The sequence below is a fragment of the Pelobates fuscus genome, chromosome 11, assembly GCF_036172605.1.
Source record: "Pelobates fuscus isolate aPelFus1 chromosome 11, aPelFus1.pri, whole genome shotgun sequence".
Classification (NCBI taxonomy): Eukaryota; Metazoa; Chordata; class Amphibia; order Anura; family Pelobatidae; genus Pelobates; species Pelobates fuscus.
The window spans coordinates 34,454,306-34,526,394 of NC_086327.1; the positions used below are offsets into that span (position 1 = coordinate 34,454,306).

The 72,089-nt window shown below is 40.1% G+C and overlaps 1 protein-coding gene across 4 annotated transcripts; it reads left to right on the top strand.

Moving 5' to 3' along the window:
* Positions 1–1,342: 1,342 nt before the first annotated feature.
* On the top strand, positions 1,343–59,503 carry LOC134578172 (carcinoembryonic antigen-related cell adhesion molecule 16-like). Of its 4 annotated transcripts, XM_063437179.1 has the most exons (9): positions 1,343–1,546; positions 2,694–3,047; positions 12,511–12,777; positions 23,228–23,497; positions 31,549–31,687; positions 36,286–36,344; positions 46,938–46,957; positions 56,454–56,522; positions 58,994–59,503. In XM_063437179.1, exons 1-9 carry the CDS (start codon positions 1,501–1,503, stop codon positions 59,105–59,107), a joined length of 1,338 nt encoding a protein of 445 aa, XP_063293249.1. In that variant the 5' UTR covers positions 1,343–1,500; the 3' UTR covers positions 59,108–59,503. The 4 variants fall into 4 exon arrangements, with proteins under 4 accessions (XP_063293249.1, XP_063293252.1, XP_063293250.1 ...); XM_063437182.1 differs by lacking the exon at positions 31,549–31,687; XM_063437180.1 differs by lacking the exons at positions 46,938–46,957; positions 56,454–56,522; positions 58,994–59,503 and adding an exon at positions 45,589–46,247.
* Positions 59,504–72,089: the final 12,586 nt, after the last annotated feature.

The following is a 72,089-nucleotide window of genomic DNA, read 5'->3' on the forward strand; positions in this document are numbered from 1 at the left end:
AACCTTTGCACATTCATAATTTATATGCACTTTAGTGGAATATTTTTAATGCACTGGAAGTACATACACTTTTTAGTAATTATTTATAATATGTATTGGTCTTAAAGACACAGCACACATTATTTTATCTCATAAAGAAACATTGAAAGATAGAAATGTTTCAAGAAAAATATATATATATATAAAGAATGGAACATTATTAGCCCCTTCAGGACAAAGGCAATTGTTCAAGTTCTGAACTAAAACAAAACATTGAATTTGTATTAGTTTCACAGTAACCCTTTAAGGTAAGACAAGACACAGGAACTTCAGGCGCCATAACAAATTCACTTAGATTAAGTTGTTATGGTGTCCAAAGTGTTCCGTTAAAGTAGAAAGGATGGCACAAAAAGCTAGAGCTGGTTTTAGTGAAATATATTGAATACATCCCATGAATCTTTGTTGAACAATCTTTCCTGTTACACCTGTGAAGAAAGAGTGAAGGAATGTCAGTCTGGACACTGGACAAAAAAGTAGCAGGATGTAAAAGATCTAGCACAGGTAATCATACATTAACATAAATTCAAGCATCGTCCATAAGAGAAATGCTTTAATAATGAAATGCATTTCATTCATTCAGTCCCTAGTAGAAGACCTGCACAAGACAATGGGGTCAGCCTGTTAAAGTGATGTAAACAGAAAAGTTCTAAAAATGGCGCTGCAGTCACTGTGGTAACCTATGGAAATTTACAGATGTTTCCATTACATTCCATAGTAATTGCTTTTCTTCCACTTCCACACCCACTTTCTGTTTACGACACATTTATAAACCAACAATGAGTGCATTCTGACACAATATCAGCATTCTATGAGTCATGATGACTCTACTATATGCCAGATCTTCTTTATATGCTACATTTTCCCATGTACCATATTACCCTGTGTTAAAATAATTTGTCAAATATGTCAGTTTTTCTCTTTCCTGGTAAAATATTTTATAAATAAATAAATAAATAAATTTTAAGATAACAATAGTTAGCTGCATAAAGGAGGGACAATATATTAAATTTAAAACACTTAATAAACAATCACTTGTTCCCAAGCACTTCTAAAACCCCATCAAATAATGTTTAGTTTTGGATTAAGACAAAACAGCAATAATAAATATAAATTCAAAACATGCAAACACAGTTACAATAGTGCATTATGTGGAATCCATTGTAAATACACAGGATGCAGTGTATGTGCTGTCTCAGATATGGACATAAGACAACAAACAGAATGTGGAACTGCAATGCATTACACAATACTTTATAAACAGCGTAACTTCCTTCTGTCAGCTGGTACCACCCAGACATGGGACAGCCCCACAGACAGACAGGCATGTGATAGAGAGAGGGAAATGGAACGGGAGAACATCAGAAAGTAGCTGGTGATTTGTGCTGGGAGACTTCGCTATGTTTGGAGCAAACTGTAGCTAACACTGGGATTATCAGAGACAGATCTTGGTGAGATTATAAAATGCCTACCAAGTGGCACTTCTTCAGTGGCACCTTCATACTGCCAGGTAAGAGCTGGGTGATGAGGGAGTGAGGGGTGAGCAATGTAAGAGCCTTTATGTTGCTGTCTGTTTTGCATGGTCTTGTTTACAACTGATCATGTTTTATTTTATTTTGAAATGCATAGTAATGTTACGTTCACCTCAAATTCATACAGATAAATTAATCCCAAGGGAGGGGAACCTGGAGCTATAGAGGAATTTAAATAATTATATATATATATATATATATATATATATATATATTTTTATGAGCAAATAGATTTTGCAGCAGTGTATATTGACAAAAGAATTTATTTTTGTGACTGAACACATAGTGTCAGAGTTATTCTGTAAACTGGGGGGCTTGGTATAAAGTTACCAGTGAAATAAAATAAAAATAAAAAAATGGGCCAAAATAGCTAAACTATTTGCAATTATGTTAGTTTAAATTAGTTTAAAATATACAACTTACAAAAAGTTCGGTTTATAGTTTGTAATGGGCATTTGGGTTTGTAGCAAGAGTTAAAGGGATACTCCAACCCTTGGGATAAAAATGCACGGTTCTTACACTATAAATGCTATATGGGGCATAGCTAGTAGGTCCCCACCTCAAACCTGCAAGAAAAGTTTTTAAACTCTCCTTGGATCCAGCATTTATTTCACTCTGGGCAGTGCAGTCAGAGTGCTGGGGAGAGGAGCGATGTCAGAAGTCCTGCTAATCATGGCTGCATTACACAGCTCTCTAAGACTGGGCATCGCAGAGAATTTACAGATCCCTGGCCAGGGCTGTTTCCACCAGCAAACTTCATGAAGGCGACTGGCAATGTTGAGCTCTGCCAGCCATGATAGCGCCTGCTGATAGTACCCCTGACCTATAGCATTACGTTAAAGTGCTGCCCCTCTCCTGCCTGCCACCCAGAGGCCGTTGTCTCGGTGTCCTTGTGGTTTATCGTTAACCATTAGCCAAGGGTTTATGGATCGTCCTGTTCTGTTTCAGTGGGGATGTTAGTAGGATATGGATGGATAATGATCCTGTATATCTGGTTTATGGATTAAGGAAATATTCTGAAATATCCTGTCTGATAATGAATAATGATATAACAATAAATCAATAAATATCGGATTGCTGCTTATAACATACAATGATTAAATAAACATTTTGTATCTCTTTCAGTTTTGCTCAGTGTGTGGATGCAGGCAGTCAGTGCACTCAGTATCCAGCTGATCCCTCAGTATCCTGCGGTCGGTCAGTCAGTCACTCTCAGTGTTACTGGGATCAATGGGAATCTCCGGCAATTCAGCTGGTATAAAGGACCAAACTCAAACGCTGAATATCAAATCCTCTCATATATCCAGAGTGTAAACCCCCCACAGACTAATGGATCACAGTATTTCTCTCGGGCCAGCGGGCTCCCTAATGCCTCGTTACTGATCTCAGATCTGGTGATTACAGACCGGGGTAATTACACAGTGATTGTACAGACAGATAGAGGATCACAGCAAGAATCACTGAACCTGACTGTATACAGTGAGTAATGTGAAAACACAATATTGTATAATTGTATATTTGGTATATATAACCCTTGCATTACCATTCATTCATTAATGAAGAGTTAAGTAATTTAACTTTGTCTCAAACCTCATTAATGTCTATAAAACTCTAGTTTCATGAATGTGCTCTGACAGTTGTTTCTGTGATGTGTTGACGATGATCTGCCCGCCCACATCCCCCACATGGGGATAGGCTGATTTTTAATTCTGTTTTACCCCTCCATTAAAAGAATAGGAAGTGGTTACTCCGCTTAATCACTCCATTATTGGATCTATCTGCGCAGAATACTCTAGGCATGGATTTTAAGCCGCTAAATGATTCTATGTGTGTCTTTGCCAATAAAGTGTGTGCTGCCTGATTTAGCCAATAAAGGCCTTGTTTTAATATTTCTGGGTAAAGTTTTCAAATCATTTAATATTTTAGGATGAGCTTTTAGAACGTTTTTTTTTTTTTTTTTTTTTATTCAAAATATTCAAATGTAAAAAAATATAACATGTATTAAAATATAAAATATAAAAATATGAAAACGTTTTTCAAAGTATTAAATCATATTAAAAGTTTATCAAATAAATACATAAATCATTTGCAAAGCTTATATAAAAAAAATAATTTAAGGCCATAGTGTTCTCTGTCGGGTTCAACCACTATAGGCTTTTCTCTGTCTGCTTCAGTCAATAGAATGTTTTCTGCCTTGCACAGCCAGCATAATGTTCTCAGGCTGGCTTAACCAATAGAATGTTCTAAGGCCTAGCTCAGCCAATAGAAAAATAGAGTTGAACCATATTATACACTGATCAGCCGCAACATTAAAATTACCTAATGTCTTGTAGGTACCCCTCATATTGTCCAAACAACTGTTTGGTCAAAGGCATTGACTCCACAAGACCTCTGAATGTGTCTTGTGGTATTTGGCACCAAGACATTAGTAGCAGATTATTTAAGTCCTGCACGTTGCGAGGTGGTGCCTCCATGGATTGGATTTGTTCCAGCACATTTCACAGATGCTAAATCGGACTTAGATCTGGGAGATTTGGAGGCTTAATGCATGTGTGCCTGTTGTGCAGAATATTATATGGTATCTCTTTTCCAGAGTTGAAAATACATTATTCTTATATTATGCTACTAAAATTATTTCTCTATTTGGAAAGTAAATAAGATCAGTATTCTTGTTATATATATCGGAAAAACCCACAAATGTGCATACTGCCGTGGATGTGAGCACATTCCACTTCCTCTAATAATGAAAACCCTACAATTCATGGAGGAGATGGAACATATTTGATATAACTTTGAATTTTACTCTACACATGGTGACTGAAGAATGCGTTGTCCTCCACAATGGACAGTGAGGTCACTGATGAGCAGATACAGTATGTGTAGAATGTGGGGATAATACTGCCAAGTGTTCATTGCAGGTTACATGTGTTCACTTTATTCGGCACAGAGCATAATAAGCGGATCTCTCAGGTACAAATTCGGAAAAAAGTCAAACCAAGGTTCCCATACCCTCATTACTTTGAAATACACTGCTATTTTAATAAACATCTGCAAGAATTCCATACACCAAAAGTACTGTTACATTGCTGCATGTATTGCAAGCGATTACAACCTTTTAGTTGAGGTGAGAACCACAAATGTCCAGGACAACAGACAACGGCAAAATGTTCTTTAACCTAATTAAGCCTTGAAGAGATATTGGGCCATGGTGTGGTAAAATAAGCCTTCTTTATCATGGTATGAATTAACCATTTTACACTCTCCATCTTCACCATTCCCTCTGGATACCTAAATATTGGATATTATGTGTTAGGGGTTTCTACTCAAGTCTTCTCTGCCTTGCGATTCTGTATAAATGTAGCAGCTATTCCATAATAGTGATCTGCAGTTCTTTTGTGCCTGTAGCTATCTTCGTTATAAGAGAATTCTACGAGCATCTGTAGACTAGTTAATGGAGCTCCTTTGGACCAAAAAAATCCCAAGAGTTTACATCTATAGACAGAGAAACATTTTATAAAGAACAGCTAGTGCATGTTTAGGTGCAACCACAAGCTTAGCTTAGCCATAGACATCATCCAAGTGTACATCAATTAGTTTTTCATAGATGATTAAAGTGTTACTCCAACTCTTATGGGGGTGGGACCTTTCCAGCATAAAATGACCTATTAGGCACTATGGAGAAAACCCGTAAAATCAAAGAGTATTGCTTAACTGGAATCAAGCGCTGTGCTCAGAAGTCACAGGAGCTGCTGGCAGACCAGTCACACACTTCTTATAGAGAAGACTGCGATTGGTCCTTTTTGCAGGCTTAGAGTGTGAGTGCATATCCCGGGCTGGCTAGGGGAAAAAAGGGAAGGGCTTATTTAAAAAAGCAAAACATTGCTGAGAGTAATTGAGGGAGGGAGCGCAATTTGGGTGGGCATTGCAATCTTCCCCTTATAGGTGCTCTGCCAGCAAAGGGAAGATTATAACGTCTGTGTGCGCACGAGGGCTGGACTGGCCCATCGGGATACTGTGAACTTTCCCAGTGGGACGCGGCACCTGGGGCCGGGCAGACAGCCCTAATCATTAAGTTAATGCCCTTTAAATGATTTTCCAGTCGGACTGTCACAGCCTGTGTCAGTCCGAGGAAATTAAGGAGAGAGGTGCTGGGGATCATGGCAACATTTAGGCTGCCGGAGGGAGCACTGTGAGTCTCCCTTTACAATTCCCAGAAATTCGGTGTCGCATGCCTCAGCCCGCAAGCAAGCTCCGTCTCCCCCACAGCCTTCAGTGCCAGGTAGGCATCAGCCCATGACAGTACTTTTGTGTGTGTGTCTGCTAGTGAGTCAGCGTGTATGTTTGTGTGTCCGTGAGCTTGTCTGTAGTGAGCATGTGTGTGTCGGTGAGCTTGTATGTAGTGAACATGTGTGTGACAGTACGCTTGTCTGTAGTGAGCTTGTGTGTGACAGTGAGCTTGACTTTAGTGAGAGTGTGTCAATTAGCTTATCTGTAGTGAGTGTGTGTCAATGAGCTTGTCTGTAGTAGTCGTGTGTGTTACAGTGAGCTTGTCTGTATTGAGAATGTATGTGTGTTGATGAGCTTGTGTGTGACAGTGAGCTTGTCTGTACAGAGCATGCTTGTGTGTCAGTGAGCTTGTCTGGAGTGAGCATGTGTGTGTCAGTGAGTTTGTCTGTAGTGAACTTGTGTGTCAGAGTGTGTCTGTATTAGGTTTGTGTGTGTGTATCAGTAAGCTTGTCTGTGTGTGTGTCAGTGAGATTGTCGGTCAGTGAGCCTATTTGTGTGTATCAGTGAGCTTGTGTTTTTATGTCAGTGAGCTTATGTGTATCAATGTGATTGTCTCTGAGCCTGTGTTTGAATGATATTGTGTCAGTGAGATTGTCTGTGACTGCATGTGAGTATGCTTACTGCAAAATAAAAAATGTTACCCTTAAAGGATCAATGTTTTGAATAAGAAAAATAAACATATCAATACTATGTATACCAAAGCATATTAATGTCTTTATTATAGTTTAATTGTCTTAATGAATGGTCCAGTAGTGAACTGAAACGTCAACTTTTTTTTTCTGATGCAGTAAAAGCATAATAGAGAGCAAGAAAACTGAACTGTCCAGTGACCAGCCGCTCACAGGCGAAACACGCGTCGGGGCTTTTTCTCTTTGTAGCTAGATTTTTTTTACTTTACTTATTGTAGTGAGCATTTGATGTGTTTCTAGGATCTGGTTATATTCCTCTAGTTTCAGGCATCTCGAGGTCAGACACTCCGCTATTGCAGAGATAGAATTGTTTACTCTGATAGTTAGACGTCGGTTACTAGAAGCTCAGGATTGTTTATACTTATCCTTTTCGGACATTCTAGTTTAGCTACTCGTTAATTACTTAGGTTGGGGCAATTATCTCTAGCCTTATTATAGTAAGATATTTCTTTTATTTAAATCGTTCTCTTTCTAGTATTAGCTACATAAATACGAGCCAGTTCAGGTCAGATCTAGCAATACATTTAGTCTCGACTATCTCTTCCTTTTTTGCTGGTCCGATATCTACTATTACCTGGGCTACATTTTTTACGTTTATTTAGTCCATATTATGTTTTTCCAGACAAATGACTGAAGTGTGTTTATCAACTATACTGCTATTCCCATGGCAGCCTGTCTGCACGGAGTATAGTCAGACCCAGCATTTGCCTTTGAATTAGTATTGTCTCTACATTATATTTGATTTAAACTACACTGTAGTACGGATACTGAGTCTCCTTTCCTGCTGACACACTGTTTGGATGATCTTTTGTTACTATTATATCGCAATTGTGTATCATTGTGCAGTCCAACAGCATAGTGCTTGTCTGCACTTAGGATATAAGAGATACCCGTTCTTATTTACAGTACAGTAGGGACAATATTTAGTGTTATTTTTTTCTATTAATTTTCTTTGTACCCTCTATGTTCCCCCATTGTCCTTACTGATTTATTCTATATGGTGTTTGTTTAGAGCTAGGTATTTGTCCAGCTCTTTTTATATTTAGTACTCATTAAAAGTTAATTTTTAATCATACAATTTGGTCACTGGACAGTTCAGTTTTTTGCTCTCTATTTTTTTCTATGGGTTAACCCCTACCATTACTGTCCAGGTATCCTATTCATAGCTTCATCTAATTCGTAGTTAGTAAAAGCATAATAAAGCATTTTTTTTTTTTTTTTGTATTGGGCGTCCCAGACTGCTGGTTTTGTGTGTGTGTGTGTGTGTGTGTGTTTTTGTCTATATTTATATATACATACAGGGGCAAAGCCAGCACAAGTCAAACACAGCACTGGCCAATCAGCATCTTCTCATAGAGATGTATTGAATCAATCCATGTCTATGATGAACATTTAGTGTCTCCATGCAGAGGGAAGCACCTCTTGTAGCCATCTGAGGAGTGGCCAGTGGAGGTATCCCTAGGCTGTAATGGAAACACTGCATTTTTACGGAATAATTCAACTCTCCAGAACAAATACAATAAGCTGTAGTTGTTCTGGTGACCATAGTGTTCCTTTAATACTTACCTTCGGTCCTGTAAATGGTTTTCTCTGCTGGTTCACTGACTGAACTACAGTCCCTTAAATAAAATTGTAAAACATACCCCTTAAAGGGACAGTGTCATCTAGGTGACCCCATGCTGTTTGGCGTCGCAGAGATGACTTGGACCAATGAGAACACATGTAGACCTATTTAACCCCTTAAGGACCAAACTTTTGGAATAAAAGGGAATCATGACATGTCACACATGTCATGTGTCCTTAAGGGGTTAAAGCCTATTCAGGCCCTTACTCATTTCCCTATCGTGGTTTCTTTTTAGTGACACATTTAGTGCTCTTCTGACTCTCTTGTGATCCCATTATTGACCTTGGCTTCATTTTGAGCCTGTTATCCTCTGTTATTCCGACACGGCTTGAATATTGACCTGTGTATTTCTGATATCTATACCCGGCATATATATTGACCTGTGTATTTCTATTATCCTGACCTGTTTTTTTTTAATGTATCCGTATCTCTGTATTCCTGACCTTAGTTTTTCCTGACTTTGATTCTTTCTTGTAAATAGTTAAATCCAGCTACTCTCAGGCCCGGCAATATGGCTTTTGGACCCTCACTTTGTGGGTATCCTTTTTCCTGTGTGTAAGGGTAATCGCAAATGTGACAACACTAGATGGCACAATGGTTTATGGGGCAAACATACATTTTTATCCAGTGCTGCTTTGTATTCGCAGTCCGGCCCTGGTGCGTGCTGACAAAATACATATTTTGTGCACAAAATTGACATTGGGAGAAATGGACTGCCAATGCACCATGTGCTGGGGGTGTAACAAGCCTACAGCACACAATTAGAAATATCTCTGTATGTGCAGTGTTTCAAGCTGCTTCAAATCACTGAAGTGGTCATGGTGGTTGGAGTAACCCTTTCAACTTTCATAGATTGCAATTTTTGCCCAGAATGCACTTTTATGCAGTCTTGTTATTCTTAAAATGAAGTAATATGTATGTACTTATTTTAATGCAAATCATTAAAAGGACTCTCCAGGCAGAGTCTTTTACTCACCTGGTTCCAGCGCCGGGAGCCTCGTGAAGCCGCGCCCCCTATTTCGTCAAAATGACGAATTAGGTGGGCGCGAGCCGGGAGCAATCAGACGCTTCCATTTGGAAGCGTCATTGCTCCCTTGTGCGCATGCGCGGCTTCGCCACACATACACACATACTTCAGAGGGCGGCATTCATGCCACCCTCTGAAGTCCTGCGCGCACTACCGCGCATGCGCGCGGTGTGTGCGGCCGCGAGCTGAGCTGACTGACAGCTCAGCTCACGGTCTTTGCCCGCCCCCTCTCCTCTCTGACAGGCTGGCGAGTATCTGTGACTATGTGTGTGCATCTGTGTGTGTCAGTGTGCATCTGTGAGTATATGTGCATCTGTGAGTGTCAGTGTGCATCTGTGAGTATGTATGTGTGTACCACAGGCAACGTAGTCCACTGCAATCAGGTTCTGCTTTTCACTCCGGCCCACAGCCTCAGAGGTGCTCTGCATTATACAGACACTGCTAATCCGTCCAACAATACTAGGTAACAGAATATACAGGCAAAACTCTAGGTACTGAAGGTGTATTTATTGGAGGGTAGAACAACACTTAAAAGTGCATAAGTGCAACTTTTCAGCCCTAGAGGGACTTAAACATGATTAAGGCACTCTAGGGCCAAAATGTTGCACATTTGCACTTTTGAGGTTTTCTACCCTCCAATAAATATACCTTCAGTACCTGGAGTGTTGCCTGTATATTCTATTGCCTTGTATCTGTGTGTGGATGTGACAGTATGTGTGTCATTTTGTGTATGTGCATATCTGTGTGTGTGTGTGTGCCTGTGTAGGTATAGGTTTGTATCTGTGGGTGTTTCAGTGTGTGTCTGTAGGTATATGTTTGTATCTGTGTGTATGTGTCAGCGTTATTGTGTTTCCATATCCCTGTGATATATCCCATATGTGTACAGACTCCTATCCCCTATTCCTCCATTGCAACCCTTTTCACCCCGCTCTAGCCCACCACCAGTGCCCCTCCTGAGATTTGGTTCTGGATCCGACCCTGATGGAGGGGGGCTTTTATCCACTTCTCCGGATGTTAGCAGGACTCCAGGTGATAGGTTGAAAAATAGCAGATTTAATCAGTACAGCATAAAAATCTTTAACATAATAATAAATGTATGGTCGGTCCTACGCGTTTCGTATAGGACTTCCTCAGGGACCATGCGACAAAAACAATAACAAAATTACAAATGCAGCAAAAAAGCAGCCTAACAACCCCCTCCCACAAAACTCTTAAATAGGGCTAATCCCTGAATTAATCAGTGGGCATCTTCTTTCTTTTGATTGGACTTGTGTTTGTTTCAATCACCTGTTGAGGTAATGCAGTTTCTTCTCCTCTTTTTCTCGCAACTGTTATTTTTCATCCATTTTCATCCATGTAACCAGAAGTGGAATGCATTCCAAAGGTTTACTGCTGTGCGTTCTGTGTGACCGGAAGTGGTATGCGTACCAAAGGTTACTTCTGTGCGTTCTGGCTAATGTTGATATACGTTCCATCATGATTTGTATGTCCAGGTGATCGTAAATATAGTACCTTAGTATTACGGTTGTTATAAGGCCCCTACTGGAGATTATTATGAAGGAAAAGCTGTACTAAATAGAAAAGACTATTAAGATATAATGTGTAACACGTCAACAATATATACAAATAACCTCTCTGTGATTCATAGTGGTATAAAACTTCCTCCATAGATCAAAAGAGTTTTATTTACAAGTGAAAATTATGTTATAAGAGGTATCTGAATTAATATATTTCAAAGAAGTGAAATATATTTTAATCTGTCTTTTTTATCATGTGATAAGTGCCTCAACAGTTTTAATCTATAAACAATATAAGAATAAATGTATACAATGTAATAAAATAAAATATAGAAAATAGAAATAATATATATATATATATATATATATATATATATATATATATATATATATACACACATAATATATATTAGCCACACATACCCACCCTAATTCCCCTTTCTTCCATCCATTATTTGTGTACTATAAAAAGTTCCCTTTGGATAATAAGGTTTATCCGACGTTATCAAGAAAAGTTGATTAATAGTAAAAGATGGTAAGACAATAAAATTGGATTGGTAATAATGGACCAAGTACAGGTGACGTTAGGAGCTAGGGTGAAAAAAATACAACTTCCAACGTTTTAGACATTTAGAAGTTCACAGGAAACAGACCAGATCCACATCCACATTTAAACCTTTGGGTTCTAGAGCCTGCAGTTTGTAGATCCAGTAAGTCTCCCGTTCACCTCCTCTCCAATGAGGCAAGACCTTTTCAATCCCAATACACCTAAAGTTACTAAAAGAGAAAAGTGGACAGTTGTTACAATGGATCGTAACAGAGTGTGTTACAAGACCATTTTTGATGTTATTAATATTTTCCATGAATCTTATTTTAAGTATTCTTTTAGTTTGGCTGGCATATTGTTTGCAGCACGGACACTGCAGTAAATAAACTACAAAGTCAGTGCGGCATCCAATGTCTGATCTAATTTTGAAAGATTCACTTGTAACAAAACTAGTAAATTGGTCTGTTCTCTCTATGTATACTGTATTACATGCCTTACAGGAATTACAACCCCTAAAAAAGCCTTTACTGAAAAATGTGGTATCTTTTATGTCCCCGATGGCATAACTGGGTGCTAGTAATTTTTTTACATTTTCTTTTTTCTGTAAATAACTCTAGGATGTTCTGGTACGGAGGTGTTAAGTATGGGGTCCTGTAAGAGAATGGGACAGTGTTTCTGTAGACCCCTCTTTTTTTAAATGGTCTTAATTATATTGGGTTTTGAAAGCAAAACCGAAGAGGTCATTAGATGATTTGGCACAGGGTTTATCCATTAAATAGTTATTCCTATCTGTTTGCATAGTTAATCTAATTTCACTTTCGTGTTCTTTTTAAATACCTTCTCCAATAGTTTATTTTTAATGTGAGTTGATTGAGACCTGAAATCATAAATGTGTCAGCAATTGCGTCTCACACGAGCAAATTGCCCCTTCGCAATCTCCCTAAGCCACTGATGGTGGTGACCGCTTTGGTGATGAACGTATCCGTTGCCGTCAGTCGGTTTAAAATAACATTTTGTTTTTATTTGATCATTTTCACAGAATAGAGTTAGATCAATGAAGTTAATTTCATTTTGGTTCCATATAGGTGTAAACTTTAAGTTATACTAATTCTGATTGAGATAATTTACAAATGACTGAAAAGATATATATATAAAGAATTGTCACATAATGTGATATGTTACTTTGTATCACTACATTGTATTACTCTAAGACTAGAAGAATTGACTCATGTGTTGTTCCTTCACCCACAGTTCCTGTCACTAAACCTGTAGTTAGGGCAAACAGCTCTTTGGTCAAGGAAAATGACACGGTCACCCTCACATGTGAGACGGAAAATGCTGAAAGGATCGTGTGGGGCCGCAGTAATGACAGACTTCCCTCTGATATAACTCTATCCAATGATAACAGGAATCTCACCTTCTCCAGTATCAAACGCTCAGACTCAGGAGATTATTACTGTGAGGCTGAGAATGTTATCAATAAGATCAAAAGTGACATCTACACACTGACTGTAAACTGTAAGTAATTATATTTTGTGACTACTAATAATATACAAACATTTGCTGTTGCTGAGTGTTTTCTGTAAGAAATGTATTGTTCATGTAGAATTAGTTTTACAGGACACAATGATTGTATCCTGTGAAATGACTACTGGCCAATATGAAGAACAAATATTAGTCTTACCATTTTAATACCAGACCAACGTGCAGCTTACTCTCTGCTACTGACAGGCTGTTGGCTTTTCCCATTTCCCAAATGTAGGATCTACTGATTTTGACACAGCTTACCAGCTCAACTTTTTATTGGGCACCAGGGAGTTTCTGAGAAATTTTAGGCATAGCCTGATTTCTCATGCTGTGTGTAATGACACTGGGCATGAACATCTTCAAAAATTTCAGTGAAAAAGCACCTCTAGTAGCTCTCACATTTGCATCCACTATAAAAATGCATGTTTGAGGTAAAATGTAAACATTGGCATTTCTCTGAAACACCAATGTTCTACATTGCCTGAAAAAAGGAACACGTCCCTTTAAAGGAACACTCATGGCACCATAACAACTTGAATAAAATAGTTGTTGTGCCAGGATGTCTTTGGTTCTTCCTTACCCATCGGTGTTAAATAGTTCATGTATTTACCTGTTTTTTTTTTTGTTTTGTTTTTTTAATGATGGCCTACAGATTGGCTTAGAACCGTGCTCCTTAACCCCCTCCTCAAGGCACACTTAGCAGTCCAGGATTTAGGGATTACCCGGGTGTGTCTATGGTGCTTAAAAAAAGAAAAAAAAAAAACCTTAGAGTCTAAGGTGTTTTTTTTTTTTTTCATTACCTTAGACACACCCGGGTAATCCCTAAATCCTGGAGGGTAAGGTGTGCCTTGAGGGGAGGGTAAGGTGTGCCTTGAGGAGAGGGTTGAGGATTACTTGCTTAGTAGATCAGCCTACTGGTCTAAGTGAATCAGCGACGTCCCTGATTGGCAATAGTCTGTTCTTCCTCTAGCTGAATTTCAGACACCGGATGTTTTGGGGACAGCAAGGAAGGACATAGGTGAGCCAACGTTGGAGTTAAACTGTTCATGAATAGTGTAACCCCTATGGGTAAGGAAGCGCCAGTGACCTCCTGGCACCATAAAAACATGATTTCAAAGAAGTTGCTATGGTGCCCTTTGTGTTCTCTTAAGTAATGCTCAAGTGACTTTGTATTTTTATTAATTAAAGTTGAGAATACTGGCCCTCTATTTACTGGTGCAGCATTAGATAGATAACACAGGTCAACACTGATTTTATTGCCAATTATGTTAGATCAATTGTAGCATAACTCTGTGTCACTGATTCCGAACATGGTATCATTTTTTCTAGATTTGCTAAATGCCCCTATTGAAAAAGATAAACATTAATTGATGGAAGTACCCTATCCACAGGTCATATGGAAACTGTCTTGAACCATAGAAATAGCTAATGGCATTGAATTCAATACAACAATAAAACAAAGTAAGCTGATTCAGATAATCCCACAAAATGCATATAAAATGCTGTTTGTGCGCTTTTCTTTTATGTGGGCTATCAAGATAATCACATTGGAGGCTCCAACAAGAACCTTCCATCATGTGTTTGTGCCATCTCCCTTTTAAAGAGTTTGAGCTTTTCCTTGGTTAATTTTTCCACTGTCGTAGGTACTCTATAAACGTTTTGCAAACTTTATTGAGAGCACAAAACTTATCTTGATCTCCAGTCTTTACTGCAAAATAAGTTAGAAATGATTGTCTTTCAAAGTCAATGTTTTTCCTTTGTTTTTGCCACAAATATAGCAGAATATATTAGCTTTAGTTTATTCAGCCTCTTTGTGGAAAACTCTATGCAGATTTCCATGCAAAAATAAAATAAAAATAAAAACAAAATATGAAATTACATGCAACAGATAAACTTGCAAAACAATGTTAAAATTAGATTAACAATTACGTTAGATAAAAACAAAGTTACATATTAAAAAAAAAAGACCAGTAGCCACAAGTTAGTAGCCACAAGGGGTATTGGGATAAAATTACATGATTTTCCTATTACATGACTTAATGTCATGATTTTATAAAAGACACAGAGGCGAGTATTGCATATCCTTTTCTTTACTGGCCACCAATAGCAGCAAAGAATACAAAACAGAATGAAAATATACATAATAACATAGGCCACTCCCAGCCAAGTCCCAGAATAATAGTAGGCATCACCCTCAGATCTCCCTCTTTCTTGAAGATGCGACACACCACAACAGAAAAGTCCACAAAACAGGAAACCAGCAGACAGAATTCTTCAGCAACCGAAACGTAGAAGGTCATGATTGAGAACACAGGACCATTTAATCCACAACAGGAAACCAATTCAGAACATCGAAGGAACAGCTCCAACAAGATAACGCTCCCCTAAGGTAGATGAAAGAGGCATCAAACAGGGCCGGATCATGCTGTGAAAATATAAAGAACAGGAGCCCAAGGGTTAAATCGGTATCATAGACCAACATAAAGGCCAGATGCATTATAGGGAATAATCTACATCCCAAATGAACAACAGCCCATCCCAAAACACTAAACCGGTATAATGAAAACCAAACCTCATAAATAAAATTCCCCACTTACCATACCAACGAATCCAATCGCGTAAAACAAACAATACGGGTGGGAAAAACATAAAACAATGTCTTCATGATGGGTGGGACAATACTCCCCTCCGTGTCTTTAATAAAATCGTGACTTTACATCATGTAGTAGGAAAATCCTGTAATTTTATTACAAGACACGGATGCTGATTAACTACCGCAGAAAACACATGAGTAAAAGGCCAAAAATAAAATTCACGAAACGTTGATTCCCATGACCAATCGGCCATCCTCATAAGGTCCTCCAAACGTGTGCCCGTATCCCAGCATTGATGATGCAGAGGCTCCCCTGACAGAATGCGCTCCAAAAACAGAAACATTGATACCAGTGTGGCCCAGAATCCACTTCAACCATCAGGACAATGTAGTGCTCGCAACTGGGGCAAAAGGGGGATAAAAAGACAAGAAACATTGAGGTGTAGATGCGGAATGATGCGGTCTGGAATGATCTTCATATTCGCGTTAACACGCTAATGGGCATAAAGCCGGCGTGGAAGGGAAAGTTGGATACGATACCGACTTAATAGAAGTCTTAGTACATCTGGAAATATTGAAAGTCACACTCTCCGGAGTGTATGATCTGGCATCAAAATCCAAAGCACATATATTTGACACCCTTTTGCAAGAAATGAGGCAAAAAAGACAAACCAATTTAGCCGGCAAAATTTTACTGCATGATGGTCAATGTCATCGCTGGGCGTTAAAGCCCTGCACTGCTTGACAGCATATATCATTATGTAGTCCTTAAGGGGTTAAATATTTATGTATAAATGTTTTACCACCAAACAATTTTTTGGCGTACATACTGGAAATGTACTATTAGTACAAAAAATTTAATGTTTCACTTCAGTCCCACATAAGGATATGAGGGGGGAGTGGGACACAGAGAGCTGAGGGGGGAGAGGCACATAGAGGGCTAAGTGGGTGGGAAGAGGAATACGGAAAGTGGGATGGGGACAAAGAGACCCAGAAGGGCTGGCAGGGGGGACAAAGACACACCAAGGAGGGGCTGGGAGGAAGAGACACACAAAGGAGTTAGTGTGAAAAGAGACACACAGAGGTGCTGGGGAGACAAAGATAGATACAAAAGGGGTCTGGGAAGAAAAATAGACACACACAAAGGGACAGGAGGAAAGAGGCAGAAACCCACTAAGTTGCTTATGGGGGAGACACATAGAAGCACTGAGGAGGGGGAAAAACACACACACACAAAAGAGTTGGGGGACTGTCATGGCCGTTACTTGCACTGCCTGTCTCTTCCGGGTTGACGGACTGTAGCCACACCCCCCTCTGACGCGGTCTCATTGCGCTACATAATGCGACCGCGCCAGGCAACAGACGCTGGATTAATGAACAGCGTACCGCGGAATTATACCGGCTGCAACTTATCTCTTCAACCTTACCTGTGTACCGACCCGGACTCGTAAACGACTAACCTCCTTCTCCTTCCTCGACCACGGCTAGCACTTGACTCCTCTCGACATCTCTCCACGGAACAGCTCCGGAAGGCACTCTGGAACCAACTTCAAATCCTCTGGAAGCTAAGTTACCTCGCTGTATTATACGAACGTTCCCTGACTACTGAGCAAGCTCAGCCTGCTCACACTTCCTCCTATCGTTATAGGAGTAATTCCTAATTAATTACCATTCTACCACCATATGAGATATTTTCTATCAATTAAGCTAAAAACGAATCTCTGCAAGTTAAAGCTACATTGCTTCCTTCATATTATTGCTTCAATTCAATTGTATAAATTAATCTAAGAATCCACTCAGCAACTTGAACCATTTAAAGATACAGTACCTGTGTTTATTCAATCAAAATTATTAAAGACACAGTATCAGTTAAACTTCCTGGTGAACAGTCATCTCTTTATTTTCTCAACTCCTCACATTCACATCTAATTAATCAGAAATCTGCAGTTGAGCTCCTTCAAACTCTATGTGAACGTGACAGATTAATCCAGCCTTGTAATGGATCCAGCAGATTTCGATTCAAAATTGACGATGCTGAATCAAAGAGTCGATACACTTGCTCAAGGCATGCAAGATCTCCAGGCTACAAATGAACGGATTCTTACTTATGTTAGAGACTTACAAACCCACACTCCTCATGTTGTTATGCACTCAGCCAGTGAACCTGCTGTCTGTAATCCTGAGAAGTTTTCTGGAGATAGATCAAAATATAGGGAGTTCCTAAACTCCTGCAAACTATTGATTGCTCTAAAACCCCGATCTTATCCCACCGAGAGATCTAAGGTTTGTTCAGTTATCTCCTTCCTAAGAGGTGAACCCACTCCTTCTTGGAAAATGATGATCCCATCTTAGACTCATTGGACGAGTTCTTTGAAGCTATGTCTCTCCTTTACGAAGATCCTAATAAACAGTCTACAGCTGATTTAACCATCCGAACCCTCCAGCAAAAGCATAGACCTGTTGAGGATTACATAGCTGAGTTCAAGAGATGGGCAATAGAAACTCAATGGAACGATATAACCCTGCGCAACCAATTTCGAATTGGATTATCCGAAGGAGTAAAAGATGAACTTTCTCGAACTGAACTCCCTGCTACATTAAACGCTCTTATTCAACTATCTATCAGTATTGACAGACGGCTTAGGGAAAGAAAGGCTGAAAGAGCTCTCTCAGGTTCATCAATTAGGAAACCAGCTGCTCCTCCAAAACCAGTTGAAAAACCTTCATTGCCTAACGAACCTATGGAAATTGGCACTATAAGAAGTCCTCTCACACTAGAAGAAAAATCTAGAAGATGACTACTTAACCTTTGTATGTACTGTGCCTCACAAGACCACTTAATCCCGGACTGCCCTCTACTGAAAAGACCACGGAGTGGTAAGCATGCTCATTCCACTTCTATACTGAGTGCACTCCCTCCACTCAATTTTTCTCCATCTCTCTCATATTACAGTGGGACAAAGAAAGAATAACGACTGAAGCCATCGTTGACTCTGGGGCTAACGGAGTGTTCATCGATTCATCCTTTGTAATCAAAAATAAAATTCCTTGTGTCCGTAAAAGCACTTCTGTCTCTGTCAGAGTAATTGATGGCTCCCTCATAACCTCGGGTCCTATCACAAAAGAAACTATTCCTATACGAACAACTTCACTTAACACTCATACCGAATACCTCATTTTTGATGTTATCTCTTCTCCCCTTTTTCCGGTCATCCTAGGAATCAATTGGCTAAGGGACCACAACCCTCAAATTACCTGGTCTCCCTTTTCTCTCGCTTTTAACTCTGTGTACTGTAAGGAAACGTGCTTACAACATATTCCACTCCTCCAAACTATCGAAGAACCATCTATACCTTCTTGCTATTCAGAATTCTCTGATGTATTCAGTAAAAAGGAAGCTGAGACACTTCCACCTCATCGTCCCTACGACTACCCTATCGACCTCATACCTGGTGCCCCCATACCTTTTGGGCACATATACCCTCTCTCTGAATCTGAATTAAAAATCCTCAAGGAATACTTGGAGGAAAACCTCCGTAAGGGGTTCATCAGACCTTCCAGCTCACCTGCAGCCTCCAGTATGTTTTTTGTGAGGAATAAGGACCAGACCATCCGTCCCATCATTGATTACAGAGCTTTAAATAAGATAACAGTCAAAAATCGCTATCCTCTTCCCCTGATAAACTAGCTGATTGAAAGGTTAAAAACAGCCACTATCTATACTAAGCTTGACCTCCGTGGGGCATACAATCTCGTTAGAATCAAAGCCAACGATGAATGGAAAACTGCCTTCAGAACTAGATATGGTCTCTACGAGTATCTTGTGATGCCTTTTGGCCTCTGCAATGCCCCTGCCACCTTTCAACATTTCATAAATGACATCTTCAGGGATCTTCTGGACGTCTGTGTTATCATTTACTTAGATGACATTCTTATATACTCCAATACACCTGAAGAACATAAAAAACACGTGAGATGGGTGTTATCTAGACTGCGAACTCATAAATTATACGCTAAACCAGAAAAATGTCTCTTTAATGTCAACGAAATAACCTTCTTAGGTTACGTTATCACTCCTCATTCAATTGGAATGGATAACTCAAAAATCAGTTGTATCCTCAACTGGCCCATTCCTTCTAACGTAAAAGAATTACAACGGTTCTTGGGCTTTGCTAACTTCTACAGGAAATTCATTAAAAATTACTCTGATGTAACTCATTCACTTAATTCACTTAACAGCAAAAAACATGCTTTCAATTGGAATGAAAAGGCCCAAACGGCTTTCGATGAATTGAAAAGAAGGTTTACAACTGCTCCTATCCTTCAACTCCCTGATCCCACCTGTCTATATGTAATTGAAACAGACGCTTCAGAAACTGCTCTCGGAGCTGTCCTTTCCCAACACAAAACTCCTCAAGATCCTCTTCACCCTGTTGCCTTCTTTTCCCATTCCATGTCTCCGGCTGAAAATAATTACCCTATAGGAGAAAAAGAATTATTAAGCATAAAATTAGCTTTAGAAAACTGGAGACATCTTCTAGAAGGAACCCAAACTCCTATAATAGTTTATACTGACCATAAAAACCTTGAATATCTTCACTCCAACAAAACTCTGTCTGCGAGACAAGTAAGATGGAACCTCTTCTTCTCCCGGTTTAATTTTCAAATCGTTTTTAGACCTGGGGCAAGGAACAAAAAGGCGGATGCTCTCTCCAGAATTCATCAAGAACCTGAAGTAGAAAGTCCCCATACAGTCATCGGAATTCTCACATCCCTGATAGATGACATAAAAGGTCTTCATCCAGATGCTCTTGACCTTCCTAAATCAACTAAATTATCACTGAAGGACGGTCTCTATTATTTTCATGATAGAATTTACATTCCTCCCTCGCTTAGGAATAAAATACTTGAATTCATTCATGACTCTCCTCTGGCAGGTCATCCAGGTATCAAAAAGACCCTCGAATTATCCAAAAGATATTATTGGTGGCCGCGTCAGGACAGCACCATCGAATCCTACGTGAAAAACTGTTCAATCTGTCAAAGATCCAAATCTGACCGTCATCAACCCTTTGGTCAGCTGATGAACCTACCAGTTCCAGAGAGACCTTGGCAATCCATCTCTATGGATTTCCTGGTGGAACTTCCCCCTTCTCAACACCATTCTACCATTTTAGTAGTAGTAGACCGATTCACAAAGATGTCCCATTTCATTCCTTTGAAGAAATTACCCTGTTCATCAGAACTTTCCAAAACATTTCTCGATAACATTGTGAAACTTCATGGACTCCCAGATGAAATCATATCGGACCGCAGAACCCAGTTTACCTCCAAATTCTGGAATGCATTATGTACTTCCCTTCGTATCCAACGTAAACTATCTTCCGCTTATCATCCTCAAACCAACGGGCAGACTGAAAGAGTTAACCAATGCCTAGAACAATATTTACGTTGCTATTGTTCCCACCTACAGGATGATTGGATGACGTGGTTACCTATGGCCGAATTTGCTTATAACAACTCAGTTCATTCAAGTAGCAAAATGACTCCCTTCTTCTCCAATTACGGATTTCATCCCTCCTCATTTCCTTCTCAAATCATTCCTTCATCTAACCCCACTGTCTCGGATCAAATTTCTCATATGTCCTCCTTATTTCGACAATTACATGAGAATCTTGAAGTGGCATCTTCTAACCAGAAGAAGTTTTATGATGCTAAGAGACAACCTTCCCCTTCTTATAAAGTTGGCGATTTTGTCTGGCTCTCCTCAAAGAACATCTCCACCAACCGTCCTTCGAAGAAGTTGAGTTCCCTGTTTCTTGGCCCTTTTCAAATAACGTCTATCATAAACTCTAATGTTGTGAAATTGAAGCTTCCACCTACTTTTAAGCTTCACCCCGTCTTTCATGTGTCCTTGCTCAAGCCCTATCATCCTGATCCTTTTCAAAGAAATGTAATCACTTCTCCTGATCCTATCTTGGTACATGGTACTGAGGAATACGAGGTCCACAAAATTCTTGATTCAAGGATCCATCGTGGCTCTCTACAGTACCTCATTAGATGGAAGGGTTATGGAGTTGATGAAGATTCATGGGAAGATTCCTCTGAGATTCATGCTGATAGGCTGCGTACAGCCTTCCACAAACGTTATCCATCCAAACCACGTGGATAGCACCCGGTGGGTGCTCGTTACAGGGGGGATACTGTCATGGCCGTTACTTGCACTGCCTGTCTCTTCCGGGTTGACGGACTGTAGCCACACCCCCCTCTGACGCGGTCTCATTGCGCTACATAATGCGACCGCGCCAGGCAACAGACGCTGGATTAATGAACAGCGTACCGCGGAATTATACCGGCTGCAACTTATCTCTTCAACCTTACCTGTGTACCGACCCGGACTCGTAAACGACTAACCTCCTTCTCCTTCCTCGACCACGGCTAGCACTTGACTCCTCTCGACATCTCTCCACGGAACAGCTCCGGAAGGCACTCTGGAACCAACTTCAAATCCTCTGGAAGCTAAGTTACCTCGCTGTATTATACGAACTTTCCCTGACTACTGAGCAAGCTCAGCCTGCTCACACTTCCTCCTATCGTTATAGGAGTAATTCCTAATTAATTACCATTCTACCACCATATGAGATGTTTTCTATCAATTAAGCTAAAAACGAATCTCTGCAAGTTAAAACTACATCGCTTCCTTCATATTATTGCTTCAATTCAATTGTATAAATTAATCTAAGAATCCACTCAGCAACTTGAACCATTTAAAGATACAGTACCTGTGTTTATTCAATCAAAATTATTAAAGACACAGTATCAGTTAAACTTCCTGGTGAACAGTCATCTCTTTATTTTCTCAACTCCTCACATTCACATCTAATTAATCAGAAATCTGCAGTTGAGCTCCTTCAAACTCTATGTGAACGTGACAGGGACAAAGAGACACACAAAGTTGGAAAGTAGGTGCAAGTAGCTTGTCTTGCCTAGGGCGCAAAATATTCTTGCACCGACCCTGCTTGCAGACCCATGTGCCTGTAGTGATATCAAAATATATCCTGAACCAGGCCTGCGCCGCCTCACTATACAGAGATTACAACTGATGCTCCTTGAAAAATGGGGAGCAAAATGCACTTTTTCTTTTTTTCTGAAAGATGCGGGAAGGCACTAAGTACATAAACACCCCCAAACACCACCCTGTTCTGCTTATAGCTTCCCTACAATACAATATGAATCCTAAACATACAAATTCTAAACATACAGCACCCACAAGCACATATAGTCCCCGCACACAATATTGCATGCACCTTTGACTCATACAAAAATCCCCTTCACAACACTACATACAACCTACACACAAAATTTATATATTTTCACACCACACGCACATCTCATACAGCCTCCTATCAGTACTATTATTCTATTACTTAATCAGGGTGGTTTTGGTGCCTGGAATGTTCCTTAAAATCATGTGAGTAGTGCTGGAAATGAAGATAACCTTAGATAATGTGCTGTTTGCACAGGATAAATCCAAAGTCTTTAGTAACACAAAATAAATGTATAGAGAGGGATAGACGTTGTATGTTCCTAGTAATAGCTCACCTTTGTATATTCTACACAATTACCACTCTCCCACTCTCTGGGGTCTTAGAGCAAACAATTGCTTCTCTAATATGCAGAAATATAATACACATTTCCAACACATAGCACCCCCAAGCATAATTATTTCTGTTGTGTTTCTCCTCTTTTTGTTTTGTTTGTTGGCTAAGACTTTGTGGCAACTACTTATTTATTTTGTTTTGTTTGCTTTACACACCTCTCTTGACTGGGTATGTCTTGTTATTGCAGACGGCCCAGAAAATCTGATCATTACAGGTCCTAATGGCATTGAAAGCTACTTTAACATGACCGTGGGTACTTCCTTGTCATTAAATTGCTCTGCAGTATCTTTCCCTCCACCCACCTACCATTGGAAACACAATGAGATAGATTTGAGAAAATATGACTCCATTCTAACACTGGATCTCTCTTTGAAAGAAAATGGGAATTATACCTGTACTGCGTCCAATTCAAAGACAAACATTACTGTTGCCACCTCTGTAGTCGTGATTGTATATGGTAAGTCTTAATATCAAACGCCAAACCCAACCATATTTTATGCACTTATAATGCTGGGACATAACCGCAATTTTACTGGGAATAAAAGTGGTAACTTGTGTAGAAATACTCCTTTCTTTAACCAACCCTACACCTGCTATAGGCATTTCCTCTCATGTCCTTCTCCTATAGTAAGAGGATTTATGGGGCACTAAGCCATCACAATTCTAAGAAATTGCAATCAATATTATGTTGCTCCTAATGCTTTATTTATTCTCTACTTGATTACAAAATATTAATTATTTTAATTGAAATGGTTTTCTATCTCTGGGATTTCTGAAGTACGTGCTGCCAAAATTCTTCAGAGCAGCTATAACTTTTTACTTCTTAGAAACTGGTTATTAGGAGATTTTATTAGGAGTTTTAATAGAATAAAACAATGTATTGGCTTATCTTCACATATCGTGACTTGTAAACTAACATTTTACATTATAAAACGTGAACTCCATTTAAGCTAAGGGTCCCAGAAAGCCTACAGTAGAAAATAAATTGAGAGTCTGTAAGTATGATAAGAGAGATAACTTGGACACATTCTGTCACAGCATGACACAGATTCGGTGGCTAGCAACTGCACTTACACATGGTTGGGGATCGAGAGATCCACTTGTTTCCTTCTAGTGCATCCCACAAATTGGTCTCTGCCACTGCTTGGTGTGGCTGTTCTTTATGCTGCAGCAGATCAACAGCAGGGTTTAAATAAGCCTCTTCGACAATGGGGAATGCTATGGAGGGTCCCTTCATTCCAGAGGGACTCTCATATGGCCTACAAACCCAAGGACGCAGCAATATTTAAACATGGAGATTCCAAATCTTAAAGTGGCAAGGGAGAAGCTGTTAGGGGGGGCATTTGCTTATTTAAACTCCCATAGATCTCTGATCACTGCTCAACTGTATTGTGAATGTGTGTAGTTACTTATACTACGATATTACTTTGTCATGTAAAAAGTATTCTTGACCCTTTTCGTTGTTGATCATTCACTGCCTGGACCAAGCGTTTGCTTGCCTGACCATCTTTTCACCTGACTGATAAGTATCTGTCAGACTTTATTCACTAGAAACTACACTGCTCTTTAACCCCTTAAGGACCAAACTTCTGGAATAAAAGGGATTCATGACATGTCACACAAGTCATGTGTCCTTAAGGGGTTATCATTATTGCAACCAAACCCCTCAAACACAACAATAACACATTAATAAGTGCAAGAAAAGCATAGAGCACTTAAGAGTTCATGAGGTGTAAACAATAATCATCCCAGTCAATAAAAAAGCTGCCAAGCACACCCAAAGTGTATCTAATGCATGCAGACTGGAATAGTTGTTTAACTTGTCTGAGAGGTTGTGCCCACATTAGTATTGCTCTACATAGATCATTGTTAAACGTGATCCTTTAACAGCAGCTAAGATCCCGTGTTTGTCCATTACTTTCTGTGACCCGGGTGATTTAAAAGACAATGGTCATCAAAGTTTAATGATAGTTTTTTTGATACATATTGATTTTTTTTCCCCAGAAAATTTCACTTGTATTTATCCTGCTGAGCAGCCATGTTGGGTCAGATTCTACCGTTATCAGACCAAATGCTGCTCAAGCTAACTTACTGCTACGATTGCACTGTGTGCTGTGTGCATACCCCCCAATATTGATTTCAAACAGGCAAAGATGAAAACTTTAATTTTAAGGGCGTGAGTGGGAATGTGGCTAGGTGTGAGACTTCCTCAAAATGTTAGGTGATTTACTAATAATTTATGAAACTAAAATGTCATTTATATCACATTTACCTTATAGTGTGCACTCAATGATTTATTACAAAAAAAAACTATATTATATAGAAAATTAATCTTTGTTGAATACTCTATTCATAAAAGCTGTTCTTTTTTTTTTGTAACTTATTCCTAGTGTTGATAAAACCAAAATCTGTTTAGCAGTTTTAAATGGGGCTTTGTTATCTTTGATTATGTGAACAATGTAAGTGATCAGTTGTTTGCACATGTAATTGTGCTTGTCTCTTTAAAATCGCTTTATGTGACCTGCCAGTTACTAGGCCTCGCAGGGCAATCCCTGAATAACATGACATTACTCCTATACCACTAAGAATTCCCTACAATGTTGAACAAATGACAATAGAAATTGTGGCAATTACAGATAAGGAACAGCGCACTAACAAAAAATACAGTTTTACATTTTACAATGCTACTTAAAATCACAGCAAAAAAAAAATGGGAATCCAGTCCCACCATATGGCCGTGTTGTGTTAAGCCCACCACTACGCCACAGTACCCAAATATTGGTGGGTCCTACACTAATTCTAACTTGGGAGACAAATTAAACAGTGCTAGTGCCAATCTGTTGTAAGAGCATTGTGAAAATATATAATGGAAAATTAATGTGATAAAAGCACATTGAATAATATACTATGTTAAAACTAATCAATGAAAGTGATAGTGCTCTGATGTCTATACTCACAATGCATATACTATATCTGCTCTATATCAAATAAAAATTACTATGAAGTGACATTGTTATCCAAAACCTCCTCAAATATATACTTTCCTGTGGTCACCTCCAAAGGGCATTTGAAGCTGAGGGACAGAGTACGCAATTCAAAAGGAATCTCCAAACATACATAGAAAAAAAGGGAACTGGGTGCACACCCAGAACATGCATTTCTCAACAGTGAAGTACAGATTTTGATGAGATTTTATCTTAAAAGTGCATATTCACTTATACATTAATTTGTGTTTTTGTCTATACATCCTGGTGAACTCGTGCCCACTCTGTCTGTCAGCTAGAGTAGTTGGTCCTCATGTGCTATTTTGTTTCTTCACTGTATTTATACTTCTGGGCCAACGCATTTTATAATGAAAGTGCACTCTAAGTGCCATTCCCTGGTTCTGTGTCAAACCATTTTTGAGCTTAAAAAGCCAACAGTCCTTCAGGCATCCGTTTCTAATCCTCTCGCTTAGCATACTGATCAGCTACAACATTAATGGGACACTATAGTCACCTTAACAGCTTTAGTCACCAAAACAGCTTTAGCTTAATAAAGTAGTTTGGGTGAGCATGTCATTGAGGTGTTAACTTGCTTTAGAATTTTTTATTTCTTGCTTTGTAGATTGAACTTTAAACACACACACAGGGGGCTCTTGCATGGTCTAGCAGACTAATAACAGTGCAGACGATAAGAAATTCGAATTTGACCCCTGAAGGACGGCGGGCATTCTATGCCGTCCTTAGGGAACCGGCTCTAAATGCCGGAGGGTGGCATAGAACGTCCCCGCCGTCCAGGGTACTTACCCGGTCGCCGGTGATCCCATGCCGGCGATCGCAGTATGGGGACTTACCTGGGAGCCCAGGGAGTCTCCCTTCGTCCTCTTCGGTCCCCCTGGGCCATGTGATCGCGAGGTCCTTTCAAGTCCATAGCAATGCCAGCAGGGGGAGTGCCTGTAATGACAGGTACTCCCCCTGCTGCCTGGAAAAAAAATAAAAAATAACTTAAAACAGTGTAAAATTAAATAATATATACTTAGATCAAATATATATTTAGTATATCTATGATCTAAGTGTGTATATATACACATATACACACATACACATAAATACACATACACTATCTAAGTGTATTTAAATATTAATATATATATATATATATATATATATATATATACACAACTATATAAATATATTTATATTAAAGTACACGTACAATGATATTGATTAAATATATATATATATAATTATTATTATATATATTTATATATAATATAAAATAAATAAATATAATATATATGTGTGTAATTTCTTTCTAACTGTATTTTAAAATTAATATATATGGGGGCGGGGCTTGACCGCCATGCTAGACGGGCGCACTTAATGTGAGCTCCCGGCAAAATTATAAAACCGAGCAAAATAAACCAACTCAACCCTCAAGCAACCGAGACAACTCCGAGACAACACATTTGGAGGCATTTAGACGCTCGAGTGGTGGTTTTACCCCGTCGCAACTCTGAGGCCTACCTGTGGGGGCAGCTAGGGAGAAACGGCTGATCTCCCTGCTGAGCATCCTGCCAGGGCAAGAAGAGGTGAAGGGACCCCCCGTATCCCCCCTGCCGATGAGGGACCCAGTACTCACTCTTCGACTTGTCAAACTAAAGGGACAGCTGCAACACAGCAACAGCCCCTGCACTCTCAGGCCTCCCGTACAGTCACCACTAAAATGGCGGACATGCCATGTGATGGCAGTCTGGAGACATCGATGAGGCGCCTGGACGAAATCTTTGCCAACTTTTGGCTCAAACTTGCTGACAGGCACAAGAATCGTGTGAAAGAGGAGCAGAGAGACAGCCCACTGCAAGGCTCATCTCCTGATACTTACCATTCCACGCCTGACCTTGCAGGGCAAACAATCTCCAAACCGCGCCGCTTGCACCTGCGGCGGAGACCCGACTGGCCCTCTGGCACTTACCGGAGACACAAGATGACCAACGCTCATCACCGCAGCACCGGGCAGAGAGCCGCAAGGGGGAGCTCCCCGATGCACCTCACGCACCTCCGGAGGGAGAAACCTCAAGACTCAGCAAACACTAAACCGCACCGGCACACCAGTATTGGAGACACACACAGCCAAATCAGCATGAACCGTATTCCCACTCAAGCCTGGAGCAGACAGAGTGGCAAACTATGGATCACTGGGAGTTTCACTAGCCGAGGAGGTTGGAGGGCAAGGCTGGGGATAGGGTGAACTTTTCAGTTATTCATCATTTCAGTTACTGTCTTGCATTTATTTCAAGCATTCTATTATATGTGACTGACATGCATTAACCCCTGTCTGGATTGTTGGCACTATATCCTCCTTGCACTTAACTACCTATGCAGGGCTGATGGCATCTAGAGGTCAGGGCAATAGGTCCTAGCACAAATAATAATGTCTTTGCTGTATAAGCCTTCTATCCTTATCTTCCATGACCTGCTATCACTCCTCTCATAAATAACACTGTCATATTTCATGTACCAGATTAATGCTTAAAAAGGAACTTCATGTGTTATCTTTAGCTTCAAACTGAATCTGGGCTAATCTATCAGACCTCAGCAACATTAACTCTCCAAGTGCCATTGCAGAGTGCCCCAACTGTTAACTGTTACCTAACATCTAGTCTCAACGTATTGTTCCTTAATCTTTCGCAAAATAAAAAAAGGGCTGTTAAACTGATTGCCTAGTACAACATGTTTTATTTCATTGACTTGTACCTGCTATTGTGGCGTTACAAGCATGTATGTTAAACCTAAGCACTGCAAAAATAAAGAATATAAAAAATAAATAAAAAAAATTATATATATATATATATCGATATCAAAATACACGTCAAACTAAATAATATATATATATATATATATATATATACATAAGTATAAGTATAAACGTATATATCACTATATATAAATAAAAATAATTGTAAAAAATGATATACATATATATATATATATTTTATATATATATATATAAAAAATGAAAAAATACCTTGCACTCAGACTTCACAGTAGCCAAACCGGGTGCAACACCAGGGCTTAAATATTCAAAATAGAAAAAATGGTAGGTGGCACTCACGGATTCCGTTTAAAATATAACTTTTATTCCAGTAGGTTAAGACAGATCGACGTTTCAGTCCATCATGTGGACTTTCATCAGGATCACCCTGATGAGAGTCCACATGATGGACTGAAACGTCGATCTGTCTTAACCTACTGGAATAAAAGTTATATTTTAAACGGAATCCGTGAGTGCCACCTACCATTTTTTCTATTTTTATATATATATATATATATATATATATATATATATATGCACACGTATTTATATAATAATTCTATGTATATATTTATGTAATAATTTTACATAATTGGGTCATTTTATTAATTACAATTTGCGGGACCTGCCTGACAACCCAGGCCGAAAGTCCAGGGAATTTAATTTACTAGCACTATATTTAACCCTGTAACTTTCCAAGACACCATAAAACCTGTACATGGGCGTTACTGTTTTACTCGGAAGACTTTGCCGAACAAATATTAGTGTTTCAAAACAGCAAAATGTATTACAACAATGATATCGTAAGTGAAAATGCAATTTTTTGCATTTTTCAGACACAAATGGCACTTACACGGACGATATTGTTGTGATACGTTTTACTGTTTTGAAACACTAATATTTGTGTTCAATGAAGTCTCCCGAGTATAACAGTACCCCTCATGTACAGGTTTTATGGTATTTTCAAAAGAAACAGAGTCAAATGTAAGGCTTGCGTTTTTTCACATTGAAATTTGCCAGGTGGGTACGGTAGCCCAGGAATGAAAATTACCCCCATGATGGCATACCATTATACCATTTGCAATAGTAGACCACCCAAGGTGTTGCAAATGGGGTATGTTCAGTCTTTTTTAGTAGCCACTTAGTCACAAACACTGGCCAAATTTGCCGTTCAAAGTAATTTTTTGCATTTTTCACACACAAAAATATTAACACTAACTTTGGCTAGTATTTGTTACCAAGTGGCTACTAAAAAAAGACTGGACATACCCCATTTGCAATACCTTGGGTTGTCTTCTTTTACAAAAGGTATGCCATCATGGGGGTAATTCTTATTCCTGGACTACCATACGGTCTCAAAGGCAACGTAACCAACCTGACGAATTTTAATGTGAAAAAAATAAAAAATGTAACATGCTATATTTGACCCTGTAACTTCCCAAAACACCATAAAACTTGTACATAGGGTGTACAGTTTTACACGTGAGACATCCCTGAATACAAATATGTGTATTTTATTGCAGTAAAAGCAAACAGTATTATGACACCCACAGTTAGAATGTCATGTAGAACTAAACATTTTTTTAAATTTTTTCCCATTTTTTTTTTTATATTTTATTTACATTAAATTATGTTTCATACCTAAATATTTGATGTTAAATAAAAGCCCTGTTTCCCCTGAATAAAATTATATATAATGAGTGTGGGTGCACATAATATGAAAGAGGCAAATTACGTCTGAACAGACATATAGCACAAATTCCAGTTTTTGTTTGTTTTGTTTTGATCACAATGTGTACATTTGGCTCAGTCCTTAAGGGGTTAAACAGAATGAGCCATAAAGAAAGTGTAAACATTAGATCTCACTTTACAGGAAGTGTATGGGAAAGCTGTGCATGTTACTTGCAAGGAAGTGTGATTAGGATCAACTCAACAAAGTGATTTAACTCCTAAATGTCAGAGAATTGAGCAGTGAGACTGCAGGGGCATGACCTATACACTTAAACTGCTTTATAAATCTTGTTATTTTGGTGACTATAGTGTCCCTTTAAAATCACTGACGGATGAAATTAATAACGTAGATTTTATTATTACAGTGGCACCTATTAAGGGTTGGGATATATTAGACAGAAAGTGAACAGACAGTTCTTTAATTTCATGTGTTGGATGCACGAAATATGGGCAAGCAAAAAGATCTGAGTGACTTTGACAAGAGCCAAATAGTGATGGCTAGATGGCTGCTGCAGAACATCCACTTTTGCTCCTGGATTTTATTGGAGGCTATCTGCAAGATGTTTCAACCTAACCTTATCATAGGTGAGGATAATACCACAAGTGCCTGTCCAATAAACCATCAACTACTCTGGAAAATATGACCATAGTGTGGATCCACAGAGAACACTATATGCCTTTTTTCATATTTCATATAATGGTACCAATTACTTTTCAGATTCAAGTATTAGACTAAATTGTTATGGAATCACCTAGTGGCTTTTTTTTCTGGGAGCCTCTAGTGGGCACTGAAAAGTGTAAAAACAGTGCAGTGTCTCTGATATGGCTTCAGAAGAAGCGTCTTTAGTAGAAAGTTATGTTGGTCCTTGGAGTGTCCCATTAATTTGTAACCACCTTGCCAAAAGGAATCTGGACTTTCAATATAAAATGTGCTCTTATTATATTTTGTAATGCTCTGAGCATCTTTTTTTTTTTTCACAGACAGAACATTGACTCCTGATCCTCCTGGACCCTCTGGAGAGAAAATAGGAATTATCATTGGCATTGTGGTTGCCATCATTGTAGTAGCTCTCATTGCTGCATTAATCTACTTGTTTGTCATCCAGAAAGCACGCCAAAAGTACATATTCTCTTTTTTTCTATCTCCTCTAAGGGGCTTATATGTTAAATTGTTATGTTGCTGCTGAGGTTATCAGTATTTTTTTGCAGAAATGTAATGTCATTCCACTTTATCATGCTGCTTGAAAGAAAACACTGTCTAATTTAAATAGACACTATAGTCACCAGAACAACTACAGATTAATGTAGTTGTTATGGTTTCCAGAGGTGTAACTAGAAACCACGGGGCCCGGTGCAAAAACTGCCATGTGCCCCACCCCCCATGTGTCTCAACCCCTCCCCAGCCCCTCCATGTGTCACATTCATGTCCCCAGCCCCTCCATGTGTGGCATGTTTGGGGGTGAGTGTGGAATTGTTGGGGGGGGGGAGAGTATGACAGAATTGAAGGGGCTCATATGATGGGGTGAGTGTGGCAGGGTGATGGAGAATGAGTGTGACAGGGTATTGGGGTGAGTGTGACAGTGCGAGATAAGGTGAGTGTTATAGGGTGAGTATGGTAGAGAGATGGGAGGTGAGTATGACATGGGTGAGTAACAGTATTAGCAGAGTTATTGCAAGTGTGGCAGATGAGTGATAGTGTGTGTGAGGGGTGACAGTGTGTGTGGGGTTGACAGACACACAGGTGCATACACTGACACACATGCAGATAAACAGGCAAACACACACTGACACACATGCACATGCACATACACACCAAATAACACACATAGATACATACACAGACACACATATAGATACAGATGCACAGATATAGACACTGACACATTCAAATACACAGACACACAAACTAACACACATACAGATGCACAGACACATAGATACACACACTGACACACATACAGATACACAGACATACAGAACTACACATTCAGATACACAGAATTACACTCCTACAGATACAAACACTGACACATATACAGATACACAGACACACACTGACACATGCGGATACACAGACACACATACAGACAGATACACTTGCAGATACACAGACACTTAATGGTAAATATTCAGATACGCAGAATGACACTCATACAGATACAAACTGTGACACGTACAAATTAGTGTTCAAACTCAAGGAAATCGGTCTAGATGAAAATGCTTATTCTTGGGCAGAACATTGGCTTAAAAATAGAGTACAAAGAGTTGTTGTTAATGGTAAATTTTCAAGCTGGACAGAGGTTGCAAATGGTGTCCCTCAGTGGTCTGTTCTGGGATTCCTTCTATTTAACATGTTTATAAATGATCTTGAAGAAAGCATTGAAAGTCATGTTTCAGTGTTTGCAGATGACACAAAACTCTGTAAAATAATACAATGTGAGCAAGATATTACTTTGCTGCAGAGGAATTTAAAACTGGGGGACTGGGCACTCAAATGGCAGATTAAATTTAATGTTAAAAAATGCAAAGGTATGCACTTCGGCGTAAAGAATACACAAGCAACGTATGCCCTTAATGGAAGCGAATTAGGGATAACAACACACGAAAAGGACTTGGGAATTGTTATAGACAACAAACTATGCAACAATGTGCAATGTCAATCAGCAGTGGCCAAGGCCAGTAAGGTATTGTCATGCATGAAAAAGGGCATTCATTCTGGAGACGAGAATATAATTGTTCCTCTTTATAAATTACTGGTAAGACCACATATTGAATATACTGTGCAATTTTGGGCACCTGTTCTAAAGAAGGATATTATGGAACTAGAAAAAGTGCAGAGGGGGGGCTACACAATTAATAAAAGGAATGGAACATATCAGCTATGTAGAAAGGTTAACAAATTTAAACCTATTTAGTTTAGAAAAACATTGCCTGAGAGGGGATATGATAACATTATACAAATATATACAGGGCCAATACAAACCATTGTGTGGAAAACTATTCACAAACCAGACTTTACATAGGACACGAGGTCATGCGTTTAGACTGGAAGAAAGAAGATTTCGTCTAAGGCAAAGGAAAGTTTTTTTTACAGTAAGAACAATAATAATGTGGAATTCTCTGCCTGAAGAAGAGGTTTTATCAGAGTCCACACAGATGTTCAAACAGCTACTAGAAGCATACTTGCAAAAACAGATTATTCAAGGATATAATCTTTCAATGTAGGGTAACAACAGCTTGATCCAAGGATAAATCTGACTGCCATTCTGGGGTCAAGAAGGATTTTTTTTCCTAGCTTGTTGCAAAATTGGAAGTGCTTCAAACTGGGTTTTTTTGCCTTCTTTTGGATCAACAGCAAAAAACAAATGTGAGGAAGGCTGAACTTGATGGACGCAAGTCTCTTTTCAGCTATGTAACTATGTAACTATGTAAATGCATAGGGGCACTCACTGACATACAGATACACAGACACACATGCAGGCAAACAGATGCACATACAGAAATACATTCCAATGCACAAGCAGACAAACAGATACACATACAGACACAGACACATGCAAAATTTACATTACATTTTTTGTCACCCTGCTACGTTTTAGGTGCAGGAGGGTGACTTCCCTTAGGGGGCCAGTGGTTGTCTCAGGCTGATGGGAGTCAGAGCTTCCACTCTGACTCCCTCTTCTTCTCCTGCATTGCTCTCGGTGATTGCTGGGAGGAAGTGACCGGGGCTGTCACTTCCTGACAGCCCCGGTCACTTCCTCCCAGCGCTCTAACGTCACTGGGGACCTACATTGCATCGGGTGGCCCTAAGACTCTGGGCAATCTTAGATGGGCCCTTCAACATGCGGTCCTGGTGGTACCACATTGCCAGCAGACACCTCGGTCGCAGTGGTCGGTAGGGCGGCTGGAGTAATGGGCTCGGTTGCAGCTGCAACCCCTGTGATTGCGGTAGGTCCGGCAGTGCTGGTGTCTATACCATGTCCCTGCAGGCTTTTTGCAGTAAACACAGTCTTTTCAGAGAAAAGACAGTGTTTACATTACAGCCTAGGAACACCTTTAGTGGCAACTCCTCACTTTGCCACTAGAGGTGCTTCCTGATGATGCATTGATTCAAGCATGTAAAAGCATTGGGAAAGCATTGTGATTGGCAGATATTATCACTTCTGATGATGTCTGCCAGGAAGGTGAATTGGGGCGGAGCAATGCCGACGGACCCGTGTATAGCCTTACTATATGTCGAATTGACTGCATTTATGAAGACAGTTGACCATATTTGGTTTGTTTAAGATAACAAAATTTTCGACTATTTTCACCCACTTTGGCACTTTTAGAAATAACTATTATTTTGCCCTGCTTTGGATCATTTGGATTTTGTAATGTTGAACTTGATGGACCTCACTCACTCTTATTTCAAATCATATTACTATAAAATGCGTGATTTGGTGCCATCAATTTCATGACATGTCAACAAAATTGTGGCCCACTTGGAGGCTTGGAGGTGGGTGGACTAAAAAATGAACAAGATGTTACCCCAGGAACCCTTATTTACCTACAGGGTGCCAGAGTGGCATTAAACTCTCATTTTTACTAAGCACTGTGAACTTGTACATCTATTGTTCAGTTGGTAATGATGGGGTCCACCCATCTCTCGGTAAGCCCCATTAATTTTGCTTTTCCAGCCTTCTGTTTTTATTGTGTATGTGGCAGTGTCAGTGATGTTCCCTAGTGCCATTGGATTGTAAAAGTTATAATAGGTATGTTCTATTTTTTCCTTTTGATTACAAAAGAATCCCAAGATAAATTTTGATGAATAATTTGACTTTGTTTAAAGATTTAGATACAGTTTGGTTACAAACAACTTGTTGATATATAATAAACCTGTTGTTTGAGAAAATATATTATAGGCTTATTTTGCTAATTTTAATAAGTAACCAATGTGGTTGGTTACTTAAATCTAACTATTGCAATTGTATTGACTATTTGATTTTTAGTGAATAAACAGCGAAGTTCAGCTACAAACAGCAACTCTACACGGGCCATATTTATCAGGGAAAGACTAGCACAGATCTGGGGCAGTGTACTAAGTTAGAGTACTTACTGTATAACTAAATGGAATTGTTTAGAATTTCATTTGACTTTAAAAATGTGGCCACACAGTTTTAACAATGGAATATGTGATGGTTTGTCATTTTTTTATTACCAAAACATAAGTAATGATTACCGTGTAGTGTTTGTAACTGTTACTGGATTGTGGTCGAATCTGAAGATCAATAGTGTACTGATTGAGAATATCCCTTCTGTAGTAATTAACAAAGCATTTAACCTTTTTTTTTAACAAAACTCTAGATTAGTTTACTGACTCTTCCATAAAAATAATATACATAATATATTTATATTGGGTCTTAATACTTTTACTTTGTTTGCAGACACTGGATATACAAATTGATTATTACGGGAAAGTCTGTAGTTTTCGAAGTTGGGAGAAACTTGACAGCTTAGTATATAAGTCCCTAAAAACGACTTGCATTTTCTCCTCTTCTCCCTACCATAGCCTCATAACCATCGATCTCCTTTTTTATCTGCATTATTTTCCTGTTTTAACCTCTTTCTTCTTCCTGTAGTTTAATTCCCTCTCTACTTGTAATCTGTTACTTTTTCTTTTTTCATTTCTATATTAATATGCACTGATATACTTTTTATTTTATTTATTTTATAAAGGAATTCAAATAAAAAGAACAAAACCACAAATGTCTCCGTCACGCCTTCTTCAGGAAATGGTAGGTTATTTTAACAGGAAAAGTGTTTGTGTGACCAAATGCACACACAGTGAACAGATTTCAAATGTTTGGTGCATCAACCGTGGTTTACATTCATTACCTTATTTTGGTAACTGAGGGTGAATGAACAACAAACAGCATCATTGGATAAGAATTGCTCTCAATGACGTAAAAATATGGTATGAATGAACATGTAGAGTGAACATGTCATCCAAAAATGTGTAGTATCTGAAATAACGAAGACATTAAAATTCAGTCTACAAAACGATGTCAGCAATGTATAGGTTACAATATATACTCTTCCTTGGCTTTCTTCTGCTTTCTCCATTATGGACTTTGGACAAGACATTCTACCCAACCACAAATGCTCAATGAGGCCCATATAAGGCATAATGGGGAGAAAATATTTATAATCGTAGTAGAATGTTAAAAAATACATTGACGAATACACATAAGCTGTACTTATTACTAAAGTGCTAAAACTGTCACCACAATCTTCCCCTCTTCACAACTGTATAGACGAAGGGAAGACCACAGAGACTAACTGTTAGTTTTCAATCACTGTGTGACCAAATGTGTATGTGTATGGCTGATGGATCCTGTCATATACTAGAAGTAAGTATAAGAGCTAAATTGGCCACATCTTAACAAGCATGACAGGAGGGCTCACACACAAACACACTCTACTACTGCCTCACTTGCACCTCTATTACTGCTGCTACCCACACTCACACTTATACACACTATTGCACAAACTTCTACACACATTGTTACACACTGCTACGCACAGTAACATATACACAGACATAAACATACACACTCACATACACATACAATCTTTATATTTGTGCGTGTTTATAAAACATTTTTAATCATATCTAAATAGCCACTTATTTTGTGTTTGTTGCTTTTTGAGTTTGGAAGAGGGAATTTAGGGCACTTAAAGACTCTCTGCCTACAGTTGCTTGTGATATGAATCCCGCCCAGTCGTCTAATAACATTTCCAAAATCACAAGCTTTGTTCTTACTGAAGTATACAAAAGCAGGGGAAGCAGAAGTTAAAGTGATACACATGCCAGCTATCCAGTTTCCATTTTTCTTTGAGAAAATAAAGAACTTGTGGGTTTTAGCAAGATATTTTGTGCTGTGACTTGTAAAATCCCTGTATACAATTCATGACTACCAATGATGTATATATAAGTTCCATAAGCAAGCTGTTTACAGACCGTGTGATATAACATGTGTACACACACTTTATATGTTTGTTTATACTGGCAGTTGTCTACTACAAAACAAATTTCATGTTTCTTCTTCCTATTTGTGGTATGGCTTTTTTAACCTCAAAAGGAACTGACACTAATGTCTATCTAGTAATTATTGCTACTTTTACAACATTTAAGTTTCAATACAAGCAGTTCTAATCAAAAATTAGGAAAAGAGAAGTTAACTCATAAGACTGCACTCCCAACGTTGTTTAAATATGTTCAAAATGTTAGTAACAATGCAGAGCAAAATGTCTGCAGGTCAAATTTAATTTTGGTGACCGAGGTTGGGAAAGAAGTCATGTTAAAGCATGTTAAAGATAGTAAATGTAATTAGTGTAACTATTCTAACTGTATGTTGGTATTATCACTTACAATGTGTACCTTTATATAATTTCATTTTAATTAGTCTCAAACATCAGCCTATACACTCATACGGTTATTCACTAAAGTAAGAATTCAAAGTGCATTCAGACCTATTTTATGCTCTACCTATTTTATGTTAAAGGAACACTATAGGGTCAAGAACACAAACATGTATTCTTGACCCTATGGTGTTAAAACCACCATTTAGGTGGCTTACCATCCCTCCCCCTTAGCCCACTTAAAAGGTAATAAAACATCCTTTTTTTTCCGTGTGGTGCTGAACCCGTCTCTGATCCACCTCCTTGCTGACATGAACAGAATTTATGATTTCAGCCAATCCAATGTGGATTGGCTGAGATTGTCAAGGAGGCAAGATGGGGGTTGGGCCAAATGCCGGCTTGGCCAATCAGCACCTCCTCATAGAGATGCATTGAATCAATGCATCAGTATGGGGAAAGTTCAGCTTCTTCATGCAGATTGTGGAAATGCTGAATGGCAGTGGTGCAGCACTGCCCCAGAAGGCACCTCCAGTGGCCATCTGAGGAGTGGCCTCTGGAGGTGTCCCTAGGGGGCAATGTTAACAGTGTTTGCATGAAAATGCCTTCAGGGACAGATTATTATTACATTTATAATTATAATTCTGGGGACACTAACATTCACTAACTTCTTTCTATTTTTCCATGATTTTACCCTTTGTTGCATGCTCCACCTTCTATCTACATTCAGGCTGCCAGATATCACTAGAAATATCTGGAAGAGAATAGTTCAATAACAGGGTGTGTCATTCAGTACATAGCTATTTTTTTTTTCATCAAACTTCCGTTAACCCAATTATTGAGAAATATAGCAAAGATCATGAAATGTGTTGCCCTCTCCTCTGGCACTGAAATATTGGCTGTCAGTTTAATAATTTTCTGTTAGTTGGAGTTTGAATATCCCAATGACTGTGATTTTCCTTCCTGACTACAAATAGGAAACTAATATATCACATTTTAGCAGGCCAGTTTCCTGTTGCCGTGGTTTGAGGAGAAATGTTATTATACTCTAGATACATGTGGGAAAACTAATATCTGTCCGAACCTAGCTACATGGAAACTTACAGTTGTAGTTAATATGTATAAATATGAAATGTCAGAGAACAAGTATTATTTTCTTCTAACACAGATTCACCTTCAAACATTATACCATTATCTAAAACATACCTCCCAACACTGGGGTGAATGGATAGATGAAGTATAGAGACTCCCAGACGCCCAGATGCTCAGGCATTAGAGACGCCCAGAAAAAGGGCAGGTGCAAGCAGAAAAATGGTTTGGATTTGTCTAAAACATGTATGGCTGATGTGAGAACGTGAGCTTGGCTGTTGAGTGGCCTCTGTTCAGATTCAGATTCAACTTTATTGTCATTGTACCATGAACACACATCGGCCATGAAACACAATTGGCCTCTGAACTGATATGCAGCAGTCATTTAAAATACTATTTTAAAAAAAGTTTTATGTTACAGTAATACTTGATAACACAATTCCCTGATACTTAAAGGGACACAGTAGGCACCCAGACCACTTCAGCTCATTGAAGTGGTCTGGGTGCTGTGACCCTTTTGCACTTAGTGCTGCAGTGTAAAAGACAACCACTAGAGGGCTTCCGGAATCAAAACATACTTTTGGTCCGTTATCTGACACTGGACGTCCTCACAGACCTCCACTGTCAGATTTTCCCCATTGGAAAGCATTGAATAATGCTTTTCTACGAGGAGGTCTAATGCGCGCACGGGCAGAAGGGAGCATAGGCGTAGCCTGATCCAGCACCGAGGGACATCAATGCTGGATTCAGGTAAGTGGCTGAAGGGGTTTTAATCCCTTCAGCCGCGAGGGAGGGGGAACACGAGGGAGGGGGAGACCAATAACCCTCTAGTGCCAGTAAAACGGCTTTGTTTTCTTGGCATTATAGGATCCCTTTAAGAATACAATCCTACTACCTTGCTACCAATGTCAAGCCTAAGAATACCTCAACATTATAATAGTGCCACCATATAAAAATCCAAAGCACAACTTACCCATATCTAAGTGAAAAGTAAGTGTACCAACTGTCAATCAGTTAATACTCTAGTGCAAACCCAATCCTTAATAGTGTATGTTATTCATGTGACATACAAGTTCTTAATGTAAGCCCAAGGCCACATGCATAAAGTGCAAAATATAATCACTTAAACCATATACATAAAGTGCAAAAAATGCACATGTGAGCACAAAACAAAAAGGCAAAATGTAAGCACTTGACAAATGTGCAATAAAAGTGGACACATAAACCATGTGCAAAAGTTCATATGCATATAAAGTGAAAAATGTGGACACAAAATCATGTGCATGAATGTGCAGAACATGCTCACATAGACCATGTACTTAAAGTGCAGTGTGAACACATGATCGTGTTATTAAAAGTGCATAATGCAATCACAGAACAAATAAAAGCACATAATCATGTGCATAAGAATGCAAAATGCAATAGCCATGATCTCGTGCATAGGTGAAAGTGTGAGCACAATAATATTGACAATTATGTGCAATGCCACATATGTAAAGTATCATTTTATATTTAACCTACCCAAGTGCACTGTTAAAATACTCTGCCCGTTGATTTAATGCCCAGAGTGCAGTTGGCACAGTGAGAGCACGTTTAATGATTTGGTCATCATGCGTTGACTGAGGACAATTCACTGATGTCCACAGTAGCAAAAATCCATGAAGAAAAAAAATAACAAGATTATCCCAATTTTTTGGTTTTGTCACTGAATCTGCAAGGGTTATTTACTAAAGTGAGAAGGTTGAAAACTCAAAATGAAATTCAAATTTAAGACCAAAATATCCGAACTGGAATTATAGCTGACTAGGAGAATGGTATCAGTTTGGCCACTTTGGCTTTAAATTTGGAATTTACTTTGAATTCACCTTGGATTCCTGAATACCCTTTTGGGTAGTTTGGAGGCATGCTAAAATACTATACAAATGTAATGATTAACATCTGTCAGCATCCCTGAACTAAATTTCGCAAATTCCTGCTTGGATGACCTTTGTTCCATGTAACATGATATATTTTGAAAGCATCACTGTTGGGAATTTACTGAACTTAAGTCAATATAAGGTTATTATTGTAGCTTTGGTTATGTGGATTAATTCAAGATTATATATGAACTAAGAATGAAAACAACTTTAGGTTAAATAATTGGTTTTGGTGAATAGATCATGTTCCTGCTGTCTCACTGCTCACTTCTCTACCATTTAGTAGTTAAATCACGTTGTTTATGCAGCCCTAGCCGCACCTCCTTTGTCTGAGCCTCATAGCATCCCTCAATAATCTAAATGCTTTATTGCACAGTGTTTTTAATTTAACATTTCATATCTCATATTCTGTTATTACCTTGATAGAGTCTGTGGGAGCCTACTATCTGTGATTAAATTTAAGTTAACAGAGCAGAGCACTTCTAAAGTGGACACAATGTGCTGTAAGATGTGATTTGAAATTAAATATTCTTTATTCTTTCATTGGGGTTGAGTGTCCGCCAGGTACAGCTAGGGGTGCATAAACAAAAACAAAATAAATGTGACTCCTAAATGGCAGATATTTGAGAAGTGAAACTCAAGGGACATGATATATACACAAAAACTGCTTAATTGGCTTTAGTTGTTTTGGAGCTACCTTTTGTGTTTGAAAATTTCCCCTTAAAGAATAATGACAATGTTTGCCATTATCAGTTTGGTCCTGACGATCTCATGTCAGTAATAAATTAATGGCAGCACATATAGGGTACTGTGTGAACTGTAGTGAACTCTAGTGAATTGAAAATGCATACTAAAAGCTAAACAGTGACTATAGCTGACTTGGAATATCCCTACAATTCAATCTTCAGCTCTTTAATGAATAAATAACTAACAGATATATCACCCAAAGGTGAAAAACACAGATAGTGAAATATTTTACAATGAGTAGTACTTAACTTTAGATCACGAATAACAGCCTCCCTAGGTCGTTAGCTAGAAGTGACATATACCATATATAGAGAACCACAACAAACAATTTGGGATATGGCTGTGTAAATTTACAGAAAAGACATAAAATAAAACATAGTGTGATATTGTAAAAACACAATTTTGTTATGCGCAGCTATATTTGCACTCACTAGATGTAGACAAGTGTAAGCGTTCTCAAGGTGCCTCCCCCGATGTAATTCGGGACCAACAGATCAATCTAATCACCTCCAGGTAATTATTCCACCAAAGGACTTCCACGGGTCAGGGTAAAAAAAATTAGAAATTTATTCAATAAAAGAGTAAGCAGTCACCAATCAGCATAGGATATGAAAAGCAGGAAAGAAAAAAGTCCTAATCGTTTTGTTCTAAAGTAACTTCCTCAGGGACCGCAATGAAAACTGTTGAAATGTATCAATACATGTTACAAACAAACATATCCTATGTCCTTAAATAGGGCTAATCCCTAATTCCATTGGTGGATTCAGTGGGCATGTAGATCCTTTTCTATTTGGATTGGAGGAGGAATCTTCCTTCATCAGCTGTTTCTAGCTTCTCCAGTTTGTGTGGAATAGAATTGGCGCCCTTTTTCGTCAGAAAACCGGAAGTGGCCGTCATCACCGAAACCGGAAGTGACATTGCGGGTACATCCGCGTTCCAAATGCGTTCCAGTGGCCATTAATCTCTATGGACGCACAAACTCATGAACATGTATTGATACATTTCAACTGTTTTTTTATTGCGGTCCCTGAGGAAGTTAATTTAGAACAAAACGCGTAGGACTTTTTTCTTTCCTGCTTTTCACATCCTATGCTGATTGGTGACTACTTACTCTTTTATTGAATACATTTCTAAATTTTTTTACCCTGACCCATGGAAGTCCTGTGGTGGAATAATTACCTGGAGGTGATTAGAGAGATCTGTTGGCCCCCATTACATCGGGGGAGGCACCTTGAGAACACTTACACTTGCCTTCAATGAATAAAGTCTGAGCCTGATATAATTTAGATTTTATTTTTATATCATTTTCAATCAACACAAACAGTTAGCATAATATCCATTACCTATGTATTTTTTTTTTTTATTCTTTATTTAACATTGAAGAATGAACACGGTATACAATCAGTACCATAAATCATTCCATACAGCTATAAAGTTGATTCTTAAGTTAAATACCTCAGAGTTTAGTTATTCAACAATGCATTTTTTTATATTTAAAATAAAACACCCCACCCACCCAAAAAAAGCTCTCTCCATCTAGGTATGTCTCTCCTTTTAATATATGCCTTCTATAGGTCCCATACTTTTGTCCCAAATATATATATATATTTATTTTATATATACACCGACCAGAACCCCTCATACTCCCAGACCTCAGGTTGAGAGCTCAAGAATGAGCAGTACACAAAAATTAATACCACCCAAGATTACAATATTGTATCTCTGTCTTTCATAGAACACATGTGTTTAAAAGGCATTTGTAGTCTGCATTGTTTTTGTAGGAAACAAATTTGCAACTTTATGAATAAATACCGGTAAGTTAAGAACTTGCTTCTATGCAAAATATATTGTTAAAACGTAAAAGAGGAACTGAAACCCACTGATTAACAGTGTAAAATGTAAGTGTAGCAGATGATATCACAAAGAAGTTCATTGTGTTCAATTTTATGGCTTTTGTGATTTTATATATATAAATATAATATAGTAAATGAACACAAACATTAAAATAGCAATATCTTATTTAGAGATGGTAGTCTGATTTTAACCACATCAGAACAGATTTAAACAGTTCTAGTATAGTGAGAAACAACAGGAATTCAAGTTAATTCACAGTGATTGATTTCTGATTCAGCTAGTTTGACCTAAATTTTGAAAATCATATTGGTGGAATTGTGTCTATGTATTAAAGGGGAACTGTTACCTTTCTTCAATTTAAAACACTGAGTATATATATATATATATATTAAAAATCACCTATGACTTATTACCTTTTTCATTGGATGCTCAAATGTCTTTTAAATTTATATTAACGAGTTAGCAAATTAAATCCAGGGTTAATTACTAAAGTGAAAATTACAAGGAATTCAAAGTGAATTCCAAATTGAAGGCCAAAGTAGCGAAACTGAAAGCATTGCTGACTGGGAGAATTTTAAAATTTGAATTCACTTTGAATACACGTTGATTTTCCTGCAATTCGTCCTTTATTGAGAAACCCTGAACATGATTATGTTCAGACAAGGCAAAGTCAGGGCAAACTTTGCAAATGAAGAGGACACAATTGAAACATTGTTTCATTTTTCCTTCTCAGTTACAGGATGAAGAGGTCTGAATTTTTACATTTAATTTTATTTTCACACCTGACAAATATGTATTGAGGTATAGCTATACATAAATATAATATTGACTCAATATTTTTCTATGGGGTTTTTAAACCCGCTGGACCCGCTTTGCATGAGGACGTCCAGCATCGTTTCACTGAGTCAAACTCTGTGAAACTGAAGGCAGCGCCTCTAGTGGTTCTCTGGTGGACAGCCACTAGAGGCAATCTCAACACTGCAATATAATCATTTCAGTTTCTCTAAATTGGCAATGTTTTACATTGCATGGTTAAGGGAGCAGGGATATTGCACTCAGACCATGTCAATGAGATGAAGATGTCTGGGTGCCTATAGTGTCCTAAAGGGGATCTTGTGTCAGATCGTGTGATCATGTTGTCAGTCTGTTTTAATTTGACCCCTGATATGACATTTCTCTGCCTGCCTTTTGATTTATGAGCTGTTCCTCAATAATATTGAACAATACAAGCAATACGATAAATACAAGCAAGACAACAGCTTCTAAATATAACTGGCATCACAAATTGAACATGCAATGCCTTCAGCGTCATGTCATTCTTTGTGCAAGGTTGCTAGCTCTATCCAATACTAGGCATGCTTAGACAAGTCCTGGAGACTTTCAAAGCAGCGTGAAATAATCCTGTATTAGGGAAAGCAGGAAATGATTGCCCTGTTTTTACTGTTGTTTACTTCCAAGTTGGCATTTATTACCATAGTGCTTTAACTTTTAAACATAGCATTGTTTGTTTTATAATAGGAAACCTGGAAACAAAACATAGTGGTGTTAAATCCATAGCAAAATAGATTAGAATTTGTTAAGAACCATAAAAAACAAAAGAAACAAATATTCCAGTCATGCTCATAACTTGAATGCAATATATAGATTAGCTTACATTTATTTTGTCATGTGAGTTCCTTTATATATATATATATCGGAATTGTGGGAGGGGTTTATCTGGCCTACATCAGACCCCCTGCTTTCTCTGGGTGTTCTGCCAGTGCCCTACCTAACTCGCCCTACAATGTTTTTTTTTTGCTTTTTTTTGCTTGTGAAGTTGAATGAGTCAAACAGGAAAAGTTAGCAGCGAAGATGCAAAAGCACACCGTGCAGCCAATATAATTTCTAAAGAGCCCTTAGGTATCAGTGTGGCCAGGTACACAAAAACTAGGGCAAACAAGAGTCCATACTTTAACAAAATATATAAGCAAATAAAACAGAAGACAATTAATGTGTGTTGCAATTTCCTTCCCAGCAGTAGAACATTGCAGCTTACTTGGGAGATTCTTCTCCATCTTTCCTCATAGAGGCCAGAGCAGCTCCACCGTACGTGTCTACCACCATCTTATCAGCTATTGGTTCTCTTGATCTTGTAGGATGATCCATGATAATGGAGAAAGGACACCTTTCCCACAAAGGCCACCAAGATGTTGGAAAAGTCCAATATAACTTGACTTGTTAGTTGCTAAAGTGATCACCTGAGTTTCTCCACTCAATTATCAACAAGTAGATGTCAGTGAAGCCATTTAAGTCTTTTGTAATCAAAAATCCAACTTTATTTAGAGTAGCTATGGCACCATTTGTCCTCTCAGTATAGTAGAAAGACCCACTTCCTTTTAATCCTATTTAGTTCTAAACTGCAGTGTTTCCCCTTTTGCTCCAAATTGAATGCTGTTCATGATGCCATGCCTTTCAAAGACTTATAGTTCAGTCCTCAACTGAATGAGGCCACCATTTGAACTGTGATGCCTAGAAAACCTTGCTGTACACATAAAGCACTGCATATATAAGTCCAGCAGGTGCTGATGGTGCAAAGGCTAAGAAAGACATTTGGAAATCTGGAATAGAGTTGCAAGATGCCTAAGTCAAGTCCAAAAAAAGACATTTTGAAAAATGTAGAGAAATAGAATCAAATAAAACAGCATATAGGTAATTTTTATTAAATAATTGTATTTGCAAAACAAAAACATAATAGATACTTTAGCAAAATATGAAGAAATTATGTGTTTCATCTTGATTGCATGTAGACATTGTCTGAAATTTCTGTGGGCTTTAGACAAAATTATTCAAAATTATTAAAATGTCACACTTATCACTTCTGTGGCAAAATCAGGATTTTTAGCCAACGTTCTAAAACGTTAATATTTTATGAATTACATATTTCAAATAATCGGATATTTTGAACCTGATTAGTCATTCGTGTACTTGACAGCACCTCTTACCCACTTGCACTATGCAAACTTAAATATTAAATCCACAGTGAGCTTTATGGTTAGCTGACATTTCTCCTGTCAGTTGAGCAGAGAATTCATGTCATATTTAGGTGAAACAGCCATATCCAGTTTCAAATATATTCAATATATTCAATATAGTTAAGTATTGAACTACTGATTTTTTCTACTAAATGCATATAATATAGAAATGTGTTTAATATATACTGTATATATTTTATCCTTTTGGGCATCTCGCGTTCTACTAAATATGCTAACTTGTGTGGTTTAGAGGTGTTGTTTCCACTGGTTTATCCTATTTGGTAGGCAAAAAGGGTAATCATATTGATGGAAGATAATTTAATAATATTGTGTTTATATTTTTTTTACTTAGGTCATGCAGATCAGAATGGGGTAAGTGCAAACAGTTTCATTGTATATGATTCACTTTAAAAAGGTTGACATTAAAAGAGTGCAGTACAATTATTGCTTTGTATAGAGTACAGCTTTAGGGTACATTTGTATACTCAGTCCCTAAACCATTTGGACACTGGAGATTCTGATTACTACTAAGTATAACTATCATGATATTATTGCCTTTTCTGGTCAAAAATCACATATTTTTTTTTTTAATTCACATTAACTTGATTTTATTCAACAGTAACTTAAATCCTCCATAACAGGAATATTTAAAGCTAAGGTAGACATTTAGAATAATACTGCTATCAATGGTTCTGTAATGAGCTGTGTTTTAAAGGAACACTCCATGCACTGCAATGGAGAGCGATCGTGTGACACTCTCAACTAATGAGCTTAGCACTGCATTGCAAGGCTTAGCTCTGGAAAGCTAACAGACGTTTTTTACTTGGGGACTTCTAGCTCTCGACTGATGGTAGTTAAGGCAGGGAGCAACCCCAAGTAAGAAGTCAAACCATTCAAAAGCAGTTTCTTACTCCTTAAGATTGTCAAGGAAGAGACGGCAGGGCACCCCTGGTACCATAACCACTGCAGAACACTGTCGGGGGTATTGTTCCTGGAGTACTCCTTTAACAAACACAGTTTCCTTGCTTAGATATCTCTGACTATGTTTTATACATGTTATGGTACTTTTTGAAAGTAAACCAAAATGTTCAAATGTCTATCTGTTCCTGTCCAAATCAATAAAATTAAATTGCGTATATACGCTGAAGTAATTAAGTCTGACACACAAGGTTCAGGTTAAAATAACTTCGAGAAAGTTTATTGGCAAGTGCCGAAAAAGCAGGCGCGCAGGCCCTTTTAAGAGGCATTTTGCGTCATCATTGATTATTAGAATATCAGCAAATAAACATCATCAATTGGATTAATTGTTAAGTGTCGGTGTTAGTGTCTTACCTATTGGTTCAAAAATTAAGAGGTTAGTCCCGTGTCCACCCACCAGAGGTGGGATTATTCTGGACACGGGTGGGGACAAGGGGGTCCTAAGCGTCATTTTACACGGTCAATGATATCAGGCTTCATGTCCAGGTGCAAGGTCTCTTATGAATAGAACATTTCATTACTACTGTGTTCTGTGGCCTTCAAACTATACTATCTTACAAGTTCTAAGGAGTAGCCAGCAAGTCTTAAGGAGTAGCCATTAGAGTGCCATTCATGCGCTCTACTTTACCACTACTTTGTGGGTGGTAAGGGGTGTGGAAGGCTAGAGTCACCCCTAGAGCAGTCCAAATTTCTTTAGTCACTGTTGCTGTAAAAGCTGGGCCTTGATCACTTTCAATGACTTCCGGGAGTCCGAACCTACATACTATCTCTGTGAGTAGGCGTCTTGCGGTTGTTTTTGCAGTGATATTGGCCACTGGGTAGGCCTCTGGCCATCCTGAGAACATGTCCACTATGACTAGTGCATATTCATGGGGCCCACTCTTGGGCATTTGGATGTGGTCAATTTGAATTCGCGGGAAGGGGTACATGGGCTTTGCCAGGTGTTTTGCAGGCACCTTGATTGGTTTTCCTGGATTGCATTTTGCACAAATGACACAGGCCTTACAGAAGCTGCTGATCAATGTTGTGATTCCGGGTGCTTCATAATACTTTTGTACGAGGGCGGCCATCAATTCCTTTGACAGGTGTGCAGGCCCATGTGCCCATTGGACAACTGCTGGATATAAATTTTTGGGAAGACAAAATTTGAAGTTGTTGTAGTATACTCCGTCCTTTTGGACAGCTCCTTTCTTTTTCCATTTCTGGATTTCTTCAGGAGTGACTGCAGCTTGCTGTTCTCGCAAAATTCGCAAATCAGTAGGAAGAGTTTGCAGAGCAAAAATAGGGACTTCTTCTTCTTCTTGTCCGGACACTTCTTCATCCACTTCCTGCAGATCCCTGGCTGCTAGCTTAGCAGCCTGATCAGCCAAATGGTTGCCCTTTGCTTCATCTGTATCCAATTTCCCATGGGCCTTTACCTTTAAAACGGCCACTTCTTTAGGGAGTAGGAGGGCATCCATTAGCTCCTTGATTGCAGTACTATGCTTGACTGGTGTACCGGCGGTGGTAAGAAATCCTCTTGTCTTCCAAATTAGGCCGAAGTCATGTGCCACACCCAGAGCATATCTTGAATCTGTATAGATGTTGGCACGTTTGCCTTCGGAAATTTTGCATGCTGAAGTCAGAGCCTGTAATTCAGCTTCTTGCGCAGACATCGCTGGCGGTAAGGATGATGATTTGATTACTTCATCTGTTGTGGTTACGGCATATCCTGTATGATATCTTCCTTCTTTATCAGCATATCTTGAGCCGTCCACAAACAGGGTAAAATCTGGATCTGGTAACGGATTCTCATGCACAGTTGGTAGGTGTACTGTCTCCATTTTCATCTGTTCGAAACAGTCATGAGGTGTTTCTGGGTCATAATCATTCTTTATGACCAGATCTTGAAATTCCTTTTCCAGGAAATGGCGTGGCCATGCTTCTAGGAGGTCAGTTGTTGGGTATTTGGCAATACCATTTTCCTGTAGCTGTTCTTCATTCATGGTGGCCCATAGTTTTGCCATGGGCCCAAGATCATTCCATGACCTTGTCTTCAACTTGGTAACAGGAATATGTGGGATAGCGGTATCCCAATGACGGTAAAGGTAGTTAAGTTGTTGAGGTAGCTGGACCAAGACCATGCTATTGCCTTCAGAGTCACAATAGAAGTCTTGTGCAGTGAGCTTTACATCGGTCCAGTGGTAAAGCTCATCTTCATAGCAAGGTTCAGGAGTAATGTTCGGCTTGTACCACATGGTACAGAAGGCGTAATCCGGGCCTTCACAAAGAGGTGTCTCATCTTCATAAAATGACAAATGTGGATGCATGACTTTCTTGATACATCCACAGAGCAGGTAAATGTAGGTTTCATCCGTGATAAATCCATAATAGATACCCCCCTCAGGGAGTGGAAGAAGAGTGGATGGATTAAGCACTTGACATCTTTGGATGGAAATGTTGTCAGGCAAAAGAAGATGACACTGTAGTCGCAGGTGTCTGGCTGGAGACACGTGCTTGAGTTGGACTTGGTTGATGATGGCAGAAATGTCATGAGGGGCCAAAACAACCAGAGGGTGGCCAAGGACCAGGTCTGAGGTTTTTTCTATGAGTTCTCTTGCAGCAAAAACGGCCCTGAGGCAGGAAGGGGTCCCTCTGGCCACAATGTCCAGTTGACATGAGAAATATCCAATAGGCCTCTGGCGGCCTCTTAAGTCGTTAGTTTGGGTGAGAACTCCCGTTGCATGGCCTTGTCTTTCAGAGACAAATAACTTGAAAGGTTTGGTGTAGTCAGGTAGGCCCAAAGCAGGAGCAGAAGCAATGGCACGTTTGAGAGCATTGAAATTGTCCAGAGCTTCATCGGTCAGACAGAATGGGTCAGACTTAAGTGCATCATAGAGAGGTTGCATAAGCAGAGAGGCTTCTGGGATCCATGCTCTGCAGTAGGAAATGAGGCCTAGGAAGGCATGAAGAGACTTCGAAGTCCTTGGAGGTGGAATGTCCAGAACAGCTCTTACCCGGTCCCGAGTAAGGTGTCTGGTACCTTGAGATAGGCAATGTCCAAGGAAAATCACTGAAGATTGGCAGAATTGCAGCTTGAGGAGTGAAGCTTTGCATCCCTGTTCTGCCAGATAGGAAAGAAGACTAATTGAACACCTTTCCGTAGTGGGTATATCATCACCACAGAGCAGTAGATCATCCACATACTGAAGCAAGACAACTTCTGGGTGCTCAGCTTGCCATGGGTCAAGGATGGCCTTTGCAAATTGACTTGGAGAATTTTGTGCCCCTTGGGGCATGACAGTCCAGGTATACTGTTGCATCTCATGAGTGAAAGCAAACAGGTATTGACAGGAAGGGTCCAGTGGGACACTGAAAAAGGCATTGGCCAGGTCAATGACTGTGAAGAACTTTGCAGATGGTGGGACTCCAGAGAGCAGAGTATGGGGATTCGGTACAAGAGGGGTGTCCAGGACGGTAGCTTCATTGACAGCACGGAGGTCCTGAACCATCCTGTACTTCTCTGGCTCACCTTTTGGAGTTTTCTTTTTCACAGGAAATAATGGGGTGTTGCATTCAGATTTGCATTTTACCAGGGCACCCTTCTCTAAGAGTGCCTTGATGTGGATAGAAATGGCAGCAGACTGTGCTGGTTTTAATGGATATTGTGGCTTTCTTGGTAACTTAGCTCCTGGAACAAGCTTTACCACCACAGGGGGAACATTTAGGTGACCTATGTCCTCTGGGCCTGAGGACCATAACTTGGCGGGCACCTGTGTTTTTAATTCCTCTGGGAAATTAGACCTTAATTCTGCGGCTTCCTCACGGGGCTTTTCTAAATGCAGCATCAGAGGCAAGGAGCACAGGGCTGAGGTGTCTGATACAGAGAGAGGTGTAAACATTTCTACCTGCCCGTCTGGGGTGAAGGTGATGGATGCTTGCAGGCGTGAGAGGACATCAGCACCTAACAGGTTAATTGGGCATGTGGAGGATACCACAAAGCGAGCAAGCAGGCTAGAGCCAACTCGTAGTGGAGTTGTTAAAGGGCTATGTCTTGGTTGGCCATCCACTCCAACACAAGAGACATCAATATTGGACAGGAAGGATGGATCTGGCAGGTCTTGTTCTCGTAGAACACTACGGGCTGCACCTGTGTCAACTAGAAATGTGGTAGGGTAGCCTTCAATGGGTAAAGTCACTGTGGCAAGTGGCCCCCCTTTGTCCCCTGTAGACACTGCCATGACAGGGGTCACAGACACAGGCTTGCCAATTTCCTATTCATTGGGTTCCTCAACTATTGGAACCTGTTTGGTGGCTTTGGGAGCCGGGGCAGACTTGGGTGGCTTCCTGGGCTCCCTTGTCTCTCTTTTTGGTTCTGGACAGTCACTTCTAAAGTGCCCCTTTGCTCCACAATTAAAGCAATGTCCTCCCTCCTCTGGTCTGGTGCCTCTTGGGACTGGAGTGGAGCGGGATACCATGAGAGGAGCTGACGTGGGTCTCCTTGGGGTCTGGGCAGATTCCAAACCTCTAGCAACTAAAAGCAGGGTATCCAGGGGAACAACCTTATATTCAGGGCGTGCAGCAATGATTCCCTTACGTATAGAGTCTTTAACACCTTGGACAAACGCACCTGACAGCATTTGTGAATGAATTTTGTCAGTAAGATCAAATCCCAAATCTGTAAACATTTGATACAGTCTTGCATGGAACCTTTCCACTGATTCTCCTTTGTCTTGAATAACATCAGTAAGGCCAGCAGCCTGATCTGCAAGTTTGTCTTTAGCCCATTCTCTTAATTGGGTGCAAAAGGTTACCCCGGAGGGGTAATCAACATCACTGGAAAGCAGATCTGTACTGAGGTGACGGGCCATGCTCGGCCAATATGCATCCCCTGCTTTAATAGCACAAATGCTCAGTAAATCACGCCATGCGGCGGAATAGGTCTTTTGAATTTGAACTATCCCTCGGTAAAAAGGCACAGGCTGTTTTTCTGGGTCAGGGAGCGATTTCATTAATGCACTAGCTTGAGTGGGGTTAAAAGCAACATATTTAGGAGGGGTCCGTTCTCCCCGACCCTTGTGTCCAAAGGGATCATCGATAGAACGATGAGTTGAGGCTCCTGCAGCGGCTCCTGCAGCCTCCGAGTCCTGGGATAACCTGTCCTCTTCTCCCTCATCTAATTCTATGATCTGAGCTCTCTTTCGTGCAGGGCCCGAGTAAGGTGACAGGACCGGAGGATGAGCGGGGGTTCCAGATGCGGGGGTGGCTAGCGAGTTATAACCTGGGGATAGGTAGTCACCGGGAATTACCGGCATCAGGGCTGTACTGGGGGCCGCCATATTGGTGGCCGGAAAAGGTACTGTATTAGGGTTAAGGGAAGAAGTGGCGGCCATGTTGGATGTGGGCACATCCGGAGCAGACTGTGCCGGACTGGGCATGACCGGAACCTGGGGAGTGGCTTGGGGAAGGGGTAGTGGATATCCGGGATAGGGCAGGGCCATGGGATACGGGAAGGGGTAGGGCCAGGCTGGGGAGGGGAAGGAGGTGGGGTATTGGACTGGGGTGGAGATGGGAGGGGACGGAGAGGGATTGGTAGGGGTGGGTGTAGAGGGAGGAGCCGGGGCGAGGGTGGAAGAGGTGGTTAGTTGGGCGGATGAAGAGGGGAGGGGATCATTAACGGAGAGGGAGTGTAGGGAAGGAATGGCAGATGAAATGTTAGGGGGAGGTACAGCAGGTAGCGTAGGGATGGATGAGGATGATGGGAATGTTAGAGACGGGGAAGGGGAAAAGAAAGATCCATCAGAATTCAGGACCGGGCAGACAGGGGAGGTGACGGGATGGGTGTTAGGAGGATTGGGAGTGGGGAACATGGTCAGCTGGCTATCACTTATTGCTGACTGAATCTTGGGGATAGACATTCCCTGGGCGCCATTTTTGGGCGCTGGCTGAGGGTAGACCCCAGCAACACAATTATTATGATACACAAACAATTTCACACCTTTGTGATTTATCTCTTCCTCAACCCAACCTTCTAACTGAATAGCCTTTGCTACTCTATACCATGCTTCAGCAGTCTTTAATAAACCATTATCTGTAAGCTTGCCTTTCTTTTCTGTCAGTAACCTACGCCAACTTTCTGGTTGCAATCTACCACATGTCGGTACAGCAATTTTACATACTTTTGCAATCTTTTCAACACCTTTAACCATTTCCTCACCCTCTCTGTCTTCAACTAAATCACATGCTAGCCAGCCCTTACTGGGCTTGCTTAAATCCTGCCCCATAATCCCTTTACCCCTATACCAGCGTCCTAGATATAGGGAGAGAGAAGGAAAAACTGAACAGGAACGTCTACAATGCTCGACTGCCACCTGAGAACCGTGGGACTTTCTCAGGTGCGTCTTCCCAAAACGTAGACCAGTCACTGAATCCGCCTACCCGGGGTGGTAGACACGGATTGGAGCGAGGTGAGAAGTGTGTGACCAATCACTTCTCTTTCAAGAGAAATGGGAGTGGATAGTATAATAATATAGGAAGTTTAGAAAAGATGAAAGGCAAGGAAAAATCCTTAGAGACAGACACAGGAGTTCATGAGACTCCTAATTAAACAGACAAGACAACAATACAATTGAAATACAGTGCATACATTACAGTTCAAATAAAATCAACAGTAATCCCTTTCCTTTACTCGTGTGCTTACTCCAAAGTCACCTCCCTCAACCCCGTAGTGTCTCCGCTCGGAGAACGACTTCCTCAAGTCTCACTACCAGCGGCCATGGAAAACAACTGACACCGGTCCGAGTTCCGTCAGCCTCCCTCTACACAGTAGTCCACAAGAATGTGGCCACCTCTATCCTCACTCCCGTAGTGCCCCTATAAAGCCCACTTATAAGTCTCACTACCACGTGATGCGGAAAACAAGCAATGCCTACTTGAATCCCCCCAGGAAACAGAGTCCCCTGCCACAAGACTAAGTCCCCTACCACAGATAAACAGAAAAACTGGAATTCCACCAGCCCCAGCGCTCAGGGTTGTGGTTACCAAAAGAAAACTGGAATCCCCCCAGCCGAAGCTGAGGTTTACCAAAACTGGAATCCCCCCAGCCGAAGCTGAGGTTTACCAAAACTGGAATCCCCCCCAGCCGAAGCTGAGGTTTACCAAAACTGGAATCCCCCCAACCGAAGCTGAGGTTTACCACGTGCACAATGAGGCTAGCTAGACTGTCAAAGTGTCACGAGAAGGATCACAGGAAATTATGAGTCTACACAAAATCCACAGTTCCAACAATCCTCTTTTTCCTTACAGCCACAGCCACGAGGCTCCTAAAAGAGGTAAACAGGTAAAGAAGACCCCCAGGAACGCATCCACAGGTCAACCCCCCTTTTTCCTTACAACCACAGCTCCGTGGTTCCTAAAAGGAGTGAAACAGGCAACAGAAGACCCCCAGGAACGCATCCACAGGTCCACCCCCCTTTATCCCAAAAGGGGTAAAACACAAACAGATAGACAGACAAACTGAAGACCCAGGCAAGTCCCCTCAGGTCCACCCCCCTTTATCCCAAAAAGGGGAAAACAAGCAAGACAGAACCCCAGGCAAATCCCCTGCAGGTCCACCCCCCCTTTATCTCAAAATGGGGAAACAGGCAAACAATTCAAACACACCCAGGCAACAGATAGACTAAAATGCAGGTAAACAAGTGAGTAACGAGACACCGGGCAAGATATTACCTGTCTTTGATGTCCTCCCGGGAAGCAGTCACAGACACGTGGACGGGTCAATCAAAGGGGCCGGAACATACCGGTGGCTCTGCAGAAGTCTCTACCGTGTACCTGGAGGTGATCAATCTCCTTTCCTTCCTCCCGGATTCCTCCGTCCACCCTTGTCTTCCTTAGGACGGCTCACCGGCCGGACATAGCCCGATGCCCCACGTTGGGCGCCAAGTTGTTATGGTACTTTTTGAAAGTAAACCAAAATGTTCAAATGTCTATCTGTTCCTGTCCAAATCAATAAAATTAAATTGCGTATATACGCTGAAGTAATTAAGTCTGACACACAAGGTTCAGGTTAAAATAACTTCGAGAAAGTTTATTGGCAAGTGCCGAAAAAGCGGGCGCGCAGGCCCTTTTAAGAGGCATTTTGCGTCATCATTGATTATTAGAATATCAGCAAATAAACATCATCAATTGGATTAATTGTTAAGTGTCGGTGTTAGTGTCTTACCTATTGGTTCAAAAATTAAGAGGTTAGTCCCGTGTCCACCCACCAGAGGTGGGATTATTCTGGACACGGGTGGGGACAAGGGGGTCCTAAGCGTCATTTTACACGGTCAATGATATCAGGCTTCATGTCCAGGTGCAAGGTCTCTTATGAATAGAACATTTCATTACTACTGTGTTCTGTGGCCTTCAAACTATACTATCTTACAAGTTCTAAGGAGTAGCCAGCAAGTCTTAAGGAGTAGCCAGCACCTCCTGGTACTTGTCCTTGCAGGAAAACACAGTCTTTGTCTACTGTACTAATTGGGTTGAGAAGTTCAGTCACGTAATGTAGTTTTAAAATGAACAAGTTAAGTCATGAGGACAAAATGGAGGATTGAAGAAGTCAGGTTAGGAGGACAAAATGGAGGATCATCACAGTATAAAGTTAAAATGGAGTTAGTACAATAATTCAATACAAGTACAATAAGGATTTTTAATAATCCCACATCATACATATGCTTGTGTTAGAAAGAAAATGCAGTATCAAGTGAAAAAAATGTTAATATATATGGTGAGGTATATGAATTAGAAATAACATGTTTAGCCAGACGTTAGGTATATCAAGCCAGGAGCTCCTGTTGAAAATGTTGTTCTTTATTATATGTTTCAAGTGACTCTTTTCTAACTGTTTGTGTGTTTTTTTTTCCTCCAGACTGAAAATGAGATACAGTACTCTTCTGTTAATTTCACTGCCAGGCCTGGCCGTCAGCCACCGTCACAGGTATCAGTGCAGCCCAACGATGACAGCATAGTATACTCTGAGCTGCGACTATCAAAACACCTAGAACTGAGAATGTAGTGAAATCCAAATCCCAGGATAAGAGACAATTACCTTCTATGTTGAGGGGTATTTGACTCGCATCACTGTATTGCTTTGGATTGCAGCTCCTCAAATTGGGAAGGGAGGGGGCCCACGGTACTCATGATACCATAACCACTACAGCACATTGTAGAAGCTATTGTCCCTGGAGTATTCCTTTTATAAACACTGTTTCATACTGATATTGCTAAGATATCTCTAAATATGTTATATACATCAATTCTCCCCTCCTTGCCGTTCTCTTTCTCAACCACACATAAATCATGCTTTCCCTACCCTTCAGACTTTCTCCCCAGCTACTGAACAAGAGGTGGCTGCGCTTCTCCATTCCTCTCGCCCCACCACTTGCCCACTCGATCCTGTCCCATCTCACCTCATCAGATCTCTCTCCCCTTGTCTTGTGCCTATCCTAACACACATCTTTAACTGTTCTCTCTCTTCTGGCACTGTTCCTGCTGACCTTAAACATGCCACTGTAATACCTATCCTGAAAAAAACATCTCTTGACCCGTCCTCCCCCTCTAACTATCGTCCCATATCCCTGCTCCCTTACTCATCAAAGCTTTTGGAAAGACTTGTCTTTACCCGTGTGTCTCACTTCCTTAATTCCAACTCTCTCCTTGACCCTCTTCAGTCTGGCTTCCGCCCTCTCCACTCTACTAAGACCGCTCTTATCAAAGTGACTAAGGACCTAATCTCCGCTAAATCCAAAGGTCACTACTCCACATTAATTCTCCTTGACCTCTCTGCTGCCTTTGACACAGTTGATCATTCTCTCCTCCTTCAAACTCTTCAATCACTCGGTCTCTGTGACTCTGTCCTCTCTTGGTTTTCCTCCTATCTCTCCCAACGCTCATTTAGTGTCTCCTTTTCCAAGGATACCTCCTCCCCTTGCCCTGTTTCGGTTGGAGTTCCCCAAGGCTCTGTCCTTGGTCCCCTTCTATTTTCTATTTATACTGCCTCTCTTGGAAAACTTATTGCCTCTTTTGGATTCAACTACCAGCTGTACGCTGATGACACTCAGATATACCTCTCCTCACCGGACCTCTCCCCTGCCGTCCTGCAACATGTCACTGCTTGCCTCTCTTCCATCTCTGACTGGATGTCGTCACGCTTTCTCAAACTTAACCTCTCTTAAACTGAACTCCTTGTCTTTCCTCCTCCTAATACTGATCCTCCTCTCTCACTCTCCCTTCAAGTCAGTGATATCCACACAAGTCCATCCCTACAAGCGCGCTGTCTTGGCGTCATACTTGACTCTGGTCTCACCTTTGAGTCTCACATCCAGTTTCTTGCCAAGTCCTGTAGGTTCCAACTCAAAAACATAGCCCGCATCCGCCCCTTTCTTACACAAGATGCTACCAAGGAGCTTGTCCATGCTCTAGTAATTTCCCGCATGGATTACTGTAACCCTCTCCTGATTGGTCTCCCCAAAAGCCGTATTGCCCCGCTACAGTCTCTAATGAATGCTGCAGCTAGACTGATTTTCCTCTCCAGTCGGTCCTCTCACACCTCGCCCCTCTGCCAGTCCTTACATTGGCTCCCTGTATCCTATAGGAGTCTTTTCAAAGTGCTAACCCATACATTTAAAGCACTGAACAATTCCAGCCCCTCTTATATCTCTTCACTGATCCAGAGGTATGCCCCTCCTCGTACCCTCTGCTCTGCCCGCAACCACCTCCTGACCGCTGCTCACACCCGTACGGCCAACTCGCGCTTGCAGGACCTCTCACGGGTGGCTCCTCTCCTATGGAATAACTTGCCTACTGCCATCAGACTCTCCCCTAGTCTTCAATCATTTAAGAAGGGCCTTAAAACCCATCTCTTCAGGAAAGCGTATGGCCTCCCAGAGTAATCTCTCCCTTACATACCTGTCTCTTGCTCTCTCCTATGGGACAGTGCTTTGCTCTCTCCTCCAGTTCTGCTTCACTCCTACTTGATATTTCCTATCCTAATGTCTCTAATACCCCACCTCCTATAGACTGTAAGCTCATTTGAGCAGGATCCTCTTCAACCTATTGTTCCTGTAAGTTTTCTTGTAATTGTCCTATTTATTGTTACATCCCCCCCCTCTCAAAATATTGTAAAGCGCTACGGAATCTGTTGGCGCTATATAAATGGCAATAATAAATAAATAAAAATAAATAAATAAATTTGACATCTATTTTGTAAAGTAAAATCATAGTTTATCTGAAACTGTACATTATTTTTGTCAGATACAACATTTATGTTTTAATTAATATATGGTAAGAATATGTATTAGAAATAACATGTTTAGCCAGACGCTAGGCATATCAAGCCAGGACATTCTGTTGAAACTGTTACGTGTTTCAATTGACCCCTTTCTAACCTTTGTTTTTCTTGTCCTCCAGGCTGAACATGAGATACAGTACTCTTCTGTTAATGTCAGTGGCAGGCCTGCGCGTAAGCCACCTGCGCAGCCCAACGATGACAGCATAGTGTACTCTGAACTGCGACTCTCGTAACATTTTGAACTTAGAATGCAGCAAAATCACTATCCCAGGATAAGAGGCACCGTTACCTTCTATGTTGAGGACTACTGGACTCACATCACTGTATTGCTTTGGATCGGAGCCTGTTAAGTACTCCTTGGACTATTCCCCAAGTGCACAAACATACAGTCCTCGACAACAACAAAAAACAATAATTTGCTACACTGTACTTAAAGAGACTGCAATCACTAACTGTTCAGGAAGTGAGATCGCAATGTTTACTCTCTATAATGTTTTACATTTTTTTTGAAACCTGTTTTACGAAGATCAAGCGGGTCACTGAGACTTTTTTTATTATTATTGATAACTCAGCAATTGTTAACCAATGCAGGAATGAGTCATTGTGCAATGAAGGAATTATACTTGGAAGTTTGTGTGCCAAAAATGACTGTACGAAACCCAGAAATCAGGTTTTCCTATGGTCTGGAAAGTAGTGTGTGAATGTTTTTCATTTTTTATGCATAGTTAGCATTTTTTTCATGGAAACTAAAACAAATAATTGTAGATCGGATCATTTAAAAGAATATCTCTATTTTCTGAATAATGACGTTAGATTTTGTAAATAATTAACTTTTCTGAACATGTAACATTCGCATTTTACCTTCAAAGCCAATTATCCTTTTCTATTCTCCTTATGTGTTCCTCATATTTATTGACCTGTATGTACTCATATTGTCCCCATGTATATCATTGTAATGCCCCATTACAATGACATTGCTTATATTACCCACACACTGTAGCCGTGTGGTCTCTTTAGATAAACACATGAATATATGTGAACACAAACAAACACTGATACATGCACACATTGATGCATTTGCATACACATACTAATGCACACACTAACAGATATACAATCAGTGTCTGTCTGAAGATATGTGCAACTGTGCCTTTGCCTGTCAGTGTCGTGGTATCTGTCTCTGGTTGTCTGGCATTGTGCATCTGTGTATGTACATAAGGATGTGTGTGTGTGTGTGTGTGTGTGTGTTTATATATAGGGTTACTGTATGTTCGCTTTGTATGTGTTGGACAGGTACTGAGTGTATGTGTCAGTTATTATTGTGGGTGTGTGAGTAGGCTACTGTGTGTGGTTGGGGGTAATAGTGTGTGATGTGACTGTGTGTATGGTGAATGTGTTTGTGGAGTGACTCTGTGTAAGGGATTATTTTGTGTGCAGTGGGGTCTCTCTGCAATGTGATATTGTATTTCTGTGCCCAGCCTCTGCACATATGGCAGTAATGGAAAAAAAACAAACAAATTGTTGCCACTCTACTACTTATCTGTGGGAAGATGGTCCAGTTATCAATTTTGCTCCCTGGCGGTCCAGTGGAAAGAGCTTGGTCTGCACTACCAGTGGATACAGATCACTATAAATGCTCCTTCCTGTTTCAGGATGATGAAGAAGCATCGGCAGTGATCTGCAACTATCAAAGGTTCAGAACACAAGCTCCCTTGCTACTGCGAGTTGGTTCATGGCTGGTCTGAGAAATGTTTAGAGCTCCCCACCAGCCAGTGCAGCAACACAGCTGGCTCTGCTGCTTGCAATCACCCCTACGCCCTAAGTGCATTATTTGTAGACAAAATCAATAAAGAAATTTACTTTGTACTTGTCAAAATCATGTGTATGCAATTTTGTGTTATGGGATCATACCTATGAAATCTGTATAAATAGTTTTGGAAGTGGATATCCACAAATATATCAGCAGATATCTGGAAAAAACTGGAACAGTGCCAAATATGTCCAATCTAGTGACTTTTATATTTTAATTACTTAAAGTAACACATTTCAACAATATTCTACAGAAGATAAGACAATGTGGAATTTCTAATTCAATGTATGCTTGTTTATCAAGCTATTGCAAATTTATATTGAAATATATTAATTTTAGACAGGTGTTTAAATGTAAGAATTAATGTTTTAAGGTTTGTTAAAATGCAAATTTAAGGCTAAAACATCCAAAGTGTGATTATACTGGAATCGAAGAATGTATCCAAATGTCCTATTTACGTTTTGTGCTTTTGTTTTCATATTTTAACGTCTTAGTATTTGAAGTAATGTTTGGAATACATGAATATGTAAAATAGATGTACAAGAACTCTGTAAATACGTAATGCATATTTTTTAACCTTACTCGATGTCTGGATTAGAAAACTGGCAGAAGCATAGGAATTTACTGGCTCATCATGTTGATGTAAACCTTTGCTAATGTAAAGTTTAATTACGTTATAAATGAATCTATGAACGCTTTAAGCACTACAATCACATCATCGCAGTGAAGTGGGTGTGGTGCTAGAATGTTCCTCCTGCTTTTCCATGATTCAGTACAGCTTCCTTGTGGGAAAACAGGGCTATAAAACTGAACTTGTATCTCTGTCTAGAAGTCATGTTCATCTGAAAACCAGAAGTTACACTTCCTGTCTTTCATTCAATCTGCTCCAAATTAGTAGGTACATAAGTAAGTTCTGACATTAGTTATTATCATAATTACTATTATCAACATTGATGTGTATGGGTAGCAGTGAGCCAGGATGATGAGCCTGTCAGCAATGTCAATAAGGAGTGAGTTAAATGATAAGAGTCTTAGTGGAAAGTGGAAATACAATGATTTGGACACAAAATGGATGTATGTTTAAAAGACCTAAATCTAAAATAGTTCAAAGGCATCAAGCTTAGAGGTTTGGGGTAACGGATGTTCCAGTGACCTGCATGGAGGTATGTGTAAGTGGAATATTTAAAGAAGGAATATAACAAGTTCAGCTTTAGAGCTTAGCAAGTCGCAGACTTGTAGTAGCAGAACTGCAATGTGTAGAATTTGGACTGATCTGGTAGTCAAATTCCCAAACTCCAAAATGTACCCATATCATGAATAGCCAAGCTTGCTCATTTGGGTTTGAGGTTATGAATTCTCCCAGCAGCCACCAAAAAAGTTATGATTGATAGAAAAAGTCACAATATTTTGATCAAATGAGAAGTGACCAATAGCAGTAATATATATATATATATATATATATATATATATATATATATATATATATTATAATATTTAGTTCCCAGAGCCCAGCACTTCCATCACTGTGCTATGGTGCTAAAACTCCAGCTTTTTTCATATTACATATTCATCCATGAAGGAGCACACTCAAATGGTCTTGTGAATAGTTTAATTTATTAGAATCTTAGTGGAATTTCCATCAACATTTCAGTTCACACTTTGGACTTTCATCAGGATAACTAACACACCATACACACAATATTACTCTGGGAAAAATAAAACAAAGTGAAAAATAGGCCAAGTGCCATTATTGTCGAATCTGCATCCCTATAGTGTCCCTTTAAAAACATCAGACAGGTTGAGAATAATTAAAAGTAATTTCATTACTTTAATTAGATCTGTTTCAGTAGAATTGAGGGAGATGAAACCAAAAAGAAGAGGGACACGAAGAGAGTAAGTACTGAGTAATTGAGTAAAATAGGAATGCATAAGGTCCCTTAGAAGCTTAAAAGTGAAGGAGAGTAGGTATATGTGACGGCACTTAGAAAGAGTCAAGACATGGCTTTTTAAAAGACAAGTGTCAAGACATGGCTTTTTGTAAGATGGGATTTACAATGGCATGTTTGAGGGAAGTGCTAGAAGACAGAGAGATTGACAATATTTGTTATAGATGGGACAAGACTGAGGGGGAAATATTGGGTAAGATTAGAGGGAATGGGATGCAATGGGGCAGGATAAAAGACATTTAGATGTTTCCTGTGTAGAAACTGGTGAAAGAATTTTAGACGAAACAGAACTGAAGTTGGGTGGTGGAAGAGAAAAGAGGGAAAAATATAATTCCTAGTTTGGTCAAAATTTTCAGCTTTGAGATTAATGTGGGGAGTGGTTACTCTGGAGTGGAGTAGGGAGTTAAAGATGTTAAAGGCATTTGGAATCATAAAAATAGGTGTTGATGGTGTAAAATACTTACTTGGCAAGGGAGAGAATCAAGACAGTGGCACAACTACTTCCATTAGGTGGCCCATGCACTTGATGGGTATTGCTGAACAGCAGGCCTATAAAACACAACCAGGCCCCTGTAATATCGGTAGCAGTTGTAATATCGGTAGCAGTGGGAGGAAGTGCTATTGTCATGCTCTGAGTTTAAATTGTAATGTGTGTTTTGACTGTGTTCTAACTGATCTTCCTGGAACTGTCTCCAGATTTTTTCCTTGGTGGACAATTGGATTGTTTCTGTGTGTATATGCATTCAACATACTGTCAGGCTGCACTGTGCATAAAATAGATTGTGTCTGTGTGTATATACATACTTGTGGACAAGCACAAAAAAATGAATATAATGCATTACAATGTTATTGTTAGTGCATGTGTGGGTGATTGCAAGATTTCAATCCTGAACTCTGCCAACTGATAGTAGTATATGCAATTATCTATATATGCTGTATATTCGAAACAATCATTATATATCTAGCCAGCCACATGGGAAGGGTGTGCCTTTTAAAGTACCTCTTCCACCTTAACATTGTTTATACTGTGATTAACATGTTAAAATGTTAGCAGAGAAATCTTTTTATAAAATGTTTCCATGGTGTGCCTATTTAAAGACTTAACTGATGTGTTATGTGTTAGTAAGATTGGCACTGAGTAGTACAATTTTCCATATTGCACATTAGAAAGAATTACCTACCTTGAAAAAGGCAAATAACAAGCAGATGTTATCAGGCAAATAACACTGTCATTCAGAAGAAATAGCTATTGTTTTTTTAACTTTTAAAATGCCTTGATTTATTTTATGTTCATACAGTTGTAAACAAAATACCATATTTTCTCGAATCTTTACTCGCACCTTTTTTGGAAAATAAAGTTAAACATTTTTGAAAGCGGATTATATATTCGATCTCACATTATATTCGGGGGCAAATTTTTTAATGTTCTCACGAATTGCATTCTGGTGAATTCACACAGGCAAATGAAAACTGGTGAATTAATACTAGTGAATTCAAACAGACAAATTCACACAGGCAAATTCGCACAGACGAATTAAAACTGGTGAATTCACACAGGCGAATTTCATTCTGGCGAATTCACACATGCAAATTTTGTTCCTGAAAGATGGCTTAAAGGGATTCTATAGTAGGTGTGATTGTTGGATGTGGACCTGGTATCCATGGTAGCCATGGAATTGTGTAGATGGGTGCCCTGAAAAAAGTAGTTTAGATTGTTACCCATTGTTTCGTGGAGTGACCAGTTATATATTCTAGTTAGGTGTACTGCTTTGTGGTATTTCTCCATATCAGCTAGGCCTAGGCCTCCATCATCTTTTGGTCTAGTAAGGAGCGTGTATGATAGTCGTGGGGTTTTGTGTGCCCAGATGAAGGTCGTGAGTGTCCTTCGGACTGAGTTGAACCATGTCTTTGGTATTGATATGAGGAGAACCTGCAGCAAATATAGGATCCTAGGGAGAACATTCATTTTGAGAATGCTCAGCCTGCAGAACCATCCAAATTGTGGTTTATTCCATGTAGTGAGGTCTGAGTGTATGCTTTTCATAAGGTCTGGGAAGTTTCTCTCAAATAGATGGGAAGTGTCCTTGGTGATGTAAACTCCCAAGTATTTTATGTTTTGTGGGGCCCACGTAAACTAGTATTTCTGTTTTAGTGCTGTCGTCATATGTGTCGGTATGTGTATGGCGCTATATGTGTTCATTTCTTCCATTAGATGTTGTAAAGTGTTTGGTGGGTTTGAGAGGGAAAAAAACATGTCATCAGCAAATGCTGCTATTTTATGCTCCTCTTTCCCCACTTTCATTCCTGTTATGTTAGTGCTGTCCCTGATTCCCTGTAGGAAAGGCTCTAGGATGAGTACGAAAAGAAGGGGGGAGAGCGGACATCCCTGCCTGGTGCCGTTTGTGATGGGCACCCGGTCAGAGAGTTGCCCGTTGATCCTGATGTTGGCTGTGGGGTTTGAATATATTGCACTAATCCATTTCCTCCAATTTGGTCCAAATCCGAAATGTTACAACGTACATGACATCAGTGTCCAGTCTACCCTGTCAAACGCTTTTTCGGCGTCTATAGACAGGAGTAGGCTGGGTTCCTTTGTTCGTGTGGCCTGGTGTATTAGATTGATAATCTTGGTGGTGTTGTTTTTTGCCTCCCTGCCCGGGATGAAGCCAGACTGGTCGGCATGAATCAGCCCGGGCAGCAGAGGGCGAAGCCTTTTGGCCAGGATTTTCGCGAAGAGTTTGAGATCAGTGTTTATTAGTGAGATTGGTCTATAACTACCGCATTGGGTTAGGTCTTTACCTGGTTTTGGTAGTAGGGTAATTGTTGCGTTTAGTGCCTGAGGGGGGAGGGAGTCACCTTGAAGCAGTGAGTTGAAGGATTTGATGAAGTGAGGAATAAGAGTATCGGCAAAGGTCTTATAGTATTTGGTAGTGAACCCGTCTGGGCCTGGGCTTTTCCCTATTGGAAGATGCTTGATTGCGTTTCTGCATTCCCCTTCTGTGATGGGGCGTTTTAGGGTTTCGCTTAAGTTGTTTGGTAGTGTGGTGTGAATTCTTTTCGTGAGGAAGGTTTGTATGTCTTGAGCCAAGGGAGGTGTTTGTCGTAGGTTGTATAAGGAGTGGTAATAGTCCTGGAATGCTTTCGAGATAGTAGTCATAGAGTGCGAGACGGTCCCCTTGTTGTCGCGTATGGCTGCTATGAAAGTGTGTTCCCTCTGTTTTTTTTAACGCATTGGTCAGTAGTCGCCCACTTTTCCCTCCCTGTGCGTAGTGTATGCTCTGAGTTTTCGCTAGTGCGTATTTGGTTTGAACGTTGAGAATGGTGTTGAGCTCTGTTCTTTTCTCTAGTAGGCTTTTATAGATTTGTATGGTGCTAGTGTGTTTGTGCCTTTCTTCCAGTTCCCTAATTTCTTTGGTTTTCTATGTAAGTTTAAGTTGTTTACTTTTGTCGGTAACGCTAAAAGTTGTTGGTTTCCCTGCTGTCCTGTCATCTGGAGGTGGATGACATCTCTAGTTGTGTCGTAGCATGTCACATTTTGCATTTACATATATGTTGACATTGAAATACATATACATACGACCTGAGGTCTGGGTTTTGATTGTATGTTTCTTTACACAGGGATGTTCGGATTAGGTTCTGGTTAGGGCTGTGGTGATATTGAGTGTTCAGTTTTGTATAGATAGACCATTAAGTATGGTCGGTCTAGTATTGTCCAGGTTTGAGACAGTCCTGCGGGCAAGGAAGTCCTTGGCTGTTGTGGGTGTCAATCCGTTTTCTAAGGTGTTGCTTCGTTTCTTGTCCTCCCGATGTTGGTGTCCAATTGGGGTCGTTCTTTGTCTTTTCGCTGGGGACCTCCATCTCGTCCTTTGCTGCGCTGATGTATATGTCAGGGCTGGGTCCGGGGCGTTCCAGTCCATGATGGGTGATTCCGGTAAGTTAAGTGCTTTGGTGAATGGAGCTATATCCTGGTGTGTTACAATTGAGTACGTGGTTCCGCGGGTGTTGACAATGAGGGCGAATGGGAACCCCCATCTGTATCTCAGGTTACGTGCTAGCAGTTGTTCAGTAATGGGTCTTAAGGTCCTCCTTGCCTGTAGGGTGTGCCAGGAGAGGTCCTGGTAGATTTGAATTTCATGTCCCTGGAATAACAAAGCGGCTGAAGTTGCCCTAAGTTGTCTCAGAATTTCTTCTTTAAGTGCATAGTAGTGTATGCGGCATATATGTCAGACCTTCCGGCATTCGCTAACCGTGGACTTCCGGGTTCTCGGAGCGCGGCCACTCCCCCTCCTATGACGTGGTCGTTCCCAGGGTTCATAGAGAGTCCGCGCCAACACCACAGTGCTTGATCAACTCGAAAGCTCCCGCGAACTTCAAACTGGATATTTACTTCTACTGTGTATCGGACCCGGACTGTTTAATCATTTACCCTCCTTCTCCTCTCCTACGACCTCGGACTGTTTCTGGACATTCTCTTGCCTGTTGCAACCTCGATCCTCTGTGGAACCTCCATCACCAATTTGGATTATCTCTCCTTCATAAGTTAAGTAAACCAGATTGGCTCAAGTTAATATAAAACCATCTCTAATCTAAGTGGTTTGCATTCTGCTCCACTTATTAATTATCTGCATCCTAATTTGGAACTTCTCGCTGGTTGTGTTAAAGTTACCTTATCCTAAAACAACTTCAAACACCGCTGCTGGTTATAACCTGCCAGGAATTAAAGAGACAGTTCAAAATTGATTATCTTTTTTATTTTAAAGTAATAAACGTTATCAAATTCAGAAATCTGCAGTTGTTTCCATCTTATCAACAATTGAGCGTTACAGATTGATCAAGCCTAATTAATGGATACAGCAGATCTCACTTCTGAAATCACCAGATTAAACCAAAGGGTGGATACTCTCACTCAAGGCATGCAAGATCTACAGATCACCAATGAAAGAATCCTTACTTATGTAAGGGACTTGCAAACCCATACTCCTCACACAGTTACACACTCGGCTAGTGACCCTGCTGTCTCCAACCCCGAAAAATTCTCTGGAGACAGGTCCCAATACCGAGAGTTCATCAATTCTTGCAAGTTGTTGATTGCATTAAAACCCCGATCATATCCCACAGAAAGATCTAAAGTCTGTTCTGTTATTTCATTTTTGAGAGGTGAACCCATGGCCTGGGCCCATTCCTTTCTTGAGAATGATGATCCCATATTGGATTCTCTGGATGAATTCTTTGAAGCCATGTCTCTCCTTTACGAAGACCCAAACAAACAAGCGACTGCAGATTTAACCATCAGAACACTGCAGCAAAGAAACCGGCCTGTTGAAGATTACATTGCTGAATTTAAACGATGGGCACCTGAAACTCAGTGGAATGACATAACTCTACGTAACCAGTTCCGTATTGGGTTATCTGAAGCTGTCAAAGATGAGCTCTCCAGAACTGAACTACCTACTACACTAAATACACTTATTCAACTGTCAATCAGTATCGACAGAAGACTTAGGGAAAGAAAAGCTGAGAAATCACTCACTAGCTCTCTATGGAAAAAACCCTTCACCTCTTCAAAGGTACCGGAGAAACCTATAACTCCCGCTGAACCTATGGAAATAGGGGTTGTGAGAAGTCCTCTTACTCCAGAAGAGAGAACCAGAAGAAGACAACTGAACCTCTGCATGTACTGTGCTTCGCAAGAACATGTGGTCCCAGACTGTCCCCTATTGAAACGTCCAAGAGGCGGTAAGCATGGTTCTACCACGGCTATAATGAGTGTACTTCCTTCTAAACCAACCTCTCATTTCTCCTCTGTCTCTCTCATATTACAGTGGGACAAAGAAAGAATTACTACTAAGGCCCTTATTGATTCCGGTGCTAATGGGGTGTTCCTGGACTCATCCTTTGTTACAAAAAATAAAATTCCTTGTGTTCAAAAACGTAATTCCGTCTCTGTCAGAGTTATTGATGGCTCCTTAATCTCCTCGGGGCCCATTCGCCTTGAAACTGTCCCTTTAAGGATTACTACTAATTATGTCCATTCTGAATTTCTTGTTTTTGATGTCATAAATTCTCCTCTTTATCCTATAATATTGGGGATAGACTGGTTACGGACTCACAACCCACTTATTACCTGGGCTCCTTTCTCTCTCACGTTTAACTCTGCATATTGCCAGAAAACATGTCTACAACACATCCCCATTTTGCATGTTACTAGGGAATCCACTATACCTTCCAGCTATTCGGAGTTTGCTGATGTGTTCAGTAAAAAGGAAGCAGAGACACTTCCTCCTCATCGACCATATGATTGTCCGATTGACCTTGTTCCTGGTGCTCCTATCCCTTTTGGACATATTTATCCCCTCTCTGAATCAGAGCTAAAAACCCTCAAGGAATACCTAGATGAAAACCTCCGGAAGGGGTTCATTAGACCTTCCTGTTCACCAGCCGCTTCCAGCATGTTTTTTGTGAGAAACAAGGACCAGACTATACGCCCCATCATCGATTACAGGTCTTTAAATAAAATAACTATTAAGAATCGTTACCCTCTTCCCCTGATCAATGAGTTGATTGAAAGATTAAGAACAGCTACCATCTACACTAAACTTGACCTTCGTGGAGCATATAACCTTGTTAGAATCAAGGCCAATGATGAATGGAAAACGGCGTTCAGAACCCGATATGGTCTTTACGAATATCTTGTCATGCCCTTCGGGCTATGTAACGCCCCTGCAACCTTTCAGCATTTCATTAACGATATCTTCCGAGATCTCCTAGACGTTTGTGTCATCATTTACTTAGATGATATTCTCATCTACTCCAACAACCTTGAAGAACACAGAAAACACGTGAGATGGGTATTATCCAGATTAAGAACACACAAATTATACGCAAAACCAGAAAAATGTATATTTGAAGTCAATGAAATCACTTTTTTGGGATATGTTATCTCCCCTCATTCAATAAGTATGGATACCTCCAAAATAGATTGCATTGTCAACTGGTCTACTCCTACTAATACTAAAGACTTACAACGTTTTTTGGGATTTGCCAACTTCTATAGGAAGTTCATTAAAAATTACTCTAAGGTTGCTCATCCCCTCAACCTGCTCAATAGCAGTAAACGATCCTTTGCTTGGAACGAAGAGGCTCAAGCAGCCTTTGATGAATTAAAACGGAGATTCACAAGTGCTCCCATTCTTCAACTACCTAATCCTGCTTTTCTCTACGTCATGGAAACGGATGCTTCTGATACAGCTATCGGGGCTGTACTCTCTCAACACCAAACGCCTCAAGATCCTCTCCATCCAGTAGCTTTTTTTTCACGATCTTTGTCTCCTGCTGAACGCAATTATCCTGTAGGAGAAAAAGAATTATTAAGTATTAAAGCTGCATTCGAAAACTGGCGTCACATACTTGAAGACACACGCACTCCTGTAATTGTTTATACCGACCACAGGAACCTTGAATATCTTCATTCCAACAAAACACTCTCTGCCAGACAAGTACGCTGGAATCTTTTCTTTTCCCGTTTTAATTTTCAAATCATCTACAGACCGGGATCCAGAAATAAAAAGGCAGATGCCCTGTCCAGAATTCACCAAGATCTTCCTGTAAACGAAACTCAACCTCCTAAAATCATAGGTATTATTTCGTCATTAACTGATGAGATTAAACATCTTAAAGAAGAAGATCTTGAACTTCCCAAACAAAACAATCTATCAAAAAAGGACGGGTTGTACTACTTCAAAGACAGGTTATACATTCCTCCCTTGCTTAGGAATAAAATACTCTCCTTGATTCATGATTCCCCTCTGGCTGGTCATCCTGGTACAAGAAAAACACTGGAGCTGTCTAAAAGATATTACTGGTGGCCTCGCCAGGACAGAACCATAGAATCTTATGTCAAAAACTGCCCAACCTGTCTGAGATCAAAATCTGACCATCATCCACCATTCGGTCAATTACTGAGCCTACCTGTTCCAGAAAGACCTTGGCAGTCCATCTCAATGGATTTCTTGGTAGAACTCCCTCCTTCGCAACATCATACCACCATTCTGGTGGTGGTAGACCGTTTCACCAAGATGTCCCATTTTATTCCTTTAAAGAAATTACCCTCTTCATCTGAACTTGCAAAAGTATTCATCAACAACATCGTGAAACTCCATGGTCTTCCTGAAGAAATCATATCAGACAGAGGAACACAGTTCACCTCCAAATTCTGGAATGAGATGTGTTCCTCCCTCAACATTCAACGTAAATTATCTTCAGCCTATCATCCTCAAACCAACGGACAAACAGAGAGAGTTAACCAATGTCTTGAACAATACTTGCGGTGTTATTGCTCTCATTTACAAGATGATTGGATCACGTGGTTACCAATGGCAGAGTTCTCATACAACAACTCGGTACACGCTAGTAGCAAAATGACTCCATTCTTCTCAAATTTTGGATTCCATCCTTCTTCATTTCCCGATCAAGGACTTCCTTCTTCTAATCCATACGTCTCCAACCATAACTCGTTCATGTCTGCCCTCTTCCTCAAGTTACGTGATAACCTTAAAAATGCATCATCTGCTCAGAAAAAGTTCTTCGATACTGGTAGACGACCTTCCCCTACTTACAAGGTTGGTGATCTCGTATGGCTCTCTTCAAAAAACATTGTTACCAACCGTCCCTCAAAGAAACTAAGTTCACTCTTCCTTGGCCCTTTTCGTATATTGTCACTCATCAACGAAAACGTGGTTAGATTGAAACTTCCACCTACCATGAAACTGCATCCAGTCTTCCATGTGTCGTTGCTTAAACCACACCACTCCGACCCTTTCATGAGGGATGTTCATACCACTCCTGATCCCATTCTGGTACAAGGTGAAGAAGAATACGAGGTTCAGAGGATTCTCGACTCACGAATCCATCGTGGTTCCTTACAATATCTTGTCCGGTGGAAGGGCTACGGTGTTGACGAAGACTCATGGGTGTCGTCCTCCGCGGTGCATGCTCGTCGACTTATCAACGCGTACCATGCTCGCTACCCATCCAGACCTCGTTGACAGCATCCGGTGGCTGCTTCTTATGAGGGGGGTTCTGTCAGACCTTCCGGCATTCGCTAACCGTGGACTTCCGGGTTCTCGGAGCGCGGCCACTCCCCCTCCTATGACGTGGTCGTTCCCAGGGTTCATAGAGAGTCCGCGCCAACACCACAGTGCTTGATCAACTCGAAAGCTCCCGCGAACTTCAAACTGGATATTTACTTCTACTGTGTATCGGACCCGGACTGTTTAATCATTTACCCTCCTTCTCCTCTCCTACGACCTCGGACTGTTTCTGGACATTCTCTTGCCTGTTGCAACCTCGATCCTCTGTGGAACCTCCATCACCAATTTGGATTATCTCTCCTTCATAAGTTAAGTAAACCAGATTGGCTCAAGTTAATATAAAACCATCTCTAATCTAAGTGGTTTGCAT

Coding starts and splice junctions, on each gene's coding strand:
- LOC134578172 (XM_063437179.1), top strand. CDS start 1,501: ATGCCTACCAAGTGGCACTTCTTCAGTGGCACCTTCATACTGCCAG. Junction 23,498..31,548: donor TGTAGTCGTGATTGTATATG/GTAAGTCTTAAT, acceptor TTTTTTTCACAG/ACAGAACATTGACTCCTGAT. Junction 46,958..56,453: donor GTCATGCAGATCAGAATGGG/GTAAGTGCAAAC, acceptor TTTTTCCTCCAG/ACTGAAAATGAGATACAGTA.